This window comes from Diabrotica undecimpunctata, chromosome 6 (assembly GCF_040954645.1).
Source record: "Diabrotica undecimpunctata isolate CICGRU chromosome 6, icDiaUnde3, whole genome shotgun sequence".
NCBI lineage: Eukaryota > Metazoa > Arthropoda > Insecta > Coleoptera > Chrysomelidae > Diabrotica > Diabrotica undecimpunctata.
In genome coordinates, this window is record NC_092808.1 from 103,807,092 (window position 1) to 103,879,180 (window position 72,089).

Genomic DNA, 72,089 nt, shown 5'->3' on the forward strand with positions numbered 1-72,089 from the left:
CAAATGCCAAAAAAGCCCCAGGACCCGACAACATCACAAATAGGGCGCTGAAAAATCTACCAACAAAAGCTATTGTTTATATCACTAACATAATAAACAACATGCTAAAACTACGATATTTCCCAGATAGGTGGAAAGAGGCACACGTAATAATGATTGCAAAACCTGGTAAAAACGGCACATTTCCGCAAAATTACAGACCTATCAGCTTATTATCATCTATAAGCAAGATAGCGGAAAGAGTTATACTAAAAAGACTCAATGAAGAATCACAAATGCTAGGAACCATACCAGAGGCTCAATTCGGGTTCAGAAGCGAACACTCCTGTGAATTACAGGTACTACGACTTACAGAATTCATCACCAAAGGATTTAATGAAAAAATGTACACAGCTACAGCTTTTCTGGACGTCAGCAAAGCCTTCGACAGAGTCTGGCACCATGGACTCATCTATAAAATGAATAAATTTGGTTACAGTGAGGCGATGACATGCCTCCTTGCGTCATATCTTGCCAACAGAAGGTTCAGAGTTCGAATAGGGGCAACCCTATCCGAAGTCGGGACCCTGGAGGCGGGTGTGCCTCAGGGAGCGGTGCTGTCGCCGTACCTGTACACCATCTATACGGCCGACACGCCAAAAGAGCCAGGCTCTCTGTTGAGTCTTTACGCTGACGACACAGCAATAGCTGTTAGCTGGAGAAACCCGGATCATGCAGCTAATCATCTGCAAAGAGCACTAAACAGATTCCAAAGATGGTGCATAAAATGGAAAATAGCCCTAAATCCAGATAAAACACAGGCTGTAATGTTTAGTCACAGAAGAAGTGTACCAAATCGCTAAATTACAATCGAAAACACCCCAGTAGACTGGACCAACCAGGCTAAATACCTAGGGGTACATCTAGATAAGAAGCTAACGTTCACTGAGCACATCAATCAGCAAATACGCAAAGCCAAAGCGTTGAAAAGTCAGCTCTCAACACTTATTGGAAGGAAAAGTAAACTACGATTTAAAACCAAAATCAGGGTTGCGAATAGTATTATCCTGCCAGTCCTAACATATGCATCCGCTGCGTGGGGACACACCTGTAAAACAAACAGGAAAAAGATACAGACTACTCAAAATCAAATAGTCAGAGATGCCCTTAAGATACCAAGGTACGTACCCTTGAGATATGTATATAGAGACTCAGGACAAACAAGAATCCTACGCACGCTAGACGAGAGAGCATATGAAATTTTTAACGGACTAAGAAACCACCCCAGCAGAATGTTAAGAGAGCTGACTAACTACAATGAAAACACAAGGACGGTACACAGAAGACCAAAACAACAGATAGCTCGATATAGGGAGAACCCGAACGAATAAATAAAGAATGAGATGGTTGCAAGAAGAACGAACAAAGAAATGCAGTCAATCATAAAACACACCAAAAAAAAAACTCTGGCGAGAGGGTACGCTTTTCTTTTTTAGGTTTTTAGGTTTTTAGGTAATTATAAGTCCAATATACACCGGGGTGTGTGAGAGCATTATACACTTGGGAATGCACACCCCAATATACGCACACAAATAGGATTAAGGAAAAAAGGAAAGAATTGTTGCCCAGGCATTTTATAGTCCCGACGCCACAAGGAAGTCCACAAAACAAAAAAAAAAAAAAAAAAAAAAATGTGTTTTTCTGATTAAATAACGTAAATTCATATTGATACATTCATACTTTTCATTAAACCATTTAACGTAAATTTACCTTATATAGCAAATATAGAATTCTATATACCGCTCCGCGGACTAGGCCCTTAAGGCAGATCGAAATGAAAGATCTACTCGCGAAATCCGAGCACTGAGGTCATGTGCGGCATGCATGGGCTTGGTGGCCGGACCCCTCTCGGGTGCTCAGCCGGCGAGGAGAACAAAATTTATTTTGCCAAATCGGCGGCTGAGTGACCGAGCACACACTCTTTTCCGGACATAGAGTCATCAGCTCTATGCTCTGATGGCTCTATGGTCGGAACACACGCTCTTTTTTCTTTTTTTAGGGACTCAAGTCCCGACGTAAAGCTAGAGTAAAATCAATTGAGTCAGTAAAGTAAATAGGGAGAAAAGCCTAGATGTGGCTACCCCTACAGTTAGGTGGCATAACCACATTCACTAAAAACCGAGGATGTCCTATTACCCAGGGCATCTTAAGTAAATTTCAGATCATAAGCCTCCTCACGTAAGTCACACGATGAGGAGGGGTGGTGGAAAAGCCTGGGGGTCAGATAGGTACCACTTCGACTAGCGAGGTGTGACCGGTTTGATCTTCGGACATGTGGATCCCATTCTTACATTGGTATACACATGTTCCTAGGGGCAGGGTTGATCACTGCGTGTGTGTGATCAACTGATGACAGTGTCATATTTGTGAGAGCGAATTCTGGATTAAGCAGTTGACTAGCCTATAGACACCTTCACAGTTAATACATGGTATCTCGTAAACAACATGTGATTTTTTAAGTTTTGGAGTTTGTGTTTTTAGTTTTGTGAAATATTTATTTAAAAGGTTTTTGCCTTTGTGGGCCACTGTTATATTATGTTTGGCTAAAAGATTTGTTAATTGTTCGGATAAACCTTTTATATATGGAAGAGTTGTGTAATTAGTTTTGATGCTGTTGGGTTTGTTGTTATTTGTGTTGTTATAAAATTTATTAAGTCTTGATTTGAAAATAGTTTCGATTAGATGTTCGGGATATGCATTCTTTAGAAGGGCATCTTTTGCTTTTTTTATTGCAGTTGGTCTGTATTTTGGATCTGTTAGTTGTATAGATTTATCTGCAAGACTTATAATTACAGACTTCTTATGGGAAAATGGATAATTAGAATTGTAGTTAAGATATTGTGAAGACCATGTTTCTTTTGTAAACCACATGGTTTTTACTGTATTGTTTATGCGATGTAAGGTGATATCCAGAAAATTTATTTTATTATTTTGTTCAATTTCTATAGTAAAATTTAGTTTTGGATGGTAGCTGTTGAAAATATCTAAGATTTCGGTTATTATATTTGTTGAAATAGCACAGATACAGTCATCGATATAGCGGTAGAATAATGGTATATTAAAATCTAAATGACTCATGACAGATGTCTTCCAGAACCAGTTGGGCAATGACACTAGAAATACGTGCACCCATTGCACATCTATCCATTTGTTGGTATATTTCGTCCTTAAATAAAAAGTATGTTGAGTGTAACGTTAACTCTACAGAAGATTGGAATTCTTGCAATGGGATGTACTCTCTAGTGTTGCCCAAAATGGGTCTTGGTCTTGCAGTCTTGGTCTTGTTCTTGCGTTTTTGCAAGACCAAGACCAAGACCAAGACCGGCTAATTTTAGCAAGACCAAGACCAAGACTGACCGTGCAAGATTTAAGCAAGAACAAGACTAAGCCTGCGAGACTCTTGTGTCTTGCAGTTAGGACTGAGTGTGGTTTTAGCGAGTATAGTAGTTCGGGTATATGCTTAAAGACTCTATGAGACGCAAAAAAATATGTAATAAAAATTTGAAAAACTGGACTTATGCGCATTATAAACAATGCCATAAAAATACATACCGAATCAAAATATTCATTAAAAAAGCACATTTAACACAAATGCTCAGAGGTCATAATTACAATGTAAAAATAAAATATTTTGTACATTCTTTTTCAGCAGACGACTTCTTCGCTCTAAAATTAATTGTCCATATTTTGAGAATAGCCGCCCTCTAATCATAAAAATAATATTCTTGCATCGCGACGACGCCGCGCCGACAGTAATATCGTATCAATATTTTTTTAAATATGTTACCCTAGCTTCCCATTATAATTTAGTCAGGAAGAATCTAAATAAACAAATCTTATCGGCCTAAGACTATAAATTGTTTCTGCTGAGTGTGCGATGAGATCATTCGGTTAAACAAAATTTGCTGAAAGAGCACGGCTAAAATTCAAAAGTCCCGAGACAAATTAATAACAGATAATACCGTATAAACAAAATACCGAAGTATTTAGAATAACGAAATACGGTTTGTTATTAGATACTTAGGGTATTGGATAGTAACGAACATAAAGTAACTAGTAGTATAGTAGTTACTTTTTCGACATCACTTTTGCTTTTTTACCTAATCTTTATTTTTTCAAGTTAGTTTTTTATATAAAAGTAGAGATAAGATTGGTAAAAACATTTATTTGGCTTTAATAAGTGGATTATAGTTTGTTATCTTATCACCTAAAAAATCTGTGCCCTTGATACATGTATGTGGATTTTTTGCCCATCATGTCTATCAATCCCTTTCTAGGCAGATAATGTTCATTAAAATACAGGCATGCGTATGCCTGCATAAAATGCAAACATTTATTAAGAAACAGATTGACTTCCGTGGGGCCTGGTAGATAGCCGAGTTAGTTAGAGCATAGGCACGGATCGCTTAGATCGTCGCTTCAAACCCCACTCGGTGTCAGTTGTTTAGAAATTTATTAATTTGGTTAGTCTTTATTACGGCTATGTTAATTCAAGCTTAAAATGTACTTACTCTGTTACGTTGTTCTAAGATCTAAAGTAACGTTTAATAAACAGCAATAGGCTAATGGGTAACTGCAAGACTTGCAAGACTCTTGCTGCAAGACCAAGACCAAGACCGGGAGTGCAATACCAAGACCAAGACCAAGACCAGGTGTATTGGCGCAAGACCAAGACTGTCTAAGTCTCGTCTTGTTCTTGCATTTGGGCAACACTAGTACTCTCTAGTCTGTAATTATAAGTCTTGCAGGTAAATCTATACAACTAACAGATCCAAAATACAGACCAACTGCAATAAAAAAAGCAAAGGATGCCCTTCTAAAGAATGCATATCCCGAACATCTAATCGAAACTATTTTCAAATCAAGACTTAATAAATTTTATAACAACACAAATAACAACAAACCCAACAGCATCAAAACACAATTACAACATGATGAATAAGTTATGAACCTTTTATCAGTTAATAAATCACTTTCATAAAAAAATGAACTGTTACATTTACGACTTTTTTATTTAACATATTTGTTCTAAATTATTAGGTAATTAGGGCGTAACTAACAAAAGTCATGTTTACAGTTAATTTCACTCACATCTTATAATTGCTCAATAATTAGAATAAAACTTAAAATAACTTTCTAATAAAACTCTATTTGTATCATAACATAAGACGACGGCGTTATCAAAAACAGAAATTCCATATTTTTGCGAAACTAACGCGATTCTGCATATACGCCCTATTCAACTAAGACGGCAGTATGTATATGTGGAAATACTCTTGAATTAAGTGAAATATTGTTAAAAATGCCATGACAAAATATTTCACAAGACATTTATTTCACGAACAAGTCTAAATTTGTATAGGTTCTCTCGTATAGGCATGTAATTCGTATAGGTAGAGGCATATGCTCTCTGTTGTTTGTATTCAATGATGTTAGTTGTGTTATGTTTTTTCATTTTGTTGACAGATGCTTTATATTGCTTGATTGCGTTTTGACATTCTGTATTCCACCAATGTAGAAGTCTGTGTTTCCAATATTTTAGTGTTTCCTATATGTTTCTGCGGCGTATATAATAAATCACTTTCATAAAAAAATGAACTGTTTCATTTACGACTTTTTTATTTAACATATTTGTTCTAAATTATTAGGTAAAAAACTCTAAACAATTTTATTAGTAAAATTGTTTAGAGTTTCATTATATCAGTGTTTTCAAAACTGGTGTCTAGTGATTCTATATTTATTTCTATGGTCTCAACGTATTTATTCCAATCAGCGTTTTTTAGGTTCTATTTTCAGTCTGGTTGGTATTCAGAGGTAATGTTATCAGAAAATATAGAAATTTTTATTGGGTAATGGTCGCTGTCATATTATGAAAAGGTTAGAGGATCGCTCGCGATTGAAAGAGTTGGGTCATAAACCGATAGATCGATTGCCGATATTTTAACAGTATGTACATTAAAATTGCTTATTCGGTTGAATGTTTAAGTTTTCTGTTTTTAATAAGTCTTCGATTAGTTTGCCTTTGGTATTAAAGTTAGATGAGTCTCACATTGGGTTATGACTATTGAAATCTCCTAATATTAGGCTGGGCATGGGTATTTGTGAGATGATTGCTTTAAACCGGTTATGGCGAGGAGTGTCTTGGGGGAACATAAATACAGCATACATTAATACATTGGGAAGATTTAACTAAGATGGCTACAGCTTTGATGTCTGTTCTAAGAGGAATCATTTGTGCTTTAAGGGTGTTTTTAACATAAATAACCACTTCACCACTTAATTTTTCATGATCGTTTCTATTTTAATAAAAATTTGAAAATATATTAAATATATGGCAATGTTGCTCTTTGAAATTTGTTTCTTGAAGACCAATGCTAGCAGGTGAGAGATCATTAACTAACATTTTTAGCATATCATAATGGATATAAAATTGTTTATATTCGTTTGTAATAAATTAAATATTTATTTTGTTTTTAATTAAGTACTAGCGGACCAACTCGACATCGAGTTTTTTAAATGAAATTTTTATTTTGCGAGAAAAATATACAATATATACAATGACCGGAAGTAAAAATATTTTTATCAATAACTCAAAAACTATAAATGATAATTTCGTGAACTTACATTTTTGAACTCTACGTTGAATTCTCTATTGATTTGACTAATAAAAACGAAACCGGAAGTCGACCTCAAAACCGGAATGCAATTTTTTAGTTCATCAAATGTCGACATGGATATCATTTAGCAGTTAAATTTGCATGCTGATCACGAATCCGGTGTCAGATTTGCTCTATCTTGACGTTTTATGCGCGTTTCAGGTCACTTCCGGTGTCGGATCGCAACCGGAAGTACATATTTAGATTCGTCTCGACGAGACCTTTCGATCCATATATACATTGTGGGGTTTAAAACTTAAAGTAAATTTTAACTTCCGGTCATCTCAAAACCGGAAGTGAATTTTTGTACCAAAAGTATATCTTGACAATCTCATACGTAATACTAATAATATTCCGAAAAAATATTTTAATTATCTAATATGGTTTTTGAGTAAAGTAGTGGACAAGAAAAGGGCTTAGCGTTTTAGTATATAAGATTCTCCTGCTCGTTTTTAATTAAAAGCTCCTGGGATAACTCAGGTTCTTTATCCTCGTATTTGAGTTTTCTGAGTTGTTTCGTCAGTTTCTTTTTTAACATTGTACATTTCAATTTTAATGAACACTTAGATGTACACAAATGGATTTTGAATAAGAGATGTATATATGCTTGGGTGTCTTAGGTATATTTATTTGCAACACTAATAAACAACAAGGAGCTAAACATATTTAGCTCCTTGAATGGTTTCAAATAAATCAATTGTTTCTTCGAAGGATCATATTTGTTTTTTGGAATCAAATAATTCTTTAATTGGTTGCATTAGGGATTGTCGATGTTTTTATTTTTATTCTTTTTTGTTTCTGGATTGGCTTTGAAAATACGTACATTGTCCCTAGCTGATGTCTTAATGAGAGCTGTTATTACTTCAGATAAAGTTAGTTTAAAGGACAATTTTTATCAAGTGTCATGCTTTTATAAAAGGATGACATAAAAGACGCCTTTAATAAGTCTCTATTTATTTTGTTATTATATCATATTTATTTTGTTAGTCATAGTATAGCGCCATGTATTAGTTATATTGCGATTTAAAACTACACAAAAACTGTTCCGTATAATTTTTTAAAAATTATCTTTTACATAAACCTTCTCCTGATAATAAAAGACAAGCAAAAAAGAATTTTCTAATTTGGTGCAGTTGTTCTGAAATGATGTCCGTACAAACATTTCTGCGATTCATATTTATTAATATAGATTATATAAGATATCGGTAGTAACATATTGTAACGATAAGACTACCAAAGAGAATTGAAATACTATTATAAAAATAAAACCTCAGTCAACCATGGGAGCTTATCGTCTATGCTTCGTCTAGCTTAGTATCTCAAGTGTGAATTCGTCTTGTCTTAAACTATGAATTAAACAATGAACTTCTAGCTGGTAGCAAATAAAACAATGATTTAACTAATCATATTTATTTAACACACAAAAAGTAATATTTAAATAGCAAAAACAACCTTGCCTAATGCTTCACATTAAATAAATTTAAATGATACTTGTGGCATCGATTGGCTTCTTGCTTCTAAATATGTGTGGCCTCCCGATTAGGTGGTTAGGTCCTCCAGAGCATGTGGGTAGGCCATACTGACAGCTGCTGTTATTCCATATTATTCCCATAAACATATAGAATATAGAAATATTCCATAACATATTTAGTAAAATCTTCTTTAACTTCTCCAATTCATCCAAATAAAATGTTCTAGAAATATCCCATAAACTAGAATATTAGATAGCCTGTATTGGAGAAACATCAAACGGGGTTTAATTTCCTTGCCAATTATTTTCTTCCTCTTCAGGTGCCATCTCCGCTACGGAGGTTCGCAATCATCATAGCTATTTTAATTTTTGAGGCAGTAGCTCTAAATAGTTGTTTTGAGCTGCATCCAAACCATTCTCTTAGGTTCTTGAGCCATGAAATTCGTCTTCTTCCGATGCTTCTTCTGCTATCTATCTCTCTTTGCATTATGAGTCGCAGGATGCCATACTTCTCGCCCCGCATCACATGTCCGAGATACTGTAGCTTTTTTTCTTTAATTGTAAGTTCAACTTCCTTCTCTTTACCTATTCTTCTCAGTACTTCATTGTTCGTAACTCTATCTACCCAGGAAACCCTCATAATTCTTCTATATATCGTCCATGATTCCACTCCATAGTATAGTACACTGTATACGTAACATTTTGTCAGGCGTACTTTAAGAGCTAATGTTAAATCTTTGCCACATAGGACCTTTTTCATTTTCATAAAATTAGAACGTGCTTTTTCGATTCTGACTTTGATTTCTGCAGTGTAGTCATTATTTTCTGTTATAAGTGTTCCTAGCTAAGTGTACTTTTTTACTCTTTCGATCTGCTGGCCTTCTACTGTCAAGATTTCGTTAGTATTATGGTTGTTTTTACAAATTTTCATAAACTTCGTCTTTTTGATATTGAGCGAGAGTCCGTACTCCCTACTACACATTTATTACTTTACCAATTATTTTACAAAATTATAATTAAACAAATAGCAAATTGCAAGGATAAAATGAAATAGAATTACTATTAAAATTAGCTAAATTCTGTTTGATTCCTACATGCAAGGAATTAAAAACGTGGCTTTAAAAGAAGTGATGTTACGAATATTAAAAATACTGTCAGAATTATAGAATATAGATTACAATGAAAGTACTCACACCAAGACAATTCTGCAGAATATAAAATGAAGCCTATAATAATTCATACCTTCTTTATAAATTTCAATTATTGACAAAAAAGAATATTCCCACTACGAAAGGTGATTGGCAGAAAGTAAGATGGGATAAAGTGGGATAGTATAATGAAGTATAGCACAGATGTCATATGATGTATGCCTATGATGGAATTAGCTCTTCTGTCAACATAGAACAGAATATTTACTAGCGGACAGAAAGAGAGAGGGTAAATATTTATTCTACCGGAAAGAAAGAGAGGGAAGAAAGAGAGAGGACGAATATTTATTCTACGGAACAGAAAGAGGGAGAAAAGAAAGAGAGATGGAGCGTCAACTACTAAAGATGTGACGTTTATAACGCTACAATATTTATATATGAGACAGAGGAATTAGATTATTTAAATTATATTCACATCCTTTTTGTCCCTATTTTGAAAAATCTTAGTGATTAATTTAGAAATTTTATTACAAATTTTTATCTGGTTTAGGAATTTGGTTAGCTAGTTTGATATTAATTCTGTTTTTAAAAATTACTGACATAATTTGTGCCAATTCGAAAATATATGAGACAAAACAATACAAGTGTAAAAACATCCGATATATCCTCTACCTTTACAAAATTAAACAAATAGAAATAATTAAACTAAGGTAGTTATTTTGCTATAAATGTAAATGAAATTAATTTCACAAAATCAAATCTAGTAATTTTATTTTGCTTTAATTGTGCACTATTTTTTTATGCTTTTAAAGTACTTTTCGGTACACTTTTTTGGTTTCACAGAACTTTGTACACACAGTATTTGGTACGTGCGTGACTGACGCGACACCTACCGCCTTCTTCTGACAGTTTTGGACCTTCCACTTTTTGAGGTTAAACATTATGTTATGTTATACATACGAAATTGACAATTATTAGTAATTAGTTTTTTAATTATATTTTTTCAGTTTATGTACAAAATAAATGTAGTATTAGAAACTGAGGTAATAAAAATTCATCATAATTTATCTTTTCAACTCCAAACGGAAAAGAAAGGGAAAAATCTAGTACTGGCAAATCAAGTTTTTAATGTGGAAGAGCATGTAATTAAAAACAATAATAGTAAAAGTTATGATATAAAAGCTACAGCCATCAGGCAGGCTGCAGTTAGCTTGAAGCCTTATGAAATACCATTTAAGGTAAATTATTTAAATTTTTCCTATTTCAATTGCACAAAAATGAAGTTATGTGAAATTCCCTTTATTTATTAGTAGTACGAATCCATCTTTTTCTTTTCTCTAATTTATATGTAATCTTTGGAAACCTATAAAAACTACACTCACTATTTTCCTATTATAAGTAAAATTTAATACGAAACATGTATTTGCACCCAGTTTTGATTAAATTTATGCGTAAAAATAGGTCCAATTTTAGACTTCCAACGGTTGCCTACTCCTACTAACCAATAAACATTAGGCACGAAATTACGTCACGAGAGTACAGTAATTTGAATCGTAACATTGTTAATCGGCGTTTTTATGCCTTTGATGTATGGAAAATAGTAAAGATAGTTATGAAATAAAGATATATAGTGGATAATAATACCTAATTATGGAAAACTGTTGATATGTAGGTAGTTTGGTACTTAAAATTAATCAGAATAAAGTCCTAGATCTACGTAAATCTAGAACTTCAATCTCAATTTTACACTGAAAATTTGTTGCATATACTGAATTATCGTCAATACTGGATTAACTATTGAATGAATTACCGCTCTTAGAGGTCAGCTAGGATTATCCGAGTTAGGATTACTTGTAAAATTTAATGTAAGAATTTAAATAATATGTAATAAACTTTAATTGGTAAAAAACTTAACTAGTTTATTGTATTTTCAATAGATATACATATACACTATATAATTATTTTTTTATTTTTTAAATATTTTTCCTTAATTGATTATTAATGTCTTCATCTTTCATCTTGTTTGCTTTTGGCACTAGTAACCTGGCTATTGAAGCATTTATTAAAATACTTGATCCGCATGAATATCCTTTGTCTGCAGTATGCTTTTACGAGACAAAGGGGTGTATTTGAACAATGACTGGAAACATACTCTGCAGTTCGATGTATAATTTTCTTACCCCGATTTAGGTTTTCACCATGAAAATTTTGGAAGTATTGTTCCATCGTCATTACTTGGTTTACCCATTCCGATGATGCACTTATGAGTCCACCAAATGATAAATGTTTTACGCAGGATGGTACAGAATAATTGTGAATATTTATATTTTGTTCCTCATAGGTATGTCTTCCTAAATTTCGGAATTGATTTTTATAGTTAAATGCTATGAAACCAGCAATATATATCAACCCATCTGTTTCGGTTTCTTTTGTTATATTAGCTATTTATGACACTACTGCTACGTTTGCACACCATTTTAGTGACAGTATCAATTACTAGAGCCAATAACCTATTTTGTTCTTCCAAATTGTTCATTCCATAAGGTCGTTTAAATGTAGTTGTAGCAGATGTGAAGGAATTCATTAAATCAAACTAACTATTAATAAGCTCTATAAACTCCCCAAGTTTTTGTGCTGCGATTTTTTATCTGTGGTTGCATCTTGAAAATAATGTTTTAAAGCTGTTGCAGTTGTGTGAGATAGTAATTCTCCAGCAAGTGCAACGTTTTGTCTCCGCATTTTTTTACCTCTAAATGATCTGAAGTCAGTTTATATATGGAACTTATTTCTGTTGTTGCAGCTTCAATTAGTTCTTTTAACAAATCTTTTTTCAATACACTTCCATCTTCAAGTTCAAATCCTGTGTCGATTAACCAGTTTCTTATTAATTTTAGGAAATGGGGAGCATTAGCAAACATGTAGATATTTGCTTTTGTGACTGTATATGTAAAATGTGTGATGTCAACTGAAATATTCAATTTTTTCCAAAGTCCTTGATTGCCTCCCCCGCAATCAGACACGCATGCAACTACATTATATTTTACATTGTACAACTCAGTAATTATTGTAGACAAAATATTGTCAGTCATACTTGTATCAAAGCCAATGTAGACTGGTTGTTATCATTTATCACTTCTTGCATGTACCTATGAGGGCCAACCAGTTCATCCTCTTTTTGCTTATTCATACTGGGCACAGACTTTCATTTTATTATATGAAAAGACGGTTACTCTTTGTAGTTCAGTTTTTGATTTTCCAGCAATATACATCACCTGAAGTAGATCTTGTAGGAGACCAAATCTAAGATTAATGTGTGCAGCCCATTTTTGTAAAATTGATATTCCAGGTAATGGGTATTTAAGGGTATTTCTTAGATACCTATAGTTTTTGAAATTTATTCTGTCGTCCAACATTTTTTTTTTCACATTAATTTCAATTTGGTTTTTACTAAATATGTCTCCAAAGTGTTTCCGAATCTTTTGTTCACTATCAATGTCTTTTTAATTATTTAATTTAATTCTACAATCCTCGTTCTGGTAGTACACAAATCTTGTTCATTTTTTTCTAATTTCTCTTTTAGTTTTTTGTTTTCTTCAAGCAAGGTCCTCGTATTTTCGTTTTAAAATATCTACCTCCTATTATTTACTTGTACCGGATACATAAGATAAATCAATGGTTACAAGATTAGTTTTTTCCCTTTTAGGTGAATGCACCTCTAATACGTCTTCAATACTTTGGTGACGTAAGTCAAGAATATAACTCCCCCCACACCACTCGGAGTAGGCAACCCAGCAACCGTAGTAAGTCTACGAACCGTGACCCCTACCATGGTTACGCACAGAGCGAATAAGTGTCAATTTCAATATCTATTAAAACTTTTAAAAATTGATATTATATTTATATTAGAGTGCGGATTGTAAAATAACATTTAAATTAAATTTAAAATGAAAACTTTCAGAGGCACGGGTTATACGCTAAAATTATAAATTGTTTTCCGTCTACATCTCAGAAGGGATGTCTGCCTCTTTAGAAATACAGTTGTCCACAATATAGTCAGCAAATTGTTGTACGGCATGGTGGTGTGCTGGTAATGTCTCAATTAGGTCTAAAGCAAAATACTAACCTACGTCTCTAGGAAAGGTAGACCAAACATATTTCAAGGTATTTGACGTCATTGTCCTTTGAATATGTAGTGGCGAGTCCAACTTTTTAAATTTTTCTCCACCATGATTGTCTGAGACGATTTATATCATTTAATTTTTGCGGATAGATTTAGGTTCAATTTTGGGCACTCTCCTTCGTTTAACTATTTAAGGCAGTCATATATTATGAATTTTCTAACTTATTTAAAAGCAAAAAGAATGCCAACGGTACATAGTGTCCATATTCAAGTCCGTAAATAGTTAAGTAGTGTGCAATATTTAAAAGTTCCATCAACATAAATTCCTTATAATTTACTTAAAAAAAGTGTTGGATACGCAAGAAAAAGCAAAATATGTTAGTACCGGATCATTTTTTAATTGTTGTTTTTGATTGATTGTCACTTTCACGGAGTTCAATGAGTCATGTACTTCCTTGTACTTCCTTGAATAACTTGTTTTTTGCCGTTATAAAAATATTTTTTAATTAAATGTATATCTTCTACAGTAAGAGTTTCAATGCCGGTTTGTTTAATTTCGCTGTGTATCAACTTCGATGGTTTTTCACACAAACTGTCCATTGCATTCAGCTTAACACCATTACTTAATTTTTGCCGGTTTTACAATGTTTTTGATAAACTTTTATGGTTGTGGTTTCAAATATTTTAAGTTTTAACAAAAATGCTTTTCAACTTCTTTCTATATACTTAGTTGTCAGAGAGTTGACCCCTAAAAATCATACGAATAAGTTGAATTTTGCAGAGACTATTAATTTTGGGGACCCAAAAAAGATGTAAAAAGTTTACTACTTTTACCCCGGCTTTCCCCTAAAATCCACTCACAGGGGGGTAAAAACGTAAAAAAATCGATTTACCAAGAATGTGTACACCGTAGAAAAAATGTTTCAAATAAAAACTGTAGCTGAGACAATTTGAAATAAAAATGTTTATAAGCATTTTTTGTGTAGAATAAACAGTTCTCTTAGAAACAATGCTGAAGCTACTGTCTATTTTGCATGTCAGTAACGCGCGCGAAATCACTGTTCAATAAAATTTGTATCAGCTGGACGGTAAAAATTCGATATCTTTTGATCCAACGGTCCTATCAAAAAAAATCAAGATGCGTTTTAAAGGCAAAGAGTGCAGATTTCTTTCATATGCAGTTTTTGTATTTTGCCGAGAATAAACTCAGTTTTTATAAAAGTGTTAAATAAATTAAGGTGGCGCGATTTTTGCCATGTTTATTTATTTAACACCTGCATAAAATCTGAGTTTATTAGCGGCAAAATACAAAAACTGCATACAAAAACTAAACTCTTTGCCTTTAAAAGGCATCTTGATTTTTGTCGATAGCTCACTTGAATCAAAAGATATCGAGGTTTTATCGTCGAGCTGATACAAATTATATTGAACATTGATTTGCGCGTAACTGCCATGCATAATCGACGGTTGCTTCAAGGGTTGTTTCTAAGAAAACGGTTCAATCTACAGAAAAGATGCTTATAAAGATTTTTGTTTAAAATTATCTCAGCTACATTTTTTATTTGAAACATTTTTTCTACGGTGTACAGATTCTGTGTAAATCGATTTTATTGCATTTTTACTCCCCTGCGAGGGGGGTTTTAGGGGGGAGCCCGGGGGTAAAAGTGGTAAACTTTTTTGTATCTTTTTGGGGTCCCAGGACCCAGAGTCCCAATCAAACAATAAACTAGGGAATATCAGCTGTAATATCATAAAATTTTATGTAAGAAATAGTTTTATATTGAGATAACTACAAATTTTGAGATATATTTATTAAAAAATTTATTATTAAAATGTACCAAAGTGCCCGCTTTATGAGGACAACAATCCCTATTTACGCTGACCCTAGCCATTCATATTATTGATTGTGTATCTACTAAAGGTACCTTCTTTAGTCTCGGTACTAAAATTAGATAACAAAATCCTGGAAAGGGTGGAACACTTAAGACGTCTGGGTAGTTGCATTGACTGCAGGGTCGAAAGTGACGAGGAATCTTCGATCAGAATAGAATTTTTAAGAAAAAGCTTTATTAACTGGCGTTCTGTATTGGATCACACGTTTGAGAGCATTGAAGTGCTACGTCTGGTTCGTTTTGTTCCATGGATGTAAAATAGGGATAACAAAAATAAAAAATCCTAATAAATTAGAAGTGTTCGAGTTGTGGTGTTAGCGACGTATGCTTATAATTCTGTGGATAGCACACATATCTAACGAACGAGTGCTAGACACCATGTACAAAGAGCGAGAATTGATCAACATCATCCACATGAGAAAGGTGCAATACTTCGGTCATGAAATGATAAGACCTAATTATGGCTTACTCCGGTTGATTATTCAGGGCAAAATCTAAAGAAAACACTGGGTCGGAAGAAAACAACTGTTATGGCTGCATAACATTAGACAATGGACAGGTCGAACGGTCGAGAAATTGTTATATCTAGCTGCCGACCGAAACATTTCATCAGCTTGTTACCACGATAGCTAACGCTTGAAAATAAGCACGGCACACACACAAAAGAAGAAGGCCTATTAAGGAATTTTTAAACTATCTTTTCTAAGAAATATATAGTCGGAGCGAATTTACCTGTGACTTTTTTCTGTAGGGTATTCAAATCTCACCGTCAGATCAAACTAGTACATGCTCCTATTGAGAAATCCCTAACCTTGTCACAAAAATTGTATAGGTGGGCTTTGGTGGTAAGCACAAATTTAAAAAGAATAGTGGGTTGGCGGATGAAGTGGCCAATGTAAAAAAAATGAAGGAGATGTGCTCACAACACAATATTGTGAGACTTAATACAGCTTGGCTAGCAGGCTATGCCAATAGATGACCAATTAAACTCAGGAACGACTCGAATAATTTTCATGCCTCCAAAAGACAGTTACTTGAAAATGGATATGAAAAACTGATAGAATTAAGGATAATTAAATCAGAGAATAGTACCGAAATAAAGAATTAAGTAAAGAGAAAATTTTGGGCGTCAGGAAAGTATCAATGTTACTTTCCAAAGTATATTATATTGCTGTAAGGGTTCTTCATCTTCTTAAAATAAAATAAATTCGTGACAAAAAGCTAACCCGCCATCCGTTTAATTTGACTGTGGATCGAAGTGAAGTGTGAAGTCTCTTTCTCGTAGTAGCTATGAATCTTTGTTCTACACATGCCACACTCTATTATCGTTATCAAATTGAAATTCCTATGGTAATATGGATTGTCTAACTATTAGTGACAAGCGTTAAAACCTTATTCCCTCGTTTAATAAACAGTTGTAGTTTTAATAAACTTGTTAAGACAAATTAGAGCTGTATTTTTTGTGTATATTAGAATTATAGATAATATATTCAATTATATTACAACTAATGTAATATTCATTTGTTCTATTAAAACAATTTGAAAAACATAACTTTAATTAATATAATTTAAATAAAAACCGCGCCTTCAAACCTCACCTTTACTAGCAATTTTAACTAGAGTTGGTCAAACCTTCATGCAAGTTTCTTATTATTACAAGCATCTAGACCTATTTCGTGAATTAGGCTAATAAAACAAAATAATTATTAACTACAACAACCTTGACATATACTGTATATTTTGCGGTGTTTTAGCAAAAGATTATATTGTAATACAATGACATTATGGTAAAGCCAAATTATTGAGCTTATTATTAAACGAACACGATACACTACTTACAAGTTCAGAAATAAAATAAGAAGAGATAAATAAAAAATAGATAATTAGACAGGCAAAAAATACTTTTCATTCGTTCATGTTAATAGTCGATTAACGTCTTGCTATATGTCCTATGCTAATTTTAAATTAAAGAATGTCTCTTTCACTGTTGTTCTTGTTATTTTTAGTCTTAGTTTTTTACTAAATTCAGTTTCTCAAATTATTTTATGTCTTTTTTTTTATACTATTATTTATTTAACTTTTGAATAATAAGTTTGTTTGTGCGACAGCTCTCTTATCTGTAAGCAATTAAGACAAGGATATCATTTATCGCGAGTTCTACTGTTATTAAGTTATCCCGAAAATATTTTAAAAATCGCGATGCGTATTAACCTTTCAGCGATAACGTGACATGATGGTACATAAAGTATAACGTCGGACTAGCAGTCCGCAAATCTAGAAAAGGTCCAAAAAACAAATATTTTCAGAAAAACGGCCTGAGAACTGGTCGATTCTTTAAATTATAATTAAAATAGACAAAAAAAAAATATTTACACACAAATTTATTATAATTTGTATTTAAACTCATGCTTTGAAAATAAAAGTTAACAGATATATCTTTTTCTCATTTTGAGTACTGTAAAACACAAAAACACTAATTAAACAAATAAAAAACATTTATTTCTAAGAAATTAAACAAAGACTAAATAAAAAACAAATGTTAGAGCTGCGTAAAGTAGATACATGAATGAATTTATGACTTGAAAATAAGTCATTCTTCGCTGCTGTCTTCGGTAATACCATCTTGTAGGCAATCGGAGCAAATGCATTTTGCGTGTTCTAAGCATACAAACTTTAGGCATTTTTGACAGGTATATCTGGTTGACCTATTTTTTGTCTACTACAGTAAAAACAACGACCTCGACAATTAGGTTGTGTTGTGAAAACAACAATTTCTTTTTCAATATGGCAAATTTCTTTTATTCTTGACCTAATTGATCTAGGAATACGTTTATTCAAACATCGACGTTGTAGATGATCGTTTACTAGTTCCATACCAAGAGCTTCTAGAAAATGTCTTCTATGCGTTTTATCTATCTCATTAGATTTATATTTATTTCTGTTTAGATGGTTTAGATGTTAGATTTATATCTGTTTTCTTTGCAGATTTATTACTGAGATTGTAAGAACACAGTTCAATAAAGATATTCGTATTGTCTACAATGGTTTGCAAAATCTCTTCAGAAAAAAAAAACAACTCCAAATCTTTGATGCGCTTTTCATATCTCGTACTTCCCTAGTTACTCCAGAAATTTTTTCCTTAATTAAATTGTCACTTCGAGTTTGTATTCGGCGGTTTACTAAATGTTTCTTTCATTTAGTTGTTCCATCCTTACCAATGAAATGAGGCACTCTTTGTGGAACGTCCAAGACTTCTTAGATTCGCTCTTTAATTTCTTCTTCCATATCGGTGTCGTGGTCCTGGATCTCTTCGAAATCTTCTTCTAAACCAGCATCGTCATCGTCAAGTTTAACTTCTGATTCAGAATCAGAGAGAAATTCCGCATGAAGCTTTTCAAGATAAGCGTGTTGCTTTTCAAAACTCATTATTAGAAAGATCTGTAAAAAAATAAGTTTATATCAATCAATTATACAGAAAACATAACCAGTAGATCACTCTCTATTATAAATTACACAAATATTTTTTATTTACCCTAGAAATAAAATATTTTCAAATTTAATCTTACCTGAAGATTTGTGACAACTTGTATAACGTGCGGACTCACGTTCCGCAGTTCAATATAACAGCGGAACTAAATGCACTACACAACTCTTACAACTGTTACTGAATAAGGTATCACCTCACTTGAAGCTAGAGAGCACGCCACGACAGAGATCCTAATTAATCGTCAGAAATCGAGAAATAATTCGACAAGCGGACTCACAGTCCGCACGTTAACTCTGAAAGGTTAAGTAGAAGCTAATCTAGCGCTTTTTAAAGAGAATTGACAGAGGTCACAAAATAAACAGGTCTTATTCAATACTTGAAAAGCTTAAAAGGTTGATAAACTAAGTGACCCTGTTGATATTCTCGAAATACTTACAGGATTGGCAACAAAAGAAGCTGAGTCCTGCAAAGATGAAGAGGAATTAGCCAAAGAGTTGAAATAAATTAGATTGAAAAGAAATTACAAACGAAAAATGAATCAGACAAAAAAATCAAGACGTTGCACCCAGTGACAGTAAAAGGCATTAAAAAATACGATACCTTACACGATAAAATTCGTTAACACTGATAAAACAAAAATTGTTCAAGATAGTGAGGAATATACAAATTTAACAAGAACTTTGAATGAGTAAAATGTTCATAGTGATCTTTAGGCAAGATGAAGATGTCGATAAGATTTATAGGATTACGAACATCTTGGGATTAAGAGTGGAGATCCGGTCAGTTAAAAGCTCTAAATTAGTGCCAAAATGTAAGAGATGCAAAGCATATGGGTATATTTGGAAATTATGTTCCAGCAAAATGTGTTAAACGTACAAAACATCATTTAACTAAAGATTATGACAAGACAAAAAACGCAGATTCAAAACACGTCCATTGTTGTGATAAGCATCCTGCCAACTATAGAGGTTGTGTTGTCGCAAAAGAGGTACCGAAATTAAAAAACAGAAATGCAGAAAAGATAAACCTACCAAGACCTACCTCGAGAAAGAAAAGTAAATTAAAATAAAATGTTCCTGGGTGAAAACGAACATAGAGATCCACTGTAAATAAGAAATATAGCGATGCGATATGAACCAACATTACAAATCTACAAATAAAAAATCAGCATAAGAAAGAATCAGACTCGACTTTACAGCTCATACTAGATGAACTAAAAAAACATTAAGATATAAGTAAGAGTCAACTGGAATGACTCGATCGCGATTACGATGGGATAAGTAAGTATCAAATAAACGATGAATAAAATGGAACGAGATCATTCAATTACCACAAGATAGGGCAGCAGGGAAAAGAAAAATAAAAAAACACATAACAATAACAATAATAAATCACTCAGTATAAATCTAGCAAATTATAAATCTATTGTATATACCATAAATGTAATGAATTACATAATATATTCGTAAAATATATCGATTGGTCGATTGGTTATGCAATCGATTCAACTGGTTATAAAACTGCGGTGTAGAAAGTAAAATGCAAAGTAAAAACACACATTTGGTTGCTAATCAGCAGCAAACCTTAGATGGTCAGGGGTTGCTAAGAATCTCCTCGAGCTAGATATCTAGCCGTGCTGACAACTAACCTCCAAAGTGTGCTCCAAAGAATGCATGAAGAACGGCAAGGCAGCGGGCGAGGACGACCTACATACGAAGCAAATTAAAAGTTAGGCTCAGGCACCAAAAAGCTAGCTGCTAGAACTTTTTAACCGATTTGTCTCTTCATTTTAAATACAAAAAACCTGGAGGAAAAAAAAGTAATTATCCTGATGAAACCAGGCAAACCTTCCGATTTTGCCACTAGTTACAGGTCAATCTCTATAGTATGTCACCTAACTTTAAGAAAGAAGTCTACTAGAGAGATTGAGTCAATTCTCGAGACCAATTCCCGAACAGGCTTTGTTCATACCGGGAAAGAACTATAGTAGCCAAGTTTTACATTTCACTAAACACAAAGAACCAGGCTACCAAGGCAAACTAATTACAAGTGTGGCGTTCGTAGACCTAACTGCGAAGTATGACACTGTCGGTTATAGACTACTCGTTGAAAATGTCAGAGCACTAATAGGACATAAAAAATTCACAAGCGTCGTAAAATTCTACCAGAAAGGGTGAAGTCAATTCACGAGCCTCGTCTGATTTACGAACAGGCTGAGTAGAGACCGGGAAAGAACTGTTCTAGCCAAGTCCTAAATCTCACTGAACACATAGACCAGGGCTAGCAAGACAAACTTATGACAGATGGGAATTTCGTAGACCTAACCGCAGCGTGTGACACTGTCAGTCAAAGAATACTCCTTGAAACAGTCAGAGCATTAACAAGAGATAAAAATTCACAAGTATCGTAAAATCATTGATTGAGAACAGGAGATTCTATGCCACTTTTGATGAAAAGAAAAGCTTCTGGCAGAACCAGAAGAATGGGCTAATACAGGTTGGGGTACTATCACCCATGATGTTTAAAGTTTATACTAATCACGGACCAATCATTCAAACTGCCGAACACTTCCTGTATTCTGACGACCTAGCTTTAGCCGTACAGGACAGAGCCTTTGAAGGGGTCGACACTAGGCTCGAGAAAGCACTTCGAGACCTTACAATTTACTGTAATAGGAACTCGCTAAAGCCTTGCCCCACCAAAACCCAAGTCTGCTCTTTTCACCTAAGATTGAGAGAGGCAAAAAGAAAGCTTAAGATCAGATGGATGGAATGGCCAATTGGAACGCGCGAAGCATCCAATATACCTCGGAGTAAAGCTGGACAGAACACTCATATATAAATCACACTGACAAAAGACCGCCCTAAAGGTATCATCCCGTAACAATGTACTTCGCAACCTCTGCTACTCTAAATGGGGCGGCCAGCCTAACGTCCTCCTAATTACAGCCAAGGCTCTCAGCTTCTCTACGACCGAGCATGTATGCCATGTTTGGGGTAGATCGGCACACGTTAACAAAGTGCACGTGGCTCTAAACGAATCATGCCGAATACCAACTTGGTGTCTAAAAGCAACGCCACTAGAAAAACTAAATTAGTGGGCGGAAATCGACCGACTGGACCTGCAAAGATAAGGCACGGAATAAAACGGGCGCTTTAGCCAGTCATTTAATGATAGGCATGTGATGTTTGGTGCGGAATAGCACTCGCACGACGACCTACGGCTGAAATCCAGAGTAGATTTTCTCTGTTTTATTCCCGTGGAACCTTCAAACTGCTATTTCTTGAGACTGGTTTGAACTGCGACTGAAGGACATGGGCAATACTGAACCAAATAAGATCGGGCGTGGCCGCTGTGAAGACCAACAGAGAAAGATAGGGCCAGCTTGATGAAAATGTCACCTTACGTGCTGCGGCCAACTACAGGTCATAGACCACCTACTACTGTACAACCAATGCCCGTTTCCATGCACGATTGATGACCTATGGAAGACCAACACCAAGGCAATAAACTATGTCTGATTCTGCGCTGAACACTTTAAACGATCACGCTTGGGCACGAAAAAGTAAAGTAGGTAATCGCTATCGACACTGACTTCATTTTAGCACGTTAGAGGGCGCTACTAGCAAAGTAAGTGATCGTTTCAGTTCAGTCCTCTTACAACGTCCTCCTGATCAAACTTAAAAGCTAAAGCATGTATAGGAGAATGGCGAAATTGAAATCGATCGAAATGCAACCATCTATATTTATTTAATTTATCGTTCTTACTTGACGAAAAGAGCATAAAAATGATGATGATTTATGTGGATAAATTATTGGTATACTAATGGAATATAAATGAGGAGGTAACATGCAACCAGGCTTAAGCCACACACAAATCAAAGTTGAGTTAGATGTACCAATGTATTGTTCTGTTGTAGCCAAATTGGTTTATTTTATCTTATTCATGCAAAAAAATTATTACCCATGGTAAAAGCTTGTTAAAAACCACCTTTACATGCAAAACAACTAATTTCCATTATACTGGTCCATGCTTTTTTCTACCTGTCTCTGGTGCTAAAACTGTTGTATATTTGAAGCTTTTTTGCACTGTTATTGGCATTACTACAATAAAAACATAGAAAAATAAGAGCACTTTGGGTTCACTGTTGAAGGGAAAAGAGGAGGTGACTAAGATTATATCTGAGTAGTGAGTTAAGTATTAGTAAACTAAGTAAAATATTAACATAGGTTTTAAGTCACATGCCTCCGATACTTACAGTACGTGCTGCCTTTTCAAAGAATAAATTAAAAGTGCACCAGCACAGTCTGCTGTGCTGGTGCACTTACTGATCTAAAAACTCAAAACCACATGTTCTACACTTAGACAAAGAAGCAGGCAGAAAAAGACATTGTGGAAATCTCATCGGCTCTCTTAAACTATTTGACAGAAGCTACTTTTTAGGGCTGTTCTGTACTAAGATTGTTTAGCGATGGTTGTATTTCTTAAAATAAAAATAATATTATTCTGAGGATACTGATTTATTTTTTGGAAACATACAAAATATCAATCCAAAGGATTTTATTATATTTCGCTGTATGCAGACATAGTTTTTTACCCGCCGACCGTGTTTTTAGAAGAGCAAAAAAGTAGTTGCGAAAAAAACTCATAATTTTAATTTAACAGGAATACCATGACATCTACAGTGGTATAGATAAGGTAAGAGCACTAGGAGAAGATTGGCCACTTCTTGATACTAAGAAGCTCAGTGAATACTATAAGGACATTCAATCAATGAGTGAACTGAACAGAATTAAAATATCCTACCGGACACCTCCGAAGAAATTGAACACCTCCGAAAAAAGGGAAAAGGACATTACAAAAATATTGTATTGGTAAGAGGCTTGAAATACTACAAGTATGAAGGAAAAGTGTCTTTTATATTAAAGAAAAGGAAAAAGAATCTTAAACAAGTGAGACTGGAAGAACTTCCACTTCCTCATGTGTTAACCAAAGAAATTTTGAAAAAAATATTTTTCTGATGATCGCTGTGACTTTCATCTTTAAAAAAACTGTTTGTTAAATTAACTACCTATTATGACAATATTTGTCACTTAGGTAAAGCCTATATTATTATTTTATAAACATAGAAGTTCATTCAGAAAACCATTGTTCCTTTACTTTATTGCTTTGCTTTTTTACTTTATTTACATGCAAATCATCTTATGTCCACAACATTTTACATACAAAACGACTTATTTCCACTCAAAAAGGTCTTATTGCCAAAACAAAATCAATTTGTTAAACTATTTTTTAGCTATCCTAACTGAAATAAGTGTTTTAATCTCGTGTTTGAAATCACTACTATTGCATAACATTGATTAGAACTTATTATCCTTTTTCAAAGCAAAGCTACAAGTTCTCTCTACAAGCTCTCCCTGAAAAATTACTTATTTGTGACTTAAGCTTGCTTGCATTTTACCTCCTCAAATATACCTACTATCAGCCTATAAGCTTGATTAGCTTGGGTATACAGTTTACTTTAATTGCTATCGTCACCTGGATGGTACGCATCAGTCCAAGTCAGTCCTCCAGTAAAGTCTTCATGATGATACTTAAAAGTTGACACACGTGTAGGGAAGTGGCGAGAGACTCGAATTAAATCAAAATGCAACCATCTATATTTATTTCAAGATATGTTAATCTGCATCACAAAAATTATTTAAATATGTTCCAAGATATTTTTATATTTTAATAAATTAGTCTTAGACATGCAAGTTGCCTTCTTCGTTGTCGTTTCTCTTATCTTTTCACTGGTTTGTAAGTATATCACGCCCTTAAATCATTTTTTAGGGTGGCTTTATACGTATGCGAAATGCGAGTTTTGGACTGTTAGCATCATAAACGAGGGATAGCCCATTTCACAAACAAATCATGTTTTGCTCCACGAGGCAACTTTAGCAATTAAACGGTTTATTACTAGCAATGATCAACATTATTAACTGTTATTAGTTCGTCGCCATCGTGGAGAATAATTATTTCCCTTAAATACAGGGTTTCCGGTTTTATACAAATTGTAATTAGAGTCACAGTAAAGATTGTTCTTAGTAGAAAAATAAACTGCATTTTATTTGTGTATGTTCACCATCGCTTATTCACCAAACGTTTTAAGAGCTCGAATTTATAGGTAGCAGGAATTGAAGAAAAAGGCACCTATATGGGAAAATATTTTTCCTACATATTTTCCTAAATATATTTAATTATTATTTATTATTTAATATACAGGGTAAATTAACTTAATATTAACTTAACACCAATATATTTACAAAACATAACATTAGTAACATAATAACTAAATAATTGTTAACGACTTCAATTTTTTTCTTGAGAATGTCAATTTTAAGAGCAAAAAAAAACAAAAAATTGTTCTTCGCCACAATTGTCCATGTGTTTTTCTATTTTATTACTGCAAAATGTGGAGAAGATTTTTACTATTGAAGACATAATCTTGATCCCTCTATAGTTATTTGGTGACCTTTTGTTTTCTTTTTTGAAAATGGAGGACATATATGATGATATCTGATATATTCCAGTCCTCTGAAATCTCCTCTCCTGCTTTGATTTTATTGAACAACACTTATATAAATGATATGATCCTTGCGCCTCCATATTTCAGCAGTTCCATTTTTTATGTTACTTGGACCTGGTGTTTTGTTGTTTTTGACTTTCTTTAGGGCTTTATTTATGTCTTCCCCTGTGATTTCGACTTCCTCTGTGATTTAGGCTTCCTCTGTTATTGTTGTCACAGGTTCTTGTGAAATACGCTCCGGTCTATTCTCCTGCAAGAATTTTGTGTAATGCTTTGTTCACTCTTTTGATGTAATTATCTGTATATAATATTTTTACTTAGTTTATTACTTCTGATGTTTGTAATTTTTTTCCATGCTTCCGTTGATCTTTTATAGCCTATCGCATCTATGTCTCTGCACATTCTCTCTCAGTATTTGTTCTTCTCCAGCCTTATTCTTTGCTTCACTTGTTTTCTGAGGGTAACATATTCTTCTTGTGTTCCTGGGGCTCTGTCGTTTAGCCATTTATAAACCGTACTTTTTTTTTCTAAAAGTCATCTCTTCGACGTCGTTACTGTATTTCTCCAAATATTTATTCTTGTGTAGTTCAAAACCTAGAACTTTGTTTGCCGTTTTATTTTTTTCGTTTAGGTGTTGATACATTTCTTTTGGGATACATTCTTCGTTCATATGCATATTCTGTAGCCTGTTCTGATACAGTGTTCGAATACTTAATTGCTGTAGAAGTTATCGTATTTGCGATTTTTTGCATCTTCTTATCATTTTGGATATTGTCCTTTTTATCGTCTTCCCGTGTATATGAATTTCCCTAGTACTAATCGGTGGTTACTTGCAGAGTCTGCTTGTCTGTATATTCTTACTCTCTCTTCTACAATCTTGTATAATAATTATTTTGCTGGCTTTTCTAACTATTATTAAATCAATATTTGATCTTTAGTTTCTACTAGGAGGTTCCTCCCATGTGTATCTATGTATATTCTTATGCTGATATCTTTAGTTGGTAATGGTTAACTCGTATTCTCGACATATTTCAGTTAGCCGATTTCCATTGTCGATTCTGATTTCGCCTTCTCCGAATCGTCCCACTATATCCTCATCTTTCTTTCCTATGTGACTATTAAAATCTACAATTGGAAGAATATTTTCTTTTCCTTTTGCCTTATTTAATACATCTTTTAGTATGTTGAAAAAATCTTTCTTTTCCTTGATGGTCGCATTGTCATTCATAACATATACTTCAACATTTATTCTTGGTTGTCCAACGATGTTTATCCTGATTTCCATTTGGAAATTCATTTACTTGCTCTTAATCTTGTACGTATTTTCTCCATTAATTTATTATTAACACAGATCCTCCTTTTGCTGCTCTTTCATGTTTGCTGACTGTGTTCTATATGTGTGTATATTTCCCTATAATTTCCTCTCCCTGACCCCTTTGTTTTGTTTCACTCAAAACAATTATATCTGTATCTAGTCCTTCGATTTCTGGGAGTATTTTATTTTGTTTTATTGCGATTCCTTGTATATTCTATATTCCTATTCTCACAGTCTTTTTCTTCGCCAAGTCTTATATCCTTATATCTTATTTCCTATAAAATCCGGAGGATGAGTGCGATTTTTATTTGCATATTGATTTTTTCCGAGTGCCTCTCTACGTTCAACTAGGGTAGTTATCGGTAAATCCATCCAAGGACTGAGGATCCGTACTGGAGGGGGAAGGGGGAGAATGATAGGTTTGAATATGGATTCGGGGTAGGATAACGATTTCCCCTGTATGGTATTGTTTAGACATCAATTTTATTTTGTTAAATTTAGGTACTTGTGTAGTGTACTTGTACTTGTGTAGTGTAGTGAAAGAGTTGGCAAGCCTGTTATGATTGATGTAATGGCTGTCATTGTACTTTAATACTAAATGATAGAATCAGGAATATGGTCAATCACCATTGATTAGCCAGAAGTTCATACAGGTATTAGGAGATAAACCAAGGCTCGCGTATAGCAGGGGGTGCATCCCTGAAGTAGATCTGTCACCTATCGAGATCATAAATGAGTATCTACCCGCTACCCGTTACCCGCACTAATTTTACTGATTGACATAAATTTACTTATTGTCTTTGTAATAAGGTAATTATGGTAACTATTAATTGATAATTGTTATTGATATACGCGAGTTGCTGTTTCAATTTTGGATTATCTTTTTTTTGCTCCAGTGACTTTGTAAATATCATCATCAAATTCTGACATTACTAATTCTATTTCATTGCAGAGTTTAAAGTACAAAACTGCTTCCAGCCGTGTTCTCCACCTTGTAATAACCGATTTAGGTGTCAAAGGAACACCGAGAAGTCTTTCTTTATATATCTGCACCCCCAACGGGGTCTTAACAAAAACTTTTATCATAAAATTTATAAAATCGTTCTCAAACGAAAACAGATTTTCTGCAATAATCATATTTAGAAGGATATCTCTTTCTACCCCGAGGGCTACACAAGGGCAATGAATTAAGTAAGAATAAAAGTCTCCAAATTAACAGCATCTTTTAATAAATATGCTGCATCATCTGAAAACATTAAAATTATTTTATTTACTGGTATAGGGTTAAGTAAAGAGAGGTTTGCTAAACTATGTTGTAAAATTTTAAAAATCTACTTACAGTTAAATTGGTTGTATTTTCTAATTCTTTAACGGCAACTAAATAACGTTTTCTTATAGAATTTTCGTTCAAAATTCTGATTATTAAATTAGCTATACACGTGCCGCATATATATGTCGTTTCATCCACGATAATATACAAGCAATTACCATTTAACTCACGCTTAATTTTTGAAATACATTCCACAGAGCATTTATCCACAATTTGTTTACGCAATGTACTCTCCTCCGATTACTCCGATGGGTTTACTTTTTACTAATTAAAATCTGAGAATTTTAAAAATTAACAATAATTAGAATTTTAATACCACTTTCAAATTTAGTTATGAGATGAGAAAAGAGAGATGTAGGACAAACCACCCAATTGTTGGTACTAGCCCAATTATTGGCAGTGTACACTTTATTTTTAAATAATTAAGGAGCAATTCATTGTAAGTACTTACTTCCACTTTTATAATGATCTGGCAACATGTATTATTTATGGTAGGGCGTAGAATGCTATAATCGTCAATATCCTGCCAACTATTCGAGAGTGAAGTTCAAGAGTATGATATCGAATGTGTATCGATAAAGAACATGATTTCCAGAAAGAGTGATAAAAGAAATCTACCAATATTTGTGCTGACACTGGAGAAGGAGGAAGTGGAAAAACCCAGGCGCATTACCAATCTCATGCACATGAAAGTCCATATCGAGGACCTCAGAAAAGCAACTGGGCCCACGCAGTGTTTCAACTGTCAGGGGTACCAACACGCGCAGGGAGCGTGTTTTAAGACACCTCGATGCGTACGATGCGGAGAAAATCACTCCATAAGAAACTGCCAAATGCCTCGAGAACAGAAGGCAAAATGTGCCAACTGCCAGGGGCAACACCCGGCAAACTTCAGAGGATGCCCCAGATATCCAACCTGGGGAAGAAAACAACCACAGAGACAACAAGCCCCTCGAAACAACAGCAAGACGGCCTAGTGAACTCAGTTAAGGAACTGGTCACTAGAATTGTCATCGAGGCGATCGCAGATATAAAGCTAGCACTGAACTAGTGCAAGCAAATTGGGGATACTTGAGGATAGGCTTCTGGAACCTAGGAGGCATAAGGACCAACCAGAATATACTGGACGAACTGGTCAATAGATATGAAATGGATGTCGTGGCAATACAGGAAACAAAGCGCACGAACAACATCAACATCAAGTTTCCAGACTACGACATATACAGGAACGACAACACAGCAAGATCAGGTGGCCCAGCAATATTAGTGAAAAAAGGCATAGGTCACATCAGAATTCTAACACAACAACTAAATACTATGCAAGCAACAACAATAAGAGTACAAATGAGGCAAGGAGAAGTCAGAATTACCTCCGCCTACGTAACATCACAAGACCTACTGATGGAAGACAACTTAAATACGTTCCTAAACGACGAACCCTCAATCATAATAGGAGACCTAAACGCAACATCCCCAAACTGGAACGACAGAGCTACGAACAGAAACGGAAGACTACTAAACAAATACATAGAAACTAATGACGACGTTATGGCAATGGACCCCACAGACCCAACGCATTACCCAGAAAACGGACTTCTTACACACATAAACATTGTAGTAGCAAGAAACCTAGGACTACAAACAGAAATACAAACATTAAACGAAAGAACAACGGACCACAATCCCATCCTATTAGAACTAGGAACGTGGGAAAAAGAAAGTAATCAAAAGAGTTAAAACGAAAACAAAGTTGACAAACTTTAAAAGACTCGTGAACACTGAAATTAACATAGATCCAATGATAGACAACCCACGAGAAATAGAAGAGAGAGTCCCAGAATTGGAAAACATCATTCAACAAGCACTCAGAAACAGCACTACAGAAGAGGAAGTAGAAATGCACAAGGGAAGATTTAAGGATATACCACAAGAAATAAAAGACTTAATAAGGAAAAAGAACAGAGGAAAGCAGACAGCAAGAAGGACAAGGAACCAGGCAGACAAAAATAGAGCAAATAGGCAAAACAGGTAAATATGCAAAATATTTATAGGCTCCGGAGAATACTGAGAAACGACAGAAACATTACATGGAGAAAACGGAATAGTCTACACCACAAAGGAAAAAGCAGAGGTAATGAGGAGTACTCTCGAGAGAGAGTGTACATTAAATTACCATCCAGACGAAGACATCGACTTCATAGAAGAACTCGAAAGACAAAGAGAAATACCCGAAAACCCGAACGAAATCATCCCTCCTACATTACCGGAGGAGTTAAACGAGCTAATTAAAAATAGCTCGCAGAAAAAAGCACCTGGTCCGGATCAAATAACAAAAAGGGCTCTAAAATACTTACCAGCGAGAGCCATAGTATATCTAACAAATGTAATCAACTATGTAAATCAACTAACATTATTACAAATGTAATAATGCTAAGATTCAAGAAATTCCCAAACAGATGGAAAGTGTCACATGCCATAATGCCAAAGACCAAAAATAACAGCACATTCCCGCAAAACTACAGGCCAATAAGCTTACTACCTGCAATCAGCAAGATTGTAGAAAGAATAATACTCAGCAGACTCCAAGATGAAACAGACAGATTAGATATAATACCCGAAGCCCAATTTTAGATCAGAATACTCCAGTGAGCTGCAAGTACTCAGATTAACAGAATACTTAGCAGCTGGATTTAATGACAAACAATTTACAGGAGCTGCCTTCCTAGATGTAATAAAAGCTTTTGACAGAGTCTGGCATAAAGGACTGATCTACAAAATGAGAAGATACAATCACAAGACTAATCTCTTCGTACTTGAGCAATCGTATTTTCAGATTCCGGATAGGACAAGTCCTATTCGAACTCGGCAACCCGGAGGCTGGAGTGCCACAGGGAGCGGTACTGTCACCTCTACTGTACACGATATATACAGCAGACATACGTAGAACACCAGGTACACTACTAAGCCTCTATGTCGACGACACAGCGATAGCGGCCAAACACAGAAATGTAGACATAGCGGTAAACAACTTACAAACATCGCTAGACGATATAGAAGAATGGAGTTTAAAATGGAAAATCGCTATAAACTACGAAAAGACACAGGCTGTACTTTTTAAAAAGAGGCACCTACAACCAGAAGAACAAGTAACTGTGCAAGACAATCCCATCGAGTGGAAAAGCGAAGCAAAATACCTCGGAGTAATCATGGACAAAGGCAAAGACGTTTAGCAAACATATAGACGCTACAATACAAAAAGCCAACATGGCAAGAGCATCAATAAGAGGCCTAGTAGGAAGAAAAAGCAAACTTAGACTGAAAACAAAAATAAAATTAATAAATAGTATAATTCTTCCTATATTAACATATGCATCTCTCGCATGGGGACACATATGCAATGCATCAAAAAAGAGAATACAAGCGGCACATAACAACAGCCTAAGAGAAGCACTTAACGTACTGAGATACCTAGCAAAAAGATTCCTTTTTAGAGAACTACAACAAATCAGAGCGACTGACACAATCTAAGAAAAAGCTAGGACAAACTTCGCGGAGATAGAGAACCACCCCAGACACATATTGCGAGAGATAATGAGGTACGATGCTTTCCACATTTGGAAGCACAAAAGACCGAAATACCAAATAGTAGAATAAAATCATAATAATAGAGAGAAAATCAACAATCACACCAGAGGGAAAACAAAACACAAGAGAGAAAACACTTCAAAAAACAACAACGCACAATGAAGGTAGCTCGTAGCTCATAATACTCGTGGACAATCGCAACGTACAGCGTGGACCCAGTTAATTTAAAATAGATTAATTATTATATTAATATGCACTAATTCTGATTTTATGTTTCAGGCATTCTACAAAAAAAATCGAAAAAACAACAAAAAACGGCTTCGGCCACAAAAAAAATTAAAAAACTACAAACAAAAACCGGCGCAAGCCACAAAAAAAATATATTAACAAAAACCATTAAAAACCCGGGCACGTAGGGCCCAACTCCTTGAGGACAAAGTCACCGAACTGAGCCTAGCTCAGAGTGGAGACTTAAGGCCCAAGTAAGCAATTTTAGTTCGCGGATAATTAAGATAACAGAAATATAGCGACAATGCGCTGTCCTGAGTTTTGAATTCGGTTAGGAAACCATGTTGGGGTTCTATTACCCAGGACCTCCACATGAAGAGCATTTGGCTGATAGTTGTGCACCTATCGCGCATCAGAGTGCTATAGGGGGAATATATGGTCTGGAGCATTGGAGCGCGGTGGAGTGACTCCTGTTTTTACTCGAGTTAATACACCTCGCTTCAATGAATTGTTACACCCGAACGTAATTCTTAGGGGTGAACATTTTTCACAGGCTGGGTTTAATTAACTTGCTTGCTTGCTTGAGTGCGAGAGTTAAGTTATCCTTACATTTTACCTAATTTCAGTAAGGCGTCATCGGTGTTAGAGGTGAGTTTATAATAATTGTAATATTGGCTGTGATAACTAGAATGATATATCAAGTTAATCTCTAGATTAAATTATACCGTTTTCTTGATTTTATGCTTCTTTTCTTTATATGGATAATTATTTTTGTTAATGCCAACAATTGGATGTCATATTATAGCAAAATCTAGTGATTGGCAGTGCTGCCAATAATTAGGTAGCCGAGATATTTATTTACATAAAGTGATTGGCACCTTTAATTTCAGAAAGAAAAAAATGCCTAACGTTCAAAACAAAAGCAAATATACAAAAATATATATAAATATATAATGAAGAAATTCTTCAAGAATCTTTATGGGACATAATTAATGGCATGCCAAAGGCGACGGTAGCAACTAAATATGGGATACCCAGAGCTACTCTGCAATTTAAAATAATCGACAAATTAAAAAAAGTAGCACATGATCCAAATACTTATTTAAGTATTTCAGAAGAAACTGTATTAGAAAAATGTGTAGTAGATTGTCACAGAAAAGGGTTTCCAAAAAGAAAAGAGGACATCCAAGCTTCTGTTAAGTCATTTTTGGATCAGAACCCCCAACCAAATCCATTTAAAAACAATATTCCTGGGGATCATTGTATCAATCGTTTTTAAGAAGATACCCTAATTTAACAAATAGAATTTCTAAAGCTGTAAAGAATGCCAGTGGAAACGTGTCAGAAAATGATATCAGAAATTGGCTTAATAATATACAAGAATTTTTAATGGAAAAGAACTATTTTCACATTTTTTCTGATCCTAGCAGAGTTTACAACGGAGATGAAACTTATTATACCCCTTGTCCGAAAGAAGATAGGGTTCTTGCACCAAAATGAAAATGTCATGTTGACATTTTCTGCTGCGGTAGTTACAGTGCTACCGATGACCGTTTATGCTTATAAAAGATTACCCAAAAGCATCGCAGAAGGTGTTCCAGATGGGTGGGATATTGCTACTAATGAAAAAGGTTGGATGCAAGCATATGTTTTTTATAATTATATAACTAAGATATTATATCCTTATTTAGTAAAACAACATGTTACATTTCCAATTATAATGTTTGTAGACGGGCACAAAACACATTTAACATACCAACTAAGTTAACTATGTACAGAACTCGAAATAATCTTAGTGGCATTATATCCAAATGCCACTAGAATTCTTTAACCCGCCGACGTCTCTAGTTTCAAGCCACTTAAAAATGCGTGGAAAAGAGCTTTGTTGAATTGGAAGGGACAAAATCCATTTGAACAACTAAGTACGAGTAACTTTGCTCCAATTTTAAAAAAAGCGGTAGATACTCTTAAACCATCGGCTATCTTAAGTGGTTTAAGAGTGTGTGGTTTCTGTCCTTGGAATGCTGATAGTATTGACTACAGCAAATGCCTAGGTAAAAAATATACCGTAGATAAATTTGGCGAAACTACAACAAAATCAATCAATTTGACCGATTTTTGCAACATATCATGCGATGAAGATACTTTACAGCTCTTAAAAGGAGACAGAAATAATGGAAACTCTGATAACATTAGCAAAAGCTTCAGGGTAATACTTAATCTATTTAACATTTTACATCCAAATAATCCAAATAATGAAGAAAGCGGCGATAATTCACAAATTGTAATAGATGAAATGTTTTTGGAAGATATGTCTGTAGACTTTAACTTACGATATAGAATCTGTACCTGTTGTTCTTTTGGAAGAAGTTCCTGAACAAAATACATAAGTGGCAAAAAGTTTAGCACTTTACTCAGAAAATACTCAAGAAACAATCACAGAATCCGCTGCCATTTTAACTTTTGATTTAGTTCCTTCCACTAGTCAAAACTGTATAAATAAGAGCAGTATCATGAAAGATTGTTTGTCTTGGGCCAAAACTGCCGAACGTAAGGAAATACGTAATACCCAAAGTTTTAGTTTTGTAATTTTTTCTTCAGTTTATAAAAGAGAACTAGAGGAAAAGGAACGCGAAAATAATGAAAAGGAGCGAACAAAGTTAGAAAATAAAACAAAACGATTTCTGAAAAGTAAAGAAAATTCCTGGAAAGGAAAAAGTGTTAAACGAAATACTAAGATTAAGGTACTCAAAAAAACATCTTTATTTCAGCAGAAACCTAGTATTTTAGGGAACTTAAAAGTAAACAAGCTTTTAAATAAAGAAGATGATCAACAGCCCCATGAAAAAAATATGGAAATAGGTCAATTCCAAAAGCACGTTAGAAATCTGTCAGTAAGGTCCAGAAGTTCCAGAACTCTGCTCACCACCTAAAAATAATATTTTTATAAATAAGGATATATGCTTTACATGTACTGGAAATTTTTCCCTGATTAGGTTTGGACTTAAATGCCAAAAGTGTGAATATTTTGTTTGTAAAACTTATCTTAAACAACTTGTATAAAAAATATTGTTTTTGTAAAATTTGTTTTTAATATATATATATATATATATATATATATATATATATATATATATATATATATATATATATATATATTGTTATGATATGTAAAATCGAGAAAAATATTGGGTTGATTAAAATATTTCAAAGTTCAAAAACATTAAAATAATTCAGATAAGTAGGATAATAACCAACAAACATTTCGAAGTAGGAAAGTTTTAAATTCTTGGATTACCTGTATTAAACAAAATGTAAGCTATGCATAAATTATTTCTTTGTTATACTTGAGTGACCCGCATAATTTTAAGTGAAATCCAAAGACAATTGAACCGGGTTTTCCAAATACATTAATGCAGTGATTAAAGACAATAGAAGAGATTTTAGAAAGAGGTTTTTGTTAGTTTTTAAGAATTATAGAAAAATATTATTTGTAAATAAGTTTTAGGAAATTTTATAATTATAGGTAAAAATTTGTTTGTTATCGAAATGAAAAAATGGGGGAATTGTGAACTAAATGGAACTAAATATGGGGGTAAAAAGTTTAGTGGCTATATTCATGTATTAACCTGACACTGATGATGGAATACTTATTCCGAAAACGTTTTGTCTATTTAACATAGCCCGACTGGGTTTTTATATACCTTTTTATAAAGGATTTTATTAAAATGTTTTTAATATATGGTATACAGCTAACTACAGGAACTTAGTTTCCTTGTGGATTTTAAAAGCTTTAAATCTGCTATCAGATTTTGTACCTGAATAATCAGATATAAGACCTAACAGATCAGAATAGGAAGCTAAACTTGTTGTTAATCAGCATCAAAAGATAAATTGACCGAAACATTACAAAAACTACGATTACTGGCTTCCTGAGAAAGAAGTCCAGTAAGAGTCTTTCGTTTTTCCTCTACTGTACTGTACAAGACATGTTATAATATCTGAGTATAAAATATAAATCAAATATGCAGAAATATATGAAAATGGTAATAATTTTTAACCCAACATGTGAAAATATATATAAACATAGTCAAAAGTATGGAAATATTAAAATTAACTGCAAACAATAAAAATATGGACACATATAAAAATAAATAAAAAAAGTATTTATTAAGGCTTGTATATCTGCCACCAAACCAAAAATTCAGAGCTCAATTCTTCGAATAAAACAAGTAACGTAGGCGCCAATGTTTAACGATAATACTACAAAAGAGAATTAAAATACTATTACAAAAATAATACCTCAACCAACCATGGGAGCTTATCGCCTATGTTTCGCCTATCTCAGTATCTCAAGTGTAAGTTCGTCTTTTCTTAAACTAGGAATTAAACCATGAACCCTTAGCTGATAGCAAATAAAACAATTATTTAACTAATCATATTTATTAAAAATAAAAAAAAATATTTAAGTAGGCAAAAACAACCCTGCCAATGCTTTACAATAAAAATAAATTCGAACGATATTTATGACATCATGGCATCGATGTGCTGCTTGCTACCAAATATCTGTGGCCTCCCAATCAGGAGGCTAGGTCCTCCTGACAGCTTTTAATATCTAGTTTTTCCATATTCTCCAATAGTGTTTCAATAAACTCTCCAATACAGCCGATAAAATCTGGAATACGACCAATAAATTCTTGAATACGGCCAATAAATTTAAATACGGCCAATAAACTAAAATATAAGGAACAGCTTGTATTAGAGACACATCAAAAGGGGCTTAACTTCCTTAAATATAGATGTATATGCATGTTTTATTGATGATCGAAAAGCATTTGACTGCGTTAAACATTAAAAGATGATCGAAATTCTGAGAACAACTGGAATTGACGAACAAGACTTGCGAATTACCTCAGAACTATATTGACACCAAACGGCAACAATTGAAATAGAGCAGACAAGATCCGAAGATATACGAATCCGACGAGGAGTGCGACAAGGTTGCGTCTTATCACCACTATTATTTAATCTGTATTTGGAATCTATATTTAGAAAAGCATTAGACGAAGTTCAAGGTATAATCAGGAATAACGGATTTAGCATAGAAAACATCAGGTACGCCGATGAACCGTCCTAATAGCAAGCAACGCACAAGAACTAAAAAATATAATGAATGCGGTAGTTCGTCATAGCGAATTATTCGGTTTACATCTAAATGTTTTCAAAACTAAAATTCTAGTATTTTCAAACATACCAACAAACGTACATTTGTACGCCAAGGGACAAATAATAGAACAGGTAACTTCCATAAAATATTTGGGAGCAAATATCAACAGCCAGTTTAACCAAAAAAAAAAAGAAATTTTATTAAGAATCGAACAAGCGAGGAAAACACTCATGAATATCAAGATCAGACCTTATTTTAGAGCTTAGAATTAGAATGATCAGATTATAGGTTTTCTCTATTTTGCCGTATGGCTGTGAAAGTTGAACAATGGACTCTGAAACAGAAAAAAGAATAGATGCCTTTGAAATGTATCTATACAGACAAATGCTAAGAATTCCATGGATACAAAAAGTTACTAATGATGATGTACTTCGGCGCATGAGTAAACAAAAAGAATTACTCAGCATAATCAAAGAGAGAAAAATACAATACTTAGGTCATGTGTTGAGAGGTGAAAGATATGAACTACTCCAAATTATATTGGAAGGTAAAGAGCAAAGCAAAAGATCAGTTGGAAGACACCAGAACTTGTGGCTGACAGACCTGAGAAGATGGTTTGACCACTCATCCACAGAAATCTCCCGTGCAGCAGTTCAAAAGGCTACAATTGTTATTTGGATCGCCAACCTTCGAAAGGAGACGGCGCAATAAGAAGAAAAAAATAAACTTACATTAACTTGTTATTAATTAAATAAATATTCTGTTCATTTTTGTTCTGCTGTTTGTCCTCCTTGCAAAAAGGCTAGTTTTTATCATCTTTTGGCAAGTAAATTGAAAACATGATAGCAGTTATTCATATTAGTTCCAATTTATTTTGGTTTAAATATCTACGTTCTGCTAAATTCTTAAAGGAATTTTTCAAGTTTATTTAGTGTTTTTCCTTAAAATGAAACACCAGAAGTAAGATAATCGAAACTTGTTAGAATCTGACTGCACTAGAATTGTTACTCATCGCGAAGAAGGATACACTCAGGTTGAATTCTCTGAACGGTTAAATGTCACTCAGTCAATTATTTCAAGAGTTTTAACACGTTTTACTGACACTTCGAGTAACACAAAAAGGCCCGGTTAAGGCTGCAGAAGGGTTACAACTCATAATCAAGACAGATTCTTGAGGCTTCATATACTGTTAAAATAACATACTAAACGTACATGTATACTAAACAAAGGTTTGTTACTACTAATTCGCTACAAAACGAATTTTTGGACCATCACAATTTTGGAATAAGCCAAAATACGAGAAGGAGAAGACTTATGCAAAATTACCTGCGCCATGGACGGGCCCTAACTGGCCCAGTATTAACAAGAGAGCATAGAAGGCAAAGAATGCATTTTGCTCGTGAATATATTGTTTCGAATATTGAAGATTGGAAAAAAATATTATTTACCGATGAATCCAGATATTGTCTTTTTTCTGATTACAGGCGAAATATAGTATACAAAAAACCTGGGGAACTCTACACACAGTGTATAATTATAGAGACTGCATAGCATGATGGCAGTTCAGAAATGCTGCAGGATGGGAATAATTTGGAAGCTCGTAAGGTGTTAGGTCATCTTATAGATAGAGGGCATCTTACAATACAAAGGTACATTACAGACATTTTAGAACAACATGTCTTGCCATTTTCATAATTTATTGGAAAGAATTTCATGCTTATGCATGATAATATCACGTCACACATTGTAAGAATTGTAAAGCGATATAGTTAGAAAGTTGGAATTCCTGCCATAGTTTGGCCTGCGAGAACTCCCGATCTCAATCTAATAGAACAAGTTAGAGATACCGTAGAAAGATAACTACGACAACAAACTACCTAAACAACTGTCAAAGTTTAAACACAATTTTTAAAGTTCATCAATAGTAGAGTTCAGTTCATCAATATGAAGAGAATGTGATACGGAATCACAATACACACATACGGATTTAATCACAATGTGATACGGAAATAAGTATATATTTTGATTTAATATTTTAAAAATCTAATTTAATTGAGGCTGTTATGGTGTAATTAAAGGAAACCAGTGAAAATCCCAAGAAATAAGAGTGTGAGAGTTAAGCGCATCAGCTGGGTCAGTTTCAAATGACTGTATTTTAGACCGAATTTAAAAATTTAAGTTTCTTTCAAACGATATCTAATTTGACCCCTATTGCCATTAAAATTTGTTAGGGTGGTTCTTCCCCTGGCTTAGGGGTGAATCCCCCTTTATTCAAAAATTGACCCATCGCTTGGTTTTCAAAAATGCTATAGTTCCTGATATGTTTCGTTTTCGTCTTGCCACCCAGTATTTATGTGCGTATATGTTTAAATTAAATATTGTATTGAATTGCTTGTAATAAAAATTACATTTTGCATTTGTTTTTGATGTTTCGACTTTCATTTCGAAAATCGTTCTCACAAAAATTATTGTAAATACTTATAAACTATTTTAACTCGTCGACGTTTCTTAATATGAATCGATTGTGGCTTAATCCGATAAAAATACAATATTTATCCTATCTTTAATACATATTTTTATATGTCCTTAAACTATTAAAATAATTTATATAGAAAGGTAACAAAGTTTACTGAAATGTGGGTGTGTACGCATTTTAGCTAAAGTAAAAAATCACGCATAAAAACCGTTCCTACATTATTTCGTTTAATTTTAGTAATTTAATTTGTAAGAGAATAGTAATTAATTTCCTGTATCAAACCTGTTTGTATAGTCAAAATTTCACCTAAATAGTTTAATTAATATATTTTAATAAAAATGTTTCAAGGGTAAATTCTTTAGGGGTAAAATAAATTCTTTATATTCGTTTGTAAACAAAAAGTATAGTAGCCATGTTATAAAATCTGTATACAATAACTGCATATATTTCTCTTTTATCATTTTTTTATATGAATTTTTAATATAAGTAAATGGTTTTATATTATTACCCTTAAATCCGGCTTAAAAATATATACATAGAAACATTTATTTTTATTTTGGAGGTATAATTTTATATTTTTATTAATAAAAGAAAATACGGATGCCAATATTTTAAAAATTATATTATATACATACAACCAAACTTATATGGAATCAACTGACCTTTCTTATTATTTCAAGCGAATTTGAAAAAACCAACATACGAAGTCAAAGTCAAAAAATATTTATTTTCAAGCAAGTTAATAACCAATATACAATATGTCCCACTAAGTTGGAACCATATGAAAAACTTTTTTATTATTCTTCCTAAAAAGTTCGACAAGTTTCAAAAACTAAAATATAATCGACAGATATCAAATTTTATCAATAGTATACGAGGTATGTCAAAATATACGAATTTGGCTCAAGAGTAAAACATCTTTATACACTCTGCCAAAAAAGTATCGCATCACCTTTGAAACTGCAAATTTTGAATTAAAAATAATTTAAAACATGGATTTTTACTTTTGTTTTTTTTTGTGTTTTTTAAGTACGTGACAAGTATTAAAAGAAAAATACAGAATGTACGAAAAACAAAGCTTTTATTTAATTTATTTCATAAATTAGAAGTAAGCGCACAAACAACATTGAATAAAAAAAAATAAAAATCAAAAGTAATGATAATTTAGTAAAACGTATTGCCTCCTCTAGCTCTTATATCATCTAGACAACGTTGTGGCATACTTCCAACTAATCTCCTTATTATTATTATTATTATTATATATTCTTCGTTCACAAATTGTTGAGAGCACGAAATATGCCTCAAACTCATAAAACGGTCGTAAATCATAGGCGTTCCTAAGGTGTTCATTCATTAAATAATAATATAATGTTTTAATACTGTTATATATAATATTGATAATATTTTAATACTAATATATTTAGCAAAAAAACAATTAAAACTTTCACGACTAATGTTGGTTATTATATTATATTAATAAAAATAAGAATTTAACCATTAACAATTTTGTAAATAAGAATACCTTATCTCTTTGGATATTTCAATACTAATCTTCGCGTTTAATCACTTTACTAGAAAACCTAGAATTCATATCCGAAGGTACTATTCGTTGCAAGATAATTAAGATGGAATTCTCCAGATTTTTAATAATATAATTATATTCGAAACTTAACTTGAAAGGGTGAAGTTATTACGAACGAAAACAATTTTTTTGTTTAGTACGTTTTTGATCGCATGTAATTTACGGCTCGTCGGTGTTTCCGCGTCTACGGCAGTAATTAGCGTCTCGAATATTTCTTTTGCGAATTATATGCAGTGCGTGAGTGATTTTTTATTCCATATACCTACGAACATATACGTACCTTTCGCTCGTGCTTGTTTTGTTGGATTGTTTGTGATGGCTTCATCATCAAGTTTTACACCGGTACTGTTGCGTACAGTCAGTAAGTCTGTCTATTCACCAAGAGAGAAGACTATTGTCCTGAATGTTCACGATGCTCTGGTTTCTCAGAATCCCACAAACACTGTTCGCAACATAGTCGAAAGTTGTGCCAACATGACTGGCGTAGGAGAGTCAACTATATAATAGGTTTCTATCAGAAAGAAAAAAACACGGTATAGCTAACCCAAACACAAACGAACACTTAAAGAGAGGGAAAAAACCTATTAAAATTGATGAATTTGCCAAAAATGGTATTCTAAGGAAAATTCATGGATTTTTTTTCAAAAAAGAAATACCAAACCTAAACAAAATTTTACAAGAAGTTAGAGAATACCCGGATTTGCCTCATATCGGACGAACTAAATTGTGGAAAGTTTTAAAAGAATTAAATTTCTGGTGGGAGAAATCAGACCGAAAATCACTTTTGATTGACCGGGAGGAGAAGATGATGTTGGAGAAGAAATTATCTAAGATTCATACGAAAATTCCGGGCTGAAGAAAGGCCCATCTTCTACCAGGATGAAACGTGGGTAAACCCAGGTCATACTCTAAAAAAAATTTGGTCAGATAAAAATTTATTAAGCTCCAGGCAAGCCTTTATAGAAGGTTGGTCTACTGGTATCTCCCCACCTTCTGGTAAAGGCAGTAGATTAATAATTTCTCACATTGGCAGTGAAAAAGGATTTGTTAAGCATGGTTTGTTGGAATTTCATTCCAAAAGCACAAAAGACTATCACGAGGAGATGACAGCTGATGTTTTCGAAGAGTATTTTGAGCAAATGATTGAACACATACCACCAAATTCAATTATAGTATTGGATAATGCACCTTATCATTCACGACTAGTAGAAAGACTTCTAACGAATGCGTGGAAGAAACAGGATATTCTTGACTGGCTGCGGAATAAGTATCTGCCTTACGAAGATGGAATGGTAAAAGCATAACTTTTAAAAGTCGGAAAGGTGAAACATCACAGTCTCTAGACTTCCACCCTACCACTGCGAAATAAATCCAATTGAACTCATTTGGGCACAAATAAAAAAATATGTGGCTAGAAAAAATACGTCATATAAAATACAAGTTGTACGTGAATTGGTATACGAGTCTTTATAACATATTACAAAACAAAACTGGAAAGATGCAGTAAGACATGTGATAGAAGAAGAACAAAAAATGTGGGATCTTGATAACACAATTGATGCGACCGTAGAGATTATTAACGTAATTATTAACCCTCAAGACGACTCGGATTCCGAAGTTGATCCTATTTATTTTGAATTTGAATAGTTTTCTAATCGTAATTATATAAGGTAAGTAATAGTAGTTGTAATCGTAAGGTATTAAAGGGGAAAGTCACAAAATGTCGCCTGTCAAAATGTTCAATGTGTTTTAAATGTATCTATTTTTTTTTCAAATCCTGAGAAAACTAAAAAGTATTTTTGAAAAATTTAAAAGCAGAATGAAATATTTGTTAGAACAAATAAAAAGTTTCTTTTGCATGCAATATTTTCAATTAAAAATTATACTATATTTTCTCTTTTATTTTCACCCCTGTTACATAACATATTAAAATAAACACTGTAGAAGTTTTCAGGTACTTTCTGCCCTAAGTAATAATGTAATCTTTCATTCTGCGTTTAAATTTTTTAAAAATATTTATTAGTTTTCCCCGGATTCGAAAATAATGGATACATTTAAAACACATTGGAAATTTTGCCAGGCGACATTTGGCGCCTTTTTCCTTAATTAAATAAATGTATCTTTTACAAATGGCAAGAAACTTTTTATTTTTGAATAAAATAAATAAGTTTTATTAAAAAATACAATTTACATAAGTACAATTTAAAAAATATATTTATTTAGTTCAAATAAATGTTTCAATCATATACTCTACGACACTGGTCGTTCATCTCTATCCATTCAAAATACCCCCGTAATAGGATTATAAGGTATTGTATTTCTTCAAATATAAGGTGGGTTAGTCGAAAACGTCTTAAACCGTCAGTTTTAGGTTGGTTTTTACTATTATATCGTATTACCTATCCTCTCTGTATTTCAGTTTTCTAATTAGGGTTAAACTTGTAGTGAGCTATCAACAAATTGTGAACCGGGTATAGGTAATCTTGATCGATATTATCTCATTCTACGGTTAACAACCGTTACAGGTCCTTAAGATTAGCTGGCGTCACATTACCAGATCATCAGAAGTAAGGAACAACATGCATCTCTAAAATTTCTCTAATGTACAATAGTTAAGAATCCTCCATCTAGCTGTACCAATTCGGTTTGATATTCCGCCCCAGAGCATAATAGATCCTCGTACAAAGTTTGTCGCCGGTTTTAGGCTGCATTGAAAATAACGCTCGCCATCTCGTCTATATACTGGTATTCTTCGATCCGAAGTGTATAAACAAAATCTTGACTCATCCGTAAAGAGTATGTTACCCCAGTCGTCGATATTCCAGTGTATGTGTTCTCTTGCAAATGTTAGACGTGCTATACGGTGTTCCCTTGTAAGTCTCGGGGTAGTGGCAGCTACTCTGGCCCTCATTTCAGACTGTTTTAAGATGTGCCTAACAGTTTCTGAAGACACACGTACATTTTGAGTCTCAGCTAAGTCATATTGAAGTTGAATTGCTGTCACATGTCTTCGAAGCAAAACGTGAAGGACTAAAAATATATTGTCCACATGCGCAGTTGTTCTTGGCCGACCTATTACAGCTCGTCTTTCATAAAGACCAGTCTCTCGGTATCTTACTACCACTCGTGATACTGTGGACTGATTTACACCCACTAAATTTAACACATATCTCTGACTCCTTCCGTCTTCAAAGAGGGAAATTATTGTAACCACTTGATCTCTTGTTAAATTTAAATTTATATTGTCACGACCTTCCATACTCAGTATTTAATACGAAATTTTAAATTAAACGCAAACTGTATACTTTTTACAAAAGTAAAATAAAAAATGATAATATAAAAACCAGACAAAATAGCAATTAACATTTTTTTTAAACAGTAAGCTGTATTTACAAATTTCTTTTTTATATTTATTCTAGCCTTAATATTCTTAAGGGCCAGAAAGAAATAATTTAAATTAACCAAATGATGCCAGAAATTTTATAAGTGATGCGATCCTTTTTTGGCGGAGTATATTTCACAATATGGAAATTTGTTATCAAGAAAAGTTGATCAAAATAAAAACTACGTTTAAATACACAATTCCATACATTTACGTTAAAAAAATTAGTTTTGTTATTTTTTGATGATATTTTTATTTTGAATGAACATTTTTATTTCTTGTGATTAAGAAACACATGATAACCTTACCGTATTTAAATGTTTTTTATCAATTTTGCAATTTAAATACGTAATTAATGCATGTGGATTTATTATGCAAACGGGAACATGCATAACTAGTGTAACTAACATAACATTATTACTGGAAATACACTCAGATGCAAAAAAACGCAACGGAGAAAATTTTGGTCAAATTCAAAGTATTTCAGTTTTTTTATTTTTAGCCCTATATCGATGATTTTTTTAGCACACAGTGTAAACATTTATGAATTTTAATTTAGTATAGTGAGTTTTTTAATAAAATTTTGTATTTGACTTCTTAGACGGGGTTAATTGAAAGGTGGTTTTTTATCCTAACTTTGAAACAATCTGCGGAATAATTTCGTTAGCAAATTTTCGTAAAACCTTGTTTTTCGGTTGCAACCACGTCTTTTAAGTATTATGTTTTTTGTTTCATGTAAAAATATGGATTGGTTCATTTTTAGCAGCGAAATGACTTTGCCTCCCAGAATTTACGACTTTTCCTATTATTACCATTATCTTTTGTGTTAATTTGTAACACGACGATAGGGGCTTTGGTGAATTATATCAAAGGAATGTCATATCGACCTCCCAGAAGCACTGTATTTAAATAATGATTAAAAGCAACGACATAACCTTGGTTTTAATGAACAATGATAACAATAACAAAATATAAAAAAAAACAACTTAAATGTAACTTAACCTAAGTACGCAAGTAACAAAGAAAAACTACTAAAAAATAACTGAATACTTTGTATTGCCTCCCCTAGCCTCTATAACTGCCTGTACACGTTGGCTCATGCTATCTATGAGGTTGTGAATATTATCTTGCTGGATGTTTTGCCATTCCTCTTCTAGAGCCTAGCGAAGTTCGTTAATTAAGATATATTGAGAAAAGAGTACTACGTGATTCGCTAAAATTTCCTCAATATACCGGCGTGCAGTCAACGAACTCTCAATAAATACCAATTCAGTGTGCGCCTCTCGGAATATTTCTTCTCATACCATCACCGAAGCCCCTCCATGGCTAACGCGGGGACTGAAAGCGCACTCCGCAAATCTCTCTCCAATTCGACGCCGTACTTATTAAAAGAACATTATTCGATTGTCCTAAATTCCAATGTAAATGTTTCCTGGAAAAAATTGTAGTGTAGCCACTCTGTGCCGTGGAAGTAATTTGGGCCCAGTTGCTGGTCTGCAACTTTGCAAACCAAATTCATGCAATCTTCGACGAACTGTAAATATTATGTACATTATTGCATCGAACCTCTTAAAGCTGATTTCTTGTTTGCACCGCTGTTATATGACCATCCCGCAAAGCTTTGACTAGTATAAAACGATCATCTAAAGTGGTAGTTTTGCGCTCCCTATAACTTCCCGCTTTACGCTTGTTTATTTTAGTTCGTATAAAACGTTCCACTACCCTTTAGATGGTAAAGCGATGACTGTGTAGTACTCTAGCCATATATTCATAATTTCGCCAATCTTCAACCAGAGCAACGGCTTTCGCACAATCTTCGACACTAAGAACCATGATCAATCATAGGTAAACAAAATTTAAGTGTCAATGTGACATAATGATAACAGTCACCAAAGCCACCTCGTCGTGTTACAAAATCACTCCAAAATAATCATAATTAAAAAAGTCCTAAATTGTGGGTGGCAAATTTATTTGGCTCTAAAAAATGAATCAAGGCACATCTTAACATGAAACAAAAAACACAATACTTAGGAGACATGGTTGCAACCGAAAAATAAGGTTTTACGAAAATTCGCAAACGGAATTATTCCACAGGATGTTTTAAAATTAGGATAATAAAACCACGTTTTAGTTAACACTGTACAATAAGTCAAATATGAAATTTTATCAAAAAACTGACTATCTATACCAAATTAAAATTTATAAATTTATACGCAGTGTGCTAAAAAAATCATCAAAATAGGGCTAAAAATAAAAAAACTGAAATACTTTGAATTTGACAAAAATTTTCTCCGTTGATTTTTTTTGCATCTGAGTGTAAATAGATATTAATTTTTCCCTCATTCTACTAACGCATCGACATATCCACATTTTTGTCTACAATATCAATGCAAGTTTAACTGTAGTTACGTGAAATCTAGGATGCACTGATAAACACATGATTTGTTTATAGCAAGACATGTTTGACATTTACTTTCAAAACATCAGTAGTTGTATAAAGACAAACTTGTTGGAAAGTATTTATAAGATTTAGTAGAAATGCCTGCAATATTCAGTACAGAAGATAAAATTGAAATTAATGTAATTGTAAGAGCATATTATAAAACACATAGAGAAGCAGCTATTATTTTTAATAATAGACATCCCAATAAAAATATAAATCATTTCACTGTTACGAAAATAGTAAATAATTTTAAGAGTACTAGAAGTATAAAAAATAATTGTAATGGACAACGCAAAAACCTGGTTGCTGATGAGAATATGCAGTTTAAAGTAATGTATACATACGTTTAAATAACATTAGGATAGAAGAGGGTTTTTATTTAGTTTCTTTTGATGTTTCCAATTTGTTTACTTCTGTACCAAGAGATGAAACATTACCTTTAGTACACAATCTTCTAGACAATTGTAACATAACGGCAAAAGACAAAGATGCTATCTTAACTATACTTAAATTCTGTCTGGATCAGGACTTCTTTCAGTTCAATCAAAAAATATATAAACAACCAACAGGTTTAGCAATGGGATCTCCATTATCACCTTTTCTAGCTGATATTTTCTTAGCTTAGAACAGAAGTTTGTTAACAACAACAGCAAAATAGTTTTTTGTTCAAGGTATGTTGATGATTGTATAGCTCTCATACAGGGAACCCAAGATGATGCTTTACAGATTCTGGATGATCTTAATAACCTCCATCCCAACATCTCTTTTACTCTGGAACCAGAATCTAATAAAAAGTTGAACTTCTTGGATATGACTATATCCCGTAATAAAGATTCTTTAGAGTACAATATTTACAGAAAACCTACCCAAACAGATCATGTTATACATGATACATCTAATCATTTAACCCAACATAAAATGGCTGCTTTCAACAGTTACATTCATAGGTTACTCAAATTTCCACTTTCTAATGATAATTTTAACTCAGAACTTAATACTCTTAAACAAATTGCTTTCAATAATGGTTATGATCCTAACATTATCTATAAGCTTCTAAATAGAGCTAAACTAAAAATTGCAGAAAAGCTTGCATATTAATCACAATGTTTTCTTCAACCTGCTGCTTCAAATAACACCAGATATTTCTCCTTCACTTACATTAGCAGCATTTCCAATAAAATATCTAAACTTTTTACTTCTACAATTGATAACATTAAAATTTCCTTCAAGTCACACAACACCTTAGGTTCCTTCTTAATTAACACCAAAGATAGGATGAACACACTTGACAAACGTGGTATTTACAAATTAAAATGTGATGATTGTGATGCCTCTTATGTAGGTAGAACCACTAGAAAGTTATCCACTAGAGTTTCAGAACATTTGAAAAGACCAAACTCTTCAAGTTTTGGTCAACACTTATTATCCAGTAAACACACTTTTAACATCAACACTGGTTTATCTATCTTACATGACATTAGTAGAAAGAAAAACTATATGGAGTTGGATTTATTAGAAGATTTGGATATTACAAGGGAAACAAATGGAAACTCTCACTGTCTTAATACTCAAATTAATTTAAATTGTACTAAATTTAAACCTATTTTTAAAAACTTTATTACAGCTTCACCTCGTAGGGGACCCAGCTCGACTGTTTAGACTTCCTGCACTGAGCACTATCACAATCTGAGCATATTAATTTTATAGTTCTACCATTGACTGTGGGTTCAACTGAACTACTTGGATTACACACCATTTATATACTTTGCTTTCAATTTTGATTTTTAATTTTAGTATTTTAATTACATAGTCAGATTTCTTCCTTTCTACATTACAGATAGTGCTTGGTAGACCATTTTATTGTAGTCAACTACCCACTGTCTAATATACTGTTTAGTCTTTTACTTGCATTCTTACTTTAGGTCGACTTCAGTTGCTCTCAAACTAACACCCTAATTATTATAGACAGGTTTGAGTGTGAGATCTGGATTATTCAATCTACTTAAAAAATATTCTATATAATTTTATATTTCATCAGTGACCTTCTATAGTAGTGTCAGTTGGACTTTTGGTCAATCCTTAGTTTCATAGAATTTTTAAAAGGTGTAGATCACATATCTATGATTGTGACTGCTCATCCAAGCTGTCATTTGTCACATGTCACCCCAAAAGTAAGTTTATAAATGTTAATCACATAAAAACTCTTTATCATCCATAAACTTCGAGTTTTTATCGAAGTTAATCAATTTCTTTAGTTATAAAAAAACGTTTCTTGGCTTATTTCAGATGCCCCTGAAGATAATCTAGGGATTGAAAGTACTTGGGCAAGATTAAATTAAACTGTGTTCGATATATGCCTTTTATTTGATCAAAGTTTAAAGTAATGTTGTCTGTGATAGAAGATCCAAAACTTTTATTGATCAAGAGGAATTAGTTGATGCAACAAACTGTAAGTAAACAAAAATAGTAAAAATTTTGAAACTAAACAAATACAAGCTATTTAAACCAAAAAACATTCACACATTGTAAGAAAAGGATTTTGTTAAGTGCTTTGATTTTGCTATCTCGTCCAAGAGGAGTCAGAAGAGGACCCTTTTTTTATGATGCATATGTTTTTTTTACGTTGAAGCAACATTTTCATCAAATGAATTCGTCACAACATTGTCGCTAGTGGTCTGACGAAAATCCAAATTTTAGTATTTATGCCGGTGGTTATGTTTTGTTTAACCTTTAACTACCCGCGCTGGTGTATAAAATACACCATTTTTACTAAAACAACGATAAAATCCAAATTCCGTATACCCCACTTTTTTACACTCTATGTAACCTTGGAACGATGTGTTTTTTACGTACACACGCAGTTGCACGGCGATAGCTGTAGAGTTTGATGATTTATTTATCACTTTCTTCGTGCAATGCAATACAGTTTGGTAAATAAAATACACCGGGCGGGTAGCAATGAAAGTATAATTATTTGTTCAGTAAATTGGTGTTTTTTTTTGTTTTTGGACATTTTCATTATTTTATTTATTTTTATTATATTTATATTTTATTTTTAGGGACAAAGTAAAAATCAGAAACCCCAACAAATTAACACAGATGGAATTAGAGGAGCTGGCTCTAGTTATTTGCAATTCCGATTCGGAAGAAGAATTACCAAACGACGATGATGATACTTCTTCTGAAGAGTACTTACAAGGAGACTGAACATGACTCAGAATCAGAAATCGAAAGTAACGACTCCCAAGACGATTTAGAACATGTTGAATCTAGCAGTTACTTTATTGCCGAAGATAAACTGACTAGATGGAATAAAAATCCACTCAAGAGCAAATTTAGTAAAGTCAGCGCTAAAAATCTTGTAAAAATCTTTCCTGGCCTGAAACAAAAAGCAAGGGATATTCAAAACGAAGTAGATGCTTTTATCAGAATATTCACAGATGAAATGATAGAGTACATTACTAAATGCACGAATCGACACATTAAGAATGTTAAACCACAGTTTATGAGAGAACGTAATGCAAAAGACGTAACAAAAGTAGAAATGCAGGCATTTATAGGTTTGCTTTTGTTATCTGGATACAAGAAGCAAAATCATACCCACTTTTTGGAACTCTGGACAACAGATGGCACCGGCTCTTAAATTTTTCGGGCATGTATGAGCAAAAACAGGTTCTTATTTTTACTCGCAGTGATTCGATTCGATTATAAAAGTACCAGAAATGAAAGAAAAAAGGTAGATAAGTTAGCTGCAATAAGATGGATCATAGATACATTCGTAACGGATTGCAAAGATAATTACACTCTGGGTGAATTTTTAACAATTGATGAAATGTTGATACCTTTCCGAGGGCGTTGTAGTTTTCTTCAATATCTTCCCAACAAACCCGCGAAGTATGGACTGAAACTTTTTATATTGTGTGATGCAAAAACATTTTGTGTGTCAAACTTTAAAGTTTATTGTGGTAAGCAGCCCGAAGGCCCCTACAGCATGCCAAATACACCTAGTGCAATTGGGCACCGTTTGTTGAACGAAGTAAAAGGTACTAATCGGAACTTGACATGTGATAACTGGTATTCAAGTTATCCGCTAGCAAAGGAATTATTGGAAGAGAAAACTACCATGATTGGGACCATGAAAAAAAAAAACGGGAAATATCTCAAGAGTTTTTACCTCATAAAAATAGACCTGTTAAATCTTTGTTATTTGGATTCCAAAAAAATGTAACATTGATTTCCCATGTACCGAAAACAAATAGAGCGGTTGTATTGATCTCAACGATGCACGAGGATGGATATATAGATCCAGTGTCGAGTAAACCTGAAATCATCTTACAATATAACGCAACCAAAGGTGGAGTTGATACTGTTGATAAAATGTATAGCACATACTCAGTATCAAGAAGAACAAGACGATGGCCATTGTCTATATTTTTCCAACTCATGAACATCGCGGGAATCAATGGACAACTTCTCTATAATGCAACTCATGTCAATGCAGCTTATAAGCATAGACGGGAATTTTTGAAAGTGTTTTCCTTAGGTTTGATGAAGCCATACCTCTCTGAACGCCCCAGTATTCAATCACTGCCAAGTGATATAAAAGGTTTTCTGGCGAAATATAAAAAACCAACAGAGGACAATGAGGAACCACCTGCAAAGATCAGAGCGCGGTGTTTTATTTGCGGTAAGAAAAACAATCGAGTCACAACAATTATCTGCGGAAGTTGCAATAAGTCAGTTTGCAAACAACATATGACAACAGTTGTTACATGCGATTGTTGCAAAAATGGAGAAGCAGGCAGTGAATAATACAAACTAACAGTGACACATGTGAAGTTTTCATTTTAAGAATTTACTTGTTTTCTTGAGTTATTTCTTTGTTAAGATTTTGTCTTTAAAAAAAAGTATTTTTTATTTATATCATTAAAAATGCATAAAAATTAAGGAATCATGTTTTTTATCCCTATACATTAATATAAATAATTCGTATGTATTGAATCTGATATTAATAAATATGGTGTATAGAATACACCGCGCGGGTAGCTGCGTGAGATTTTGGAGCGCGGGTAGTAAAGGTTAAAAAAAACAAAATTTGTTTAATTTACTAATGTTTGTATTTTAAGAACAATTTCCGAAGTGGAAATTGAAATGTCGATAAACTTACTTTAACCTTTAGTTGTGGCTTATTCCCAGTTAAATAGTAATTACTTTAAAATTCCAGAAGAAAATAGCTTCAGAACAATATTATTATCTAAAAAGTACACGTTTGATAATTACAAGATACAAAATTTTCACAACCACTAAAAAATCATTGACCACATTTACTTTAAAATTCGTTTACCACGTATGAATATTCTCAGAGTTTCTAAATGTTATCTGACGACGATTTAAGGAAAAATATGGGATCAAAGTAAGCGGAGCTCGGACATTGGCATCCAAAGTTGGTAGTTTAGAGTATTGAACTTCGTTTTCCGAGATAGAATAAAGTAATAAAAAAAACAGAGAAGTTTGGAACTAAGAGGCGTTTAGATACTTAACTATATTTAATATTACACGTCTAGTCAAAGAATATACATTTGAAAATCAAGAAAATTAATTACAGAAATTAAATATATTGGAATTATTATTTTAATATAATTTGCTTTGTTTAAAGTTTGATTGACGTAGATATTTTTATCAAATGCCTTTGGCCATTTATATAATATACATTAACAAATGCCTTTTTTACAGTAACCGTCTGTGAATCAATAAAGTACGATCAGCAGAGTGGTAAATAGGGGTTCTCTTGTACGCAAATTGTCATGAAACCTAATTGTGTGCGTCTTACACATTACACTTACACAACCATTGTGGATATGCCACAACCATTGTTACACAACCATTGTTAATATTCCGAACCAATGCCTTCATCTGAGTCAAATATGAGTCCGAAGAACATCAGAAGCACCGTTAGCTTGAAAAATCCAATTACCATTTTAAGCAACAACAAAAGTGAAGTGGAAAATACAAAAATAGTCACAGACAAGCAGGCCATCGAAATTTGCAAATGAAAGAATACTTTCCATTCTCATATAAACTTCATTAAGAAGGAAACTTTGGAACCATCGATAAATCTGGATCCTTTGACCCCACCAACAGTTAGATTAACCAATAACTCGAACAGTCGATATCTTCTAGCAAGATTAAGGGAAACGGATATCTTAAAAGCCATTTAACTACATCTTGCTTTTCTCCACGACCAACCTGCTTCAGTATGTTATGAAGGATTCACCAACACAAGCGATAAACTCCTTTTGGCTTCTGAAGGACTTCCCACTAAGACTGAAGATCTACGAAAAATCCTTCCAGAATTTAACGATGCCTATGGAATTGGTAAAACTGAGGTGGAAGCAGATCTTGCCGCTTTTAGGTCCTTTCTCACTTCGAAAAGAATTATCCACCTACAAAAATCAAGGGAAAGTCACCGAAACTATTATTTCGTTGCCTCTCCAATTTTTTTTTTAAATAATATGACGTATTCTGTGGGACCAGAAACCTCAAATTATTATAGTGATGACAAATTTAGCATGGTTCTGATTAATACTCGTTCTATAAGATATAAAACAGATAAACTATTTTTGTTACTAGAGGAATTAGGATTTCCCCCGATAGTTGCGGCTACCGAACATTGGCTAGAAGTTAACCTATTTTTTTTAAGGTATGATCGTCCAAGTTCAGCTTATGGTGGCACCCTAATTCTTTCTACAAAAAATAATGATTTCTCTCCTATAACAAAATATGACTTTCTGTTGAATGAATCCTTTTTTGAGTTTTCATTTGTTTATAACAAAAATCTTAATCTATACATTCTTTGCATTTATAGATTACCTGACTCTTCCACGGAACTATTTTTTCAGAACCTGTTAAATTTGTTAGACGATCTGCCCAATAAAAGCAAAAAGATTCTATGCGGTGACTTGAATATTAATTACTCTGTTGCTTGTGCTACTCAATTATCCTTGGTCAATATATTCGAATCGTATGTTTTCACAATGCACGTTATTTCTCCTACAATAATTACTAAAACAACATTTACCATAATTGATTATATTGTCTCAGATTTCTCACCCCTTGATGTACGTTCTACAAATATTAATGCAGGACTCTCTGACCATGAAGTAGTATATACCAAGTTTAACACTCTTAATAAACAATCCTCGAAAACCCAATGTTTAGGTAGGATTTTTTCAGCTCAGAACTTTCATAAATAATTCCAAAATTTGTGCTTGACTTCTGAGTGGCACTTTCCCTCTGTTGACGTGGAACATAATTTCAGTAATTTTTTAGATACGGTTGTCTGTATAATTTCCTTTAATTACAATTAAGTCAAAACATCGCAAACCCTGGACTAGCAAAGATATCTGCATATCAGCCAAGAATATGCGTTTACTACTGTACATCAAAAAATGTACTACCAATGTCTTTGTCACTGAATATATCTCCAAGTACAGAGGAACCTATCTAAAACTTATCAAAACAGCTAAAAAAATGTACTATGAGAATCGTCTGGGAAGGTTTACAAATGTTGCAAGGAAAACTTGGTCCATAATAAACCATCTTTGAAATAAAACTAACACAGCTCAAACATTTTCACTTCCAAACCCTGAAAATATAAATGAGTACTTCGTTAATGTAAGTAAACATATAACATCAGCAATTTTGCCACAAGATCCTATCTCCCATTTTCTCAATTCAAACAAGGTCTCGAATTCATTCTTTATACGACCAGTTGATAAATCTAAACTGATCCAAACAATCAAAAGCAAATTTTCCTGTAGTACTGATGGACTATCCATAAAAATTTTCGTAAATATCCCAACAAATGTGTTGGAAGTTCTGGTCTCAATAATTAACGATTCCTTTGAAAAAGTTATATTTTCAGAGTGAATAAAGACAGCCATTATTATTCCTCTTCATAATGGTGGTGATAAATCTAATGTCTGCAAATATGGACCTATTGCCTTACTACCGGTCATATCCAAAATTATTGAAAGACTTATAAAAGCCCGACTTATGTCCTTTCTTGTTGAAAACAACATTTTATCACAAGGTTAGTTCGGCTTTTTATCTAATAAATGTACCATCGATGCTATATTTTCTGTACTACATGAGGTCTATCAAGCACTAAACAATAATATTAATACTGCCACTGTTTTTTGTGACTATGCCAAAGCTTTTGATTGTGTACATCACGACATTTTCATAAGAAACTAAATTTCTACGAAATTCGAGGTATTTCTTTGAATTGGTTCCAATCTTACTTGAGGAATAGGAAACAACTAGTTCGAACAAATGATACTGACTCTAGTCACAAAAGCATTGTATGTGGAGTACCGCAAGGTTCAGTACTGGGTCCTCTACTTTTCCTTATCTTTATAAATGACATCACTAACATAACCCATTAACGCCCAAATTATTTTTTTTTTGCATTTTTAACGTAATTTTTTGTTTCGTAATATATTTTGAGGTACAAAATGATGTCCTATCAAAATTTTTGTTTTTTGTGTTCAAATTTTTGGAAAAACAACTGTCCTCATTTGAGGACGCTGGGCTCAACTACTATAAAATTAAAGACAAAATTTAGTTTAACAAAATAAGTTTATTTAGTTGTTTTTCAAATTATTTTCATATTATACACTATGGAGATAAAAAATGTTTATATAAATCCTATATTTTTTTATGAAATTGTTCAAAACAAATTGATACGTAAAGCGTTACATTACATTTTTGGCAATATGTTCGTGGTTTTGACGTACAGTCTCGATTTTGACATCTTCGTTGTTTTTCCCGTTTTGCTATAATGTGATTTTTACTATCATATCTAATGTCTTTACAGATATTGCTTCTTGATGTACTTGGAAGACTAAGTGGTCGACCTTTGCTTATTCTTACGCCATGACCACGTTTTAGATACGAAGTAGCTATTTGTCGCCTGTAGTCTTTGATGGATATATTTTTTTCTCCTTTATGTATCATATTATACAGCACGCACCCATTTACTATAGCCATATCTATCATTCGTGTAAAAAGACACCAATACCATTTTTTTCCTCTGACAGATATATGGTGTTTTTCTAATAGCCAGTCATGGTGATCCACGCCACCCATATGCTTGTTATAATTGGAAAAAGCGGATGGTTGGCTCACTTGTACTTTATTTTTTTCCTTCTTACTCCATCGTTGAACCTGTTTGGTGGGAAAAACCGTATCATAGTTAGTTCCAACAGAAACACAATTACTGTCGTTCCATTTGCATATTAGTATTTTGTTGTTTTTGTCAAAGCACCAGTCATACGCGCCTCGAGGTTCTTTTTGTAGGTCGTTTGATTGTTTAGTAGGACACTTTGCAGTTCGGTTTTCTCTAATAGTTCCCGTAGCGCGATACCCCTTTTCTTTTAATTGGCAAAAGAGACTGTAACTTGTAAAAAAGTTATCAAAATATACAATATGTCTCTGTGGGTTTTCTACGATACTCAGCATGTTAGAAACAACTCTTGTACCTAAAGGCTCAGTTGATTCCTCTCCCGAAGCTTTTCCACAATAAAGAGCAAAATTGTAACAATAACCATTATCGCCACACAGCGCCCACAGTTTAAAACCAAATCGAATTGGTTTGGCCCTAATGAATTGTTTTAGTGAATTATGGCCGTAATACTTCACTATAATTTCATCTACTGATAGATGTTGGTGAAACACTCCCCATTGTTGGAACCGCGCATTTAGAAGATTTAGCAAAGGTCTAATTTTGAATGACTTATCATGTTTGTTATTGTCAGCTTCGGAATTATTTGCAAAATGGATTAGATGCTTTATTTCTAAATATGCATTACGACTTAATGCATTTTTTACAAGCGGTATTCCCAAGTCTTCTTGTTCAGACCAGTAGTCCCTCTCGCTGGGTAATTGGTGGTATCCAGTAAAAATTAGAAATCCAATAAAAATTTTAATTTCTTCAGCTGTTATTGAGTAACCATGTTTATTTTTTTGCTCTGTAGCATAGCGTTGTGTTTCTGTTATGATATGGTTGTAAACAACTTCATCAAAAAACATTTCAAAAATTTGTAGTGGAGTGTATTGACGTACCTGCCTCTTTACATTTTCATATACTTCTTTAGCACCTTCATTTTCAATGTGTTCATATTGTGGATCCGATTTACTTCAGTTAGGTACAAACGGTTTTTTGGATTCATATTTTTCCCTTTTGGTTATTGGTACAAGTGGTAAGTCATCTTCATCATCAAGATTTTGATCATCTTCTTCCTCAATAAAAACTTCAGTCCCTCCGGGTATGTCTTCCACCTCAGCAACGCTTAATTCATCGTCATTGATTTCGTCCGCGTCTGTTAAATCATCGACTTCGGGGGGCAATGCAGCTATATCAGCATCTATTTGTTCAGAATTTAAATAATCAATGGCCTCTTCAAGATTACGAAAATATCTTCGACTCATCCTAAAATAGAAAAAAACAATTAGTTAATCAAAATACCCGTATAGACTTTTTACACAAAATATATGAATTTGCCGAGCGTCCTCATTTGAGGACGCATAATAGTCATATAATTTTTTTGACATTTTTTTTACTGGGCAGTCATTTTTGAATTTTTTTGTGTAAGTTCTAAGGTGGAGTCTGTAAGTTGTGTAAGGTGGATCTAACCTAATAAAAAATACAAATTTTTAGAACTCACCTTTGCAAGTAAAAAAGTTATGCACGTCGATATAAGTATAGTTCAATAAACTTGAAAATCGTACTTTTAACCTTAACTTTTAGCCTAAGGCCAGTATCTCGTCAAATAAAAATAAAGCGCCGACACATACACTTCTGTCTATGATAGTGCTTCTACTAAACCACTGCTCTAAGCAATCACCAAATATTCACGCAGACATAGTTTTATCCCCACCTAAACAAGCCATCGTCAAACGAGGACGCTGGGCGCTAACGGGTTAAAAATCGACGGAAAACTTTTTATCTGGAAGAACTCTAATACTGCAACTCTCCATGCAATTATAACTTCTGATCTACTTAAAATAAAATCCTGGCCCGACTCTAATTTACCCTCTTTTAAGGTGCATAAGACAGTAGCATTATCCTATAAAGGAGCTCTTTAACCCTTGCCCCTTAATAACAGAAAGATCAGTATCGTCGATTTTGTAAAATTTCTTGGTATTTTTATAAACAGGAACCTTAAATGGTCTCTTCATATCGATTTGTTAAGTAAGAAACTAGCCTCAGCCTGCTATGCAATAAGATCTGTTTCGAAGGAAATGAATTTAGCATCTTCCAAAATAACATACTTTTTCTTTGTTCGAGTCTAATCTTTGATATGGCCTTCCTTTTTGGGTTTCTAGTACAGGTGCCAATCTGACGTTATTTTAAAATTACAAAAAAGAGCAATACGGTATCTTTTTGGCGTCAGTAGAATAAAACATTGCAAAAGCTATTTAAAAAAATCACGGGATTTTAACTCTTCCCTCTCTATATATTTTAGAAACTGTTTGCTTAATTCGTAAACATCTAGGTACATATTTTTCCAGCAAGACCTAGTCATGACTACTCCATCAGAAATTCAAGCTTTGATGTGTATTTACTGATCTCATCCACTGAGTTAATAAAGAAATCTATATTATATTCGACAAAAAAATTATACAACCATCTCCCTTTGCAACTTAAATCTACAACTTATTTCCTTAAGTTCCGTAAATTGACAAAAGCTTTTCTGTCTGAAAAACCTTATTATTCAGAGGAAGAGTTTCTTAACAAATAATTAAGAAAGTACAGTACGTTTAGGTAGAAGCAACAAAGTATTTTTATATATATATATTTGGGTATCACATGCAGCAGCTTAAACTTATTTGTAAACTAGTTCGTAAGGTTTTATTACGCAATTTGCAATTTAGGGAAATTTTGCAGTGGACTGTATATTTTATTATGTTTTATTCTGTGATATTGACGATTTATGTAATTTTAGTAAATTTTAATTGTTATTGTTATTATTATTTTTTTTTAATTTTTTGTAAGCTTTGTCCATAAAATTGTACAATTTTCAGTGACAATAAAGCATATTTCTACTGTAAGTAAACTTTCTACAAAGTTACTACTGTAAATTCCTTTAACATAGATATTTAATAGCTATCTCAAACGAAATATAACTTAATAATTATCATTCTTTTTTTATAATTATCAATTTTACGCGTTGTATGTTTTTGGTAAAGTTATAAATGTAGATTTAACCCAACTTTGAGAATTTTACCTGTATTATAGATATCGTCAAATTTCCATGAAAGCCATTATATTTCGTTGTCGTCCATTAAGTTTAGAAATTATGCTTAAAAATTATAGGGACCTATTGCCTTGTCGACTTTAGTTCTACGTTTGGCATTTCCCACTTCATCAAGTGAACTGCTTGTTCTTCCGTCGACGGTATCGTTGTATTCTGGGGATTATCTTTAAAGTTTTAATCTATGTAAATACTTCAGCAGGTGTCTTTTCTCTTCTATAATATTGTTACGTTTTCTTATTTATCTGTTAGGAATCCCGCTTTCTTAGGTCTGTAGAGACCTGCTCTTGCTTTAACTTTTTTATGTAGATTTAACGAACTACGTTTTTTCTTTATACTTCCTGTTACTTTTCCATTATATCTATAATTTCGTCTTTCATCCATACTTGGTTCATTATTCCTTTTAGTCGTACATATTGCTCTAATATAGTCTCATTAACTTCATGTAGTACTTTAAGTTGTTTTCCTCTGTCTGTCCGCTTTATTGTACCACTTATAGTCAGTCTCTGGTATATGATTTTATATTTTGTCTTATTTCCATCTCTCAGAATTTCCATGTCGTATTTCTTAATATTTTTTTTTCGAAAATATTTTAATTTAAATTGTATTTTGCCGACGAGGAGATTTCAGTCTGACTTAACATCAGCTCCAATATATGTTTTTAATGGGAGCATATAATTTATGAATCTCTTTTTGATCAGTATAAAGTTATCTTGTGGCGATTTTCACATATACAATTTTCTGGTAGAAAGTTTAAAAATAAACATCTAATTACAAATTGCTTTTCAAAGAAAAAGACAGTTTACAATTTTTTATTTTCTAAATAATGAGGAACAAAAAGTAAAAGTTTGCCCTACTATGTTTTTAAATACTCTCGATATAATACCAGGAAAAATAAAAGTATTAACTAAGAAGAAAGGAGACTGTACAAGTAATATCTACCCTGAAGACCAAAGAGGAAGGCATGGACACCAACACAAAGTCACTGACGAAGCAGTTACGATAATAGAAGACCATATTAAAAGTTTTTCTTCGTATGTAAGCCATACAACTCCTGATTTTCAAAAACAAGCAGTTCATAAAGAGAATTATAGCCAGTATCTTGCCATGGTAGATAGAGCATACAAGGAGAAAAAAAAATGATAAATTCCGAAGCTGTAATTCTGAAAGTGTTAGAAGTATTTTCTTTTTATTTTTCTTATAGAAGTATTTTCTTCGGATCTACTCTGTATGAGTACGAGAAACAAATTCGTTAGGATTTCTGCTTAGATGAATAGACATGTCGTGGAATGCAAATTTTAGATTCCCCATGTCTCTATTAACATCTTTATCATCGTTTGGCCATGCCTTGCAATTTTTAGAAGGCTCCAGATTAAAGCAGAAATCTGAATTTGTTTCGAAACTATCTTACCGATTATTTTCTTTTTCTTTTCACTGTGGTTAGAGGTATTTTCGTTAAATCAGATATTTCACTGGCAGCAGTATTAGCAGTAAGTCCTCAGTAAGTAAGTAAAGAACTATATATTGTTTTTACGATTTCTCTAGCGTCAGCAGATAAATGCTTTTTCTTTGCTGAAACACTGGAAGAAGCACCATCAATGTTTTTCCACGGACGCCACATAATGCTGTTTTATAGGTATAAATAGGTATAACACTGGTAACACTTGTAACACTTTCAACTTAATGAAACAAAATGTATATTTAAAAATTTCTCATCGGTTTTATATACTTTTACAAATTATACAGAATAGAGGGAACCTGTATAATTATTCCAGAAAATACTTAACGATCAACAAATTTATTGTGGCCATTAAAAGATCAACCATTGATAGTCAAACTCACTGTTAAAATGTTTACAACTTTATGAAATAAAATGTATTCTGATCGTTTTTATAATTTTATACGATTTTTTAATCGTTTTTATATTACCAGGAATTTATTTTACAAACAAGATAACGACACTCCACAGTAGCTTCAATTTTACCTGAATACTTACCTGCTCAACTAATGTTGACTAAGCTGGGGTACTTGCGGTCGGGTTTTATTGCAATCATTAAGCACTCAACCATTTTTCGTGAAATAAACTATACCTAAAATTTTTATTTCAAGAAATGACTATGTCACTCAAAATACAAAAAAAGAAAAATTTTTGTTAAATTTTTAACTAAAACTTATAAACTAATTTATTATCTTCACCAAATCACATGATCGGTGTCAAAAATATATTAAATAAACTATTTGTACAATACAATTTTAAGGAAGACAAATTTGGCCTTATTAAAAAACATCAAATTTTGACTTATTCACTTCTTTTACCAAGGCACACAATTAAGCTCAATATTATCTCGCCTGTAAGTTGTCAGTGAATGAGGACTATTGAGGATACCACTTAAAAAAACGCGCCTCCAGACTCTACCTCATAGGTGGTCTGAAAAAGGTTGATAATAAAGTAATAATATTAGAGAAATGTTAACAAAATAATAAATTATATGAATAAAAAAATATATGATAAAAAACTAAGCCTAATGTTTCGTTTTTATCGTATTCTAATGAGTATTCAAGAACCCGGTCAAGTTTGCAGTGCTGTAAAATCCAGAGAAATTAATAAAATTAAACAGATTTGTAGTGAGAATTATTCGTTGAAGTCCCTGTATGATATTGCTCTACGTCTTTTTATAGTAAAATGACAAAAAAAGGTATAAGGCCCGAAAAAAATTTGTTTAAAAATGCTTGGTTATTTTTGTTTTTTAACTTTTTTATTTTCAATTTTACGATAAAAAGTAATAAACTTAAAGGTGTAGAAAATTTAATTTTCTACAAATAATGTTTCATTAAATTTCCCGTAGGGCTGCTAATTTACGAGATATAGTGCGACAACCCTTTGCCCACATTTTTCCAAGATGCTGGGCGGGAATAAGGGTTGCGACCCCACAAACGTCATCTTATACTAACTACTCCCACATTGCATCCTCTCATTAAAAAATTTTAAAAATTGCATCCTCTCAAAAATGTAATGTCAATGTAAGTTTTCAATGGACTTTACACGAAATGTATTGAATCGATTTTAATTAAATTTAGTGTACTATTTTATTACATTAGTAAGATCTTCGAGGTGAATTATAAAAGTACTTAGTGCAATCTAAGTGGTTAAAAAACATTAAATATGAAAAGGGTTGTTTTCCTCTTTTTTTGCATTTATTGCTTTTTTTCAACAACAACAAGGGCAATAAATTAAACATTTTTAACCAGTCGTATCTTATAACAAATTTAATTTTCGCTATTTTATTTTTTTACGACTTTCATCACAAATGGATCGTTTTAAATATTTTGATTTTTTTATTAATATTTCCGACCTATTTGAGGGGAAGCGAAAGTCAATTATTATTAATGACATTATCACAGATCTGTTTCTTCAAAAATGAGGATACCACCTATCAGGGCCAAATCTATTAGTTTTTTCACAGATCCACCCTTAGTCCAGTCGTCAGAGACGCAAATGCAACTGATCCTCAAAAAATTATACAATCAAGCTGAATTTTGCTGAGAATGTCAATTTAGGACCCCAAAAAATACGCAAAAAAGTTTACCACTTTTACCATCCAGCTTCCCCCTAAAACCACCATCGGTAGGCAAGGAAAAACGGAAAAAATCAGTTTACTAAGAATTTGTACGCTGTAGAAAAATATATTTTAACCCTAGATTACCGGACATTCGTAAATTTTACGATCCGCATACTTCTTTAAGTATTTTCGGCTACTTACGGTCACCGCTCGGCTTTAGGCCGCTCGTTACCTTCTAATTTACTCGTTAGCTAGATGGTTTCGTGTGCAGTTGTACCATTTAAAATTTCTATAATATAATTTTTACACCTTCGTCGCCAATTTTACGAAGCTCCGGTATCTACGATAATTTTATTAGTAGGTGTATATTTTTTTTCGCTATTTTCATCGTTTTCGATTAAATTTCATAGAGGTAAGTTGTTAGCTCATTATTTTATTTTGTATTCTTGTATTAAATATAAATTTTGGAATTTACTATTTTATTTGGGAATACAGCCAAAATTTTAGTTTGAAATTAATTTATTTGATGTTTCGACTTCCACTTTGGAAATAGTTTTTTCTAATCGGTATTTTGATAACGATTTCCGAAGTTTAAGTCGAAACGTCAAATAAATTATTTTCAAACTAACATTTTGGCTTTATTTCCAAATGAAATAGTAAATTACATAAGATGCCCAAAGGAAATAGCTTCAGAACAATATATTTTGAATTTCAGTAAAATGGATTCCAAAAGGCCACTGACAGAAAAAGAACTGGAAGAAGTGGCTGCGCGTATTATGAATGGTGAAGACTTTGACTCAGATCCCTTTGAAGACAGTGCCAGCGACTGGGAAGAAGATAATCTGGAGATAGAATCTTCACACTCGGATAATGAAGCTGTCGATGATTTGATTGTATCTGCTTGTTCTAATGAACCGACAAAATATGTAGTGGTCCCAACAAAAAAAAGTTTTAAGGATAAGAATGGTCATAAGTGGTCGACCAAAGTTTCCCATAAATCAAGAAGGACTGCTGCAAGGAACCTTATTTATTTCGTATCAGGTAACAGACGTGCCGCTAAAAACTGTAATACTTTTAATGAACACTTCTTACATTTCTTTCTTAACACGCTGCTTAAAATGATTTTGCAACATATAAATGCAGAAATTGTAAGACAAGCTGAGAAATATAATAATCATAAAAATGTGTCTCAAATATCAATTGAAGAATTAAGAGCCTTACTTGCAATTCTTGTCCTTTCTGCAGCAAAAAAGAACCATTTATCTGCAAAATTGATATTTAACACCTCGATTTCAGGAACGTTTTACAGAGCGTGTATGAATTGTAATCGCTCTACATTTCTACTAAATTGTATAAGATTTGACGAAAAGCAAAAAGGGCAAGAGGGACAAGTAAATGATCCATTCACTCATATTCGCGAAATGTGGGATATTTTCATTGAAATATGCCGCACTTCATATACTGCATCATCATATCTTACAATTGATAAGCAACTACTAGGATTCCGGGGAAGATACTCTTTCAGGATGTACATCCCCAATAAACCTCCAAAGTACGGGATTAAGATTGTTATATGGAAGAATCACATACAATATATATTGTATGTGATTCTTCCAGTAAATATATGTTGGATGCAATTCCCTATTTGGGAAAGAAAACTAATACCAATGGTTTGCCAATAGCAGAGCATTATGTCAAAGAACTAACAAAATCTGTCCATGGATTAAATCGGAACGTAACCATAAACAACTGGTTTACGTCAGTGAAACTAGTCGATGAACTGTTACAAGAGCCATATAAATTAACAGCATTAGGTACTCTTTGCAAAAACAAAAAAGAAATTTCCACAGAGATGTTGACACTAAAAGATCGAAATGCAAACTCTTCGATGTTCTGTTTTGATCAGAAGAAAACTTTGGTATCTTACGTCCCTAAAAAACAGAAATTAGTTTTACGGCCTTCAACTTTGCACGAAACGGCAGAAGTATTAGAAGAAACAGGCAAGCTTGTAATTATAAAAAATTACAATAACACAAAATCAGGCGTAGATACTTTTGACCAAATGTGTTCCAACATGAGCTGTAACAGGAAAACTCGAAGATGGCCATTGTGTGTATTTTATGGTATGGTTAATATAGCCACTATTAATTCCTATGTTATTTACACATACAACGCATTAAAATGAGGTAAAAGCTCGTCTCTCGGTACCAGTATATGGTTGATTTGAACCAGTCTCTTGCCGAACCATGGATGAGACAAACATTCGCAACTACTATTTTGCGTCGAAATATTCGTCACGATATAGCTTACATTTTAAAGATACCTGCTGCAGAAGAAGTTACCACATATTAAGAAAGAAAAAGAAAAATTTGCTTTTATTGTCTAAGCCAAAAACGGCGAATGACAACTACATATTGCCAAGTATGCAAGCATGCGATATGCGGTGAGCATTGTGGAAAATTTGCACCGAGTGTTTAAAACATTAACCAATTCTATTTTTTATTCGTTTAAAATATGTTATTATAGTGATAAAAACTCTCCTGTTCAGATTTTATATATACGTTTTGTAATTACAATGCATTTTTTATATGTAGTAAAATTTACGATAGTCCGGTAATCACGTGCGGCTAATCTAGGGTTAAATAAAAAATGAAACTGGGATAATTCTATACAAAAATGTTTATTAACATTTTTTCGGTAGAATGAACTGTTTTCCTAGAAACAAAGCTTTAAGTGACCGGTGATTTTCAATGTCAGGTACGCACGCGAAATTAATTTGAAATAAAATGTATAATATACGAAAATTTTAACTTCATCTTTAAAATGTATATCATTTCGACTGTAAAAATTCAATATCTTTTGATCAGAGTGTCCTATCGACAAAAATCAAAATGTGTTTTAAAGGCGAATAGAGCAGCTTTCGTATGCAATTTTTTAATTTTGAAGTAACTGAAGTCAGTTTCTATAAAGGTGTTAAATAAATAAACGTTTAGTGATTTTTACCATTTTTTATGATACTCATGAGATCAACAATATTTATCACTTTCATCGACCGACCACAATAGAGTTTTCAATATTAGATATCAGTTTTAAAAACATATAGCCTCAAGTTTCGGTTTTGAGATTAAACAACAAATGTGAGGCAGTTGAAATATGCCTAAAAACGCTAAATTTAAACTTTCACATTACAAACGATCTAAAATGTTTAACACTGCTTCTTGTTAATTACACAGGTACGTTTTTCGAAATAATACACATTCAACTACAAATTACATCTAATCCCCTTTTCGTGAAAGCATATCCCGTGACGTGTGATTGTTTGTGATGTGAATGTTTAAATTTAGCGTTTTTGGGCATTGTAACCGGATTAAATTAAGCATCCAGAAATCAGATCTAAGTAACCCAATTCGGTTTAAAAATTTAAAATCCTTTTAATAATATTATTCATTGCTTTTTGCTAAATGCGATTGTTTGTTTATAATATTGAAAATATCTTTGTAATTAGAACACGCGCTGACCTAGTAAAATTTGCAATGTAATCAAAAGCTTGTTTAATAATGTGTTCAAAATTATATTATAAAAACATGAATTCATAAACAAACGCATATGAGTTAAATATCCGAAAAATAAGGGGAGTAGATTATTAAGAATTAAAAGTGAACAGTCGAAGCTAGTGTTGTCATCCGTCAACTGGGTACTTTGTCGATTATTGTACTTAGAGAACCAATAAAGTGATTATGAGTATCCAGTGAGTTCTAGTTAATCAATCCAAAAGAAGAGAGATGTCAGAAGAAAGATGTAAAGAACAAAGATGTCAAACAAGATATGGAGCTGAAAGTACTACTATACATATTACATAATCATGGCAGTTCTAATATTGAAGTTGGTATGGTCAGTATGGAAGGCGCACAGGAGAAATTTGAAAAGGGACATCCATCGAGGCATAGTAGCAAGATCAACGGCAAATCTAGACATTTTAAGTGGTAAGTCTGTATTATCTGTTTTTATGATACTCCCTTGCTCGATTTATTGCACATTTTTATTAATGAATTATATGTAGGTCATATTTTTTTTTAATACGATTAGGTCACTAATTTTTAATAAGACTCTATGACCTCTATTTTTATATATATTTACCTCAAGATATTCATGTTATTGACATGGTTCTAATCTATTTATTTATTTATTATTATAAATCTATTTTAGTTATTATCATTATCTTTAACTATTTTATTACTATTAGTCTATTATTGACAATTTTTAACAAGTACAATAGGTTTTATCATATTTATCTAATTTTATATATGTATATATGTTTTGATAATTTTATCATTCTACTATCGAATTTATGTGTTCATTACGAAGTATAAGAATAATGCAAATGGAAATTCTCATGAATAAATGAGTAGCAACAAGGAAATAGAAGAGGAACAAAGTGACAAGGATTTAGAAGACGAAACAAGCGACACAGAACAAGAAATAAGTATGGCTCTTACAATCAACGAATTTTTAAATATCGCAAGCAAGGTGTTGCCCAGTGAGTTTGATGGAAGCGCAGGTAAACTGCAGTCATTTTTAGATGCATTAGAACTCCTTGAGAGAATAGCGGTAGGGCACGAGGAAACAGCGATAACATTATTCAAAACAAGATTAACCAATAAGGCCAGAAACCTTATAACTACAGAGGATACAATCCCAAGGATAGCAGCGGCACTGAAGAGAGAACTGAGAGGCGACAATCCGAAGACGGTAATAGCTAAATTAGAAAGAAATGACAAGGAAATAAAGATGCAACGGTCTATGCATCTGAAGTTAAAGAATTAGCATAACAGCTAAAAGTTGCATTGGCACTAGCGAAAAAATATACAACGGAAACTGTAGTTGCAACAATGAAACGCAACGTCAACACAGAAAAAGCTAAATTAATATTGCATGTAACTTCACAACCACGCACGAAGTAATGTCCAAATTTTTATCGATCGACACGACAGAAGATAGCACTCAAGGAAGAGTGTTAAATTATAGGACAAATTACCAAGCTAAGAGAGGACAGCAACAGTATAGGAGAGGATATGACAACAAATATGACAAGGAGAGAAGACCTACCTTTGAACAACAGAACGAAGGAAAGTAAAACCAATGAAACTATACACACAGAGAATATAGACAATACAGCAACCAAGCATATAGAGAAAACCAAAAAGGAGGACATAATAGGAATGTAAGGCTACTAGAATTAGAAGATAGCCAAGGGAAACCGGAAAATCCGAAGTTGGGTTTTTGAATGATCAAGATAACAGAAATAAACAGTTAGAAGTGGAATATTACATTTATAACTTCGACTTAAACTTAACAAATTTCGTAAAAATGAAAACAGAAATACTAGGACAGACAAATACATTTATCATAGACACAGGAGCCGATATACTCAAATGTTCACAAGAGTTTATACAAGAACATGTGAAACCAAACACAAAGGCGAAAATAAAAGGAGTAACTAAAGGAGAATTGCAAACAATGGGAGAAATCGAAACAACACTAGAAGTAAAAGAACGTCAGTTTGAATATATATTTCAATTAGTAGAATCTAACTTTCCCACTCCAACGGACGGAATCATTGGGAGAGACTTTATTTCAAATTTTCAATGCATATTGGACTACGCTAATCTGAAAATTCACATTAAAGAAGACGGAGACTGTTATGTTAGTACGAACATTTTAGATAACATAGATAATGAATGACACGATAATATTACCGCCTAGATGCGAAATTTACAGAATAGTAAAAAAAATTTTCAAACACTACAGGAGATACTACCTGGAATATTCATAGCGAAAGCAATAATTTCAAGCAATAATCCGTACATCAAAATGTTAAATATAACCTACGAAACGATAAAGATAGAAAGAAACAATCGTATTTAGCAATAAGCAATGAATAATATTATTAAAAGGATTTTAAATTTTTAAACTGAATTGGGTTACTTAGATCTAATTTCTAGATGCTTAATTAAATCCCGTTACATTGAAAAATGTTCTTCTTTCGGAAGGGAAAAGTAAAAACAGTGTATGTAATTGATTGAAAAGAAACAGCACTCAGAATATTTTTCTTATGAATAATGGGGATGTAACGGGATTTTATTAAGCATCCAGAATTTAGATCTAAGTAACCCAATTCAGTTTAAAAATTTAAAATCCTTTTAATAATATTATTCATTGCTTATTGCTAAATGCGATTGTTTGTTTATGACATTGAAAATATCTTTGTCATTAGAACACGTGCTGACCTAGTAAAATTTGCAATGAAATCAAAAGCTTATTTAATAATGTGTTCAAAATTATATTAAAAAAACATAAATGTATAAACAAACGCACGTGAGTCAAATATCTGGAAAATAACGGGAGTAGATTATTAAGAATTAAGAATTAAGAGTGAACAGTCCAAGCTAGTGTTGTCATTCGTCAACTGGGTACTCTCTCTATTATTGTACTTAGAGAACCAATAAAGTGATTATGAGTATTCAGTGAGTTCGAGTTAATCAACCCCATGCAGAGGGTAAAGTACCCATAGAGTTCCACTATATGGAACTCTTGATGGAAGCAATCTAATAAACATTATAATATGATTATCCAATATTATTATAGTATATTTCAAATGCCTCACATTTGTTGCCAAAACTCAAACCGAAATTTCAGGCTATATATTTAAGAGGTCACTGAAAGTGATAAATGTTAAATTTATCTCATGAGAATCGTAAAAAACGTTAAAAATCGCTAAACTTTTATTTATTTACCAGGTTTATAGAAAATGACTTCATTTTAAGCAATATACAAACATTTTATAAGAAAACTGTACATCTTGCTTTTAAAACGCGTTTTGATGTTTGTCAATAAGACAATCTTTATAAAAAATTTGATTTCGCGCGCGTACTTGACACTGAAAATCACCAGTGGCTTCAAGCGTTGTTTCTGAGAGAACCATTCATTCTACACAAAAAGTGATTATAAACATTTTTGTTGAGAATTATTTCAGCTACATTTTTTATTTAAAACAGTTTTTCCTACGGTGTACAGATTCTCGGTAAATCGATTTTTTCCGTTTTTCCACAGCTATGAGGGGGAGTTTTAAGGGGAAACCTTGGGGTAAAAAAGAATAAACTTTTTTACATATTTTTTGGGGTCCCAAAATTAACATTTTCAGCAAAATTCAGCTTGTTCGTATGATTTTTAAAGGTCAAATCTCTGACGACTGGGCTACCTAAACTTGGTCTATTAATAAATTTAATTAGGATAATAATATGATCGCAAACATTTAAACAATTTAAGGATTAGAAGAAGGAGACTAAATATTTATGTACAATATTTTACGTATACAATTACTTATTGGTAATTCATGGCCTGATCGCACAAGCAAGAAACACCTTACAGATGCTTATAAATTATAAAATAATATAATTATTTGATTTAACACATACATATACTAATAAACACATGTGTATTTCAATATTAAAAACTTTTACTGATAATATTAATAACAATTACTTTTGTATCATTTGTAATATATTTCTGAATTAAAATTGTAAGTCTACATTTTATTTTAAAATAGATTAAATTAATAATTAAGCTTTATCGTATTCTACACAATTCTAATTTTTTTGTCATGTTAGGAACTGGATATTATTTTTGAGTAAACTATTCTTCGACTAGCCAGCAGAATTGGGGTTGGGGGTCGAATGATGTGCCATGAAAAGATTCAGGCAGAGCTTTGGCAACTCATCGTGAAATGGAGTTGGAAGTTGTAATATTGGAGCCATTTCGGCGCCACTATGGCCCCAATCGATTTTGAAGTCGCTTCCAATCCAATGTATTATGTTGCAGACGTTGGAACTATTTTCACTAAAGAGAAGAGCATCCTTAACAATTTTTAAATTTTATTCTTAAAATTTAAAAAAAAATCGATGTCAATTTAAGGTATACTTGCTCGTTAATTTTGTCTGGCTGTTTTCTACGAAATGTAATATTAATATTCTATTTCCTTAATTTTTAATGTGCCAACGAAATTACTTATATGTCATAAAGCAGTATTGTACGTTTTTATATCAATGCATTCATAAAAAATTTTTACTACTACAGTCCGTCCCAAACCCTTCTTTCAGTGTGTCATAGTTGATGGAATTCTCTCTAACGCATTAAGCTAGAAGTGACAGAAAAAAACGTGAGTCTGTGATTATTATACATAGAACTCAGAAAATTATATATCGTTCACAAGTATTTGCATATTAAAGCGATTTCTTCTTACGAATGTATGATTGGTTGAAGTTTAGAATACGCTAAATAGATATCCAATCAATAATGAGCATAAATATAATTTGACGCAGATGGTCTCGATTGTGACAGTACCTACTTTCACAATGTCAACTGATAAAATGATAATTGTCATTCCAGGTTAGTATTTTCAGACATTTTACAGTGAATTTTTTTTTTGGACTGAGGTGGAAAGGTTCTAAACCGACTAGGGAAGATGTCCCTAGTACTGTTGGATTCGATCCGGAAAGGAGCACATGCTAGGACATAGCATCCAAAGTATGGATTATATGCGCCACATGCACCCCTGACCAGTCCCCTACCAACTAAAACCACCCCTTCTTCGGACAAGGCACCCCCGGACGAGTTCAATCGGTGAACGAAACATTGAGATGCCTTGTGCAGTCTGAAAATTTGGGAGAAAATTGTAAAAGGGTTCTTACCTAAAAACGATAAGAACCACTTAAAATGATATGCAGAGACGGTATTGTGGGGAAACAAAATATGGGTTCATAAAAAGTGCAGGTGTGTTCAGCCTGACAAGGAAGGAATGTGAATTAAAAGAGGCATGAGGTCGTGTAAACTACGTACGTAACAACCACCCTGTTACTGTCTCGCTCTTTCTAGCGTCTCCTTTTTCTTTATAATTTGCGTAATTATGTCGACAGTAACATCGTAGGATTCTTTGTTGTGCGTCGCTTTCTGTATCAGATTGTTGGGCGTTATCGCTTCTAGCCTTGATATTAGATTATTCCGTTCTCTTTGGAAAGTAGTCCAAGCAAAAATGCAATGTTCTGCGTCGTCTATGACACCACAATCTATGCACAAATCATTTTTTGTCTTCTTTATTCTATACGTGTACGACCTAAAGGAGCCATGGCCGGTGAGAAATTGTGTAAAAAAATAATTTAACCTTCTAAACCTACATTTAGACCAAGTTACCACATCAGGGATTAACATTTTGGTCCATTGTGCCTCTCCGTTTGTGCCTCCCATTTATTTTGCCATATTTGGAGCA